Raw genomic sequence first — 72,089 nt, forward strand, 5'->3', positions numbered from 1 at the left:
AACTTTTCCTTGCAATGATGTGGTGTAGACCTGCATCAGGCTCAGAACCTTTCTCTAATAACTAAATATACTAGAATCATACAAATGAAATGGGCATGCATATTATTTCATTGGGAGCAATACTACTAAGAATTCATAAGTTTATTACATATAGACTCTCATTATGAATTGTTTTCAGAACACCATAAAAATTGGAACACGATACATTCAGAACTAAGATAAACTTAGTGAGATAACTCCCGATGTATAAGCCCTTATTCAAGACTCATTATCATCTCACCTTTTTAAACCTCATGGTTGAAATGTGCCTTTTTCGTAGGCCTATAGGGTGCGACCATACCAGCACTAATGCACCGGATCCCATCAGAACTCGCCAGCTAAGTGTGTTTGGACAAACATAATCCTAGGATGGGTAAAACTTAACACCCGTACAAAACCTACTTCTACCCACTACCATAACTCCGTCTCAGGAACGTTAGCAGAAACATCAAGAATAGTTCAGTAAAGTGCGAAATTTATATATGTGTATATAAATGGTAAGGATATAACTAGAGATAAACATCCCCACTCATGACATCGTTTCTCCCCAGGAAATAGGTTTATATCTTCACAAGAAGGTAACCATCCAACAAGCAAGGCAGCAATCCTACAGATAGACTCTGCTACTTTTCAAGCTGCGGTCACGGCAACCGTGACAGCCGTCATGACGCAACTCAATGCTAACAACGCCAACAGAGGTGAAGGCGGTTTTGGCAATTCTAACCGCAGTAACAATCAAGAACGCCAACGGGTGTTTGCCAACGAAGACGCCTCAGACCACAAACCCAAGAGCAAGAAACGAAAGTTTCAGGACAAAACGAAGTGCAATATATCTCAAAATCTCGCTAAAAGGAAACAATATGTGGCTGCCCCTGTAATTACGACAACAGTCACGACTCATGCCTCAACACTAGCCACAACGTCTGTCACTCAAGCACCGTTCAGACAATATATGGGAACACTCCCAAAGTGTAACATGTGTGGCTACCATCACAATGGGGTTTGTCGGGTGCCGCACTGTAAAAACTGCAACAAGAATGGACATACTGCCCGCTTCTGCATGACCCAGACCCAGCACCTCGCTTCAATCACCAATACCGGTGTAAGTCCAGTATGCCACTTATGCGGTGAAATGGGACACTTCAAGAGAGACTGTCCAACTGAGAGGAATGACGGGGGAGCAGGAGGAGCGTGAGAAACAAACCAGTAGGAGCATCAAGGAACCTTATTAGGACTTTTGTAATGTTTCCAACAACAAAATCGTTTAAGTACCATATGTTTGTAATGAATTTGGTATGTTTGCTAAAATTACCGTCTTTCAAAAAGTAGTTAAAATACACTCTCGTTCAATCAAATCAAAGACACTTATATATGATCTTAGGATCATTACCGGTGAGCTGTGATGACTTGGTGTATACCTCAGTGTTAATTATAATTAAAATACTACAGACTTAAAGTGAATAATTCATGTTCCATGTCTAGTAGTGGGGTTAGGGTAGAGCCACTCACTCGACGATTTCATCAATACCAAATTACATACGACTTGCATATACCGCTCGATCATAGAGTGACCTATCGGGGATCATGATATAAAGTATCATTACTAGCTATCAGAACACACTTACTACCAGTGCTAGCTGTTGTGGTATGAATCATTTGCAGTAACAATAACATCGATCAAAACGGAACACACTGAAAAGAAACACAGGATGCACTATCACTCTAACGAATATCTATTATGAATACAACTTTCCACATGTATCACCTCCCCGATTAAACGGCTACGAAAAGACCCTTCACATAACCCACTGAATATCGAAACCCTTGTCTCTCATAAACGCAAATCCAACACGGACCTCCGGGTCATCTCTCGCTGCGAAACCCCAAAACACTCACCAGAGGAGTATTATACCTTCCGAAACCTTTCCACAAGTATTTCCAAAAGACCCTTCGGGAATGCCACGCATGCAGCAGATAAGGTTTAAGCACAGAAGCTTGGGACGAATACGGTTAGTCTATCACTACTAAGTGTATACGTGAGGATAATATGTAATTAAGATTCTACGGACATTGGATGTGTGTTTCCGCCCTATTTCCTCTTCCTTGTCTGGTTGTGGACTTGGGGCAGAGTCACCCATCCAACTGTCTTACCAACCCTAATTACATACGACCTATATGCGCAAGTTAATGATAGATGGACCAGGTACGAGTCCTACCATGAACTTCTAGACAAGGCTAGCCAGGAGTGCGAGTGAACGTTCTACCATCCGAATAAGTCTAGTCCCGTAAACCTAACCCATATGCTCCCTACCGATCTAATCAAACGAGAAACACTAAAGCAGGCCCTATGCAGCGCTCCGAGGAGAATTTATTACTTATGACTTAGTACAAATTCGAGAAAGGCTGAAAGCATCTCGAAACCGACAAAAGAGCTACACAGATAAGCGACGCAAACCCTCGGAATTGCGGGTTGGTCACCGAGTTCTGCTAAAAGCCTCACCGTTGAAAAGAATGATATGTTTCGGTAAACATGGGAAACTAAATCCAAGGTACAGTGGGCCATTCGAAATCCTCGCTAGGATTGGCCCGGTAGCATACAAACTCTAACTGCCACAAGAACCTAATAATGTACATACAACCATCCACGCGTCAAATTTAAAGAAATGTATGTCTGACGAGACTCTTGTGATACCTCCCGACGAAATCAAAACGAACGAGAGTCTCCACTTCGTGGAAAAACCGATGGAAACCATGGATCGAAAGATCAAAAAAAAGAAATCAAAGTCGCATCCCCGTTGTAAAGGTCCGTTGGAACGTAAAACGAGGACCCAAGTTCACCTTGGAACGCGAAGACCAGATGAAACAAAAATACCCGCATCTTTCCCCAACTCTCGAAGTCCCGATAAAAGTGCTAATTTCGGGACGAAATTCCTTCTAACGGGGGGATGATGTGATAACCGTAAATTTCCGGTCAAGTCAAATTCAAATAAAGTCAACAAGTCAAACCGGTCAACTAAATTAACGTTTGTATATTAGGGTTTACATCGTGCTTACTATTGTACAACACACCATCGTAATGCAAGTATCACTTTAAGTCTTCCTATGTTCAGAAAATCTAAACCCTAATCAGTGTAACTAATGGAACAACTCAATAAACCATTAATAGATACCCTTCGGGGGCGTATAACACTCATAACAAGGCAAAACGAGGTTTACAAACCTTGCCTTTCGAAGCTAAAACACTCGCGAAGGTCGCAAACAAAGCCTCTCTCAATCTCTCTCACCCTATCCAAATCTCTCCAAGTATGTGAAATATCTCCAAGTATGTGAAATCTCTCCCAAATCTCTCCAAGTATGTGAAATCTCTCCCAAATCTCTCAAAGTATGTGAAATCTCTCCAAAATCTCTCCAAGTATGTGAAATCTCTCCCAAATCTCTCCAAGTATGTGAAATCTCTCCAAGTATGTGAAATATATCCCAAATCTCTTCAAGTATGTGAAATCTCTCCCAAATCTCTCCAAGTATGTGAAATCTCTCCAAGAATATGAAATCTCTCTCAACTTTTTATAATCACTCGGGGCATCCCGACCCTTAATTTAGTCAAAAACAACTCGAAACGGGAGATAAACGGAAAATCAGCCATATAGAACCGAAACCTCTTCGGAACCGAAACCTCTTAGGAACCGAAACCCTAAAAAGCCTCCTGGACCGAAACTAGCTTAAAGAACCAAACTCCCCTTATAAGACCGAACTCCTCTTATAGGACCGAAGTCACCTTCGGGTTCGGCTCCTTGTACCTTCGGTTCGGATTCCTGAAGCGCCTCTCGGTCCATTTCGCTTCCAAAGCCACCTTCGGTCCTACCCACGCAACCGAACCCTTCTCGGACCGAACCTACTTTCAGTTCTCAGCACCATGGACTGAACCCTCCTCTCGGTTCTAAGCACCCAAGGACCGAGCTTCGCCTACTGACCTCAGATTTTCGCAGATTCGCTCCTTTTTCCTGGTTTTCCACTACTTTCGCCTCTTAAGCCCGTTTTGGACGTTTTTGAAGGAGATTTTTCACCAAATTCATATTTTTATCATTTTAAACTCCCTAAACTCATATTTTATTTATTTCTCAAGGATTTGTTAATTGTAAATCATTATTTTACATTAAGAAGAATATTCTACACCACAAGTGGGTCAAGTGTGCCCACTTGTCTCCATGTGTCATCTTCTCATTAGTCCAACCCTATCCACATCACACAAACCAAGACAAACATCCTTTCAACTTTGCAAGTTGCTCCAGCAACATCTATATAAAGAAATCCCTGGAGGATTTCTTGGTTCACTTTGATCACTCTCAAACACTTATACACTTCTCAAACCATCAAGAGAGCCTCTTTTTCTCTCTACTTCCAGCCACTTTTTGGAAGTCTTCTTGAGCTATTACTTCACTTTTTGGTAAGTATTCCATCTAAACTCAAGTGTTATTCAATGTTTTCATAACACCCTTGAATCATATACACACATTTAACACCAAAAATCGTTCTTAGGATCATCCAACACTTCACGTGTTCATCAAGTGTTCTTGACTTGATACTCCTCGTCTTCGACCTTCCACTCTTCAAGAAATCACTCAAGGTGAGTTCATACCCCTACATTTTCCGGTTTTCTTTAGTTTTCAGGGGGGAATACATCTTAAAATACCAAAAACTTAACTAAACTCAAACATCAGCTTTCAACAGGAAATTTTAGTTCCATTCACGGACTGTTTTGACCATCTTAAACTTAATATCTTTCAAAAATATTTAATATGCAACTATTTCAGGTTCATACCTTCAAAATTACTACTTGCACATCTCCATACGATTTTTCTACAATTTATGGTGATTTTTACAAAACTGCCTATCATTACAGAAACGAATTCGGACCAGTCTGTGAATACGAACACTTTCACACAAGTTAGAGACTTATAAAAATCATAATAAAAATTATAAATAAACTAGACACATTTTATAAACTCTCAGAGTTTACGGATTTAGTTTTTGACTTCGTATGATTTTTCTATGATGTTTTCAAAACAGTGCAGAAAGGTTAAAAACTAGTTACATAGCTTACCATATTAACAACACTTTGTAGTATGTTGAGCAAAGTGCATAACACTAAGTTTCTAAATGTTGGATGCAGTCTTGTTAGTCTATCATCGTAAAAAGAAATTAGTCATTCATGATAAGGTTTTTCCATTCATTTCGAACATATATAATAAACTACAACAAAGTATAGTTTATGGATTTTTCGATAAAAGCATACTACATGAAAAAGGTTTTACTCTCAAAACAAATGGGCATTTCATATACTACATGATAAACCATAATAGTAATAGTTTATGGATTTCATATCACTAATTTATTTCGTAAAAGGTGGTTTCACTTCCACCACGGAAGAGGTTTTATGCTCAAACTATATGTAAACTAGTTAACGTAAGTTGTGAGACAATTCTTCCATCGTACTCTTAGAGTACGGGTTCAAATTCCTATAAGTTATAACCAGAGTCTCTTGTAGGGAGAGCGTGATAATTGTGTATAGATCTATATTGGGATTGACACCCCACACCTCGCTGCTAGCTACAGCGGGACCTGCAGGTCTACGGTTGACAAGAGTCATAGGATCTTGACGTCTGAAAATCGTTGCTACAGGTTAATTCTCGTTATAGTATGGTTATAACGACTCACATAGGGAGTTAACAATCTTTCAAGTTTATAGAGAAAATTCTACTTTGAAAAGGGGTTTTATCTATTTAAAACTACAAACACGTTATAAGTACAAAACACACACATATTCTCGGTCTTCGGTTTTAAGGCTACATAACTTTTTATAAGGAAAATATTGGATTTTCTTTGGAAACGCATTACTATTATAAACATTATAAGTTACAAAACACACACACATATTCTCGGTCTTGGGATTTAAGGCTACATAACTTTTTATAAGGAAAATAAGGGATTTTCTTGAAATATACATGACAAAGTACAAGGTTACACTAAATGGCTTTCATGATATTAAAACTACGTTTCATCTAGAATTGTTAGACTTCAGCTATAATTTGCTAAGTGTACATGTTAGAGTTACATAAGAATTTAGTCGCAATCGACTTAGAATTGGTGGGCCCGCCTTACTTCCTGTTCCTTGTTTGGTTGTGGACCTAGGGCAGACCCATTATATTCGACAGTTTATTTAACTTAAATTTTATATAACTTATTTACATTGGGTGATTATAGAGGGAATCTACAGGTCTTTCTAGGGTACATTATTGCATAACATAGGAATAAAGAAAATATTGAATTTTCTGGAATCATACTCTATCGCTTTTACAAGGAAAATGGCTTCTTTCTCAAATAAAGCTCTTATGAACTCACCAACTTAATTGTTGACACTCTTTCAAAACTACTTGTATTATCAGGAAATCAATGAAACAGGAAATCAACAACTTTTGAGGATGGGACGTTAAATCGTCAAACATTTCATTTTGTCATCATAGTGTAATTGATTTGAAACATGTAAACACATACTGTGGTGTAACTTTTTCAATTATATCTATGATGGTTGTATTTACTTTGAGCACTATTATAATCGTTGTTGTAATACTATACATGAAGTCCTCCACCCCCGCACATTTCCGCCATCCTTGGTTTGGGGGTGTGACACTAAATGATCACGTAAAGTCTTAGACTTTATCCACGTGCATGGCCATAGAAGCTTCAAAAGACCAAAATAAGCAAGGAAATTCAAAAATGGAGATCTAAATGACCACAAAGCAAGGTTTAAGCTTTCTACCAGCAAAATGTCATGGATGAAGCAAGGGTTCTAGATCTATAAACTCCTTCTTGTGTCCTCAAGCTTATCCTTTTTCCAATGGCTTCAAAACACACACTAAATCACTTGAAATAACTCACAAACACTCACAATAGCATTAGGGTTTCGAGATTTAGGGTTTATGACTTGGAGGCTGGAAATGAGGCCAACATGAAAGGTTTAAGCTGCTTAAATAGGGTGCAAACCCCGGAAATTAGGGTTTCATCCCTGATGGCCTACTCATCGAGTTCAGGCCTCCCAACTTGTCGAGTAGGTTACTTATATTACGCAGACCTTATGATCTCTACTCGACGAGTTTGGGGTTCCCAACTTGTCGAGTTGCTCTATAAAATGGAATAAATTATAAATTAATACATACCAGGAACCAGGCGTTACATTGATAAAGCAAGAATATTACCCTCAAGTCCTTAACCCATTAAGCACTCCATGCACCTAAGGCTATTTGTCTCCCCATGCTTGCACCTTACCTATTTCTTTTTAATAAACAATCAAAAGACCATAACTCTCTTAACTAAAAGAGTTTTGGTCATATATATATATATATATATATATATATATATATATATATATATATATATATATATATATATATATATATAATGGATTGCATATATTTTATAAAACCCAACTTTATAAAATATAAACTTTGTCTTTTGCTAAAAGACAAAAGGTTTCAATTAGTCCAAAAAGTTGTGCATGACTTATTAATTCATACCTTATAATATAATGTGTTTTTTGTATTGTAAAATAAATATTTTTATGAAATAAATATTTTCCCAATTTATGATATGCGTTGATGATATTTATTAAAATCAATTTCTAATAAATAATCAATTGTATCAGTTGTTGTTAGTGTGACCCTTTCTATCATATGTTATTTAGCAATATAATTTTAATATGATTATTGAGCATACTAGATCTTTCAATGTATCGATATGTTATGGTTTATTGGGTTGAGGTGGACCAAATGACACTAAAGGCCAAGATACCCAGGACAGTCTGGATAGACTGAAGGCCTACGAGGCGGTCTAGTTAGGACAGATAGGTTGAAGGCCCAGTGAGGCAGTCCAGTCATGCGGAAGGCTCTGTATGCATGTTGTTGTTTCTTATGTTTATGTTATGGTACTTTTGGGGAACTCACTAAGCGTTGGCTTATAGTTTTAATTTTTTTTTCAGGTACTTCAGTGGACCGTGGCAAGACGAAGGCATGACCGTACACATCCTTGGGTTTTATGTTGTTGGATTCTAGGAAACTCTGATTTTAAATAATATTTTTGGGAACAATGGTTTTGTAAACATTTAATGAGTAAAGGAGGGGGGGTGTTTTTGAAAAGTTTAAATTTGTTGTGATTTTTCGAATGTTACAAGTTTGTATCAGAGCCTTGGTTTGAGTGAATTAGAGGAACATTCATGTAAATCCATACTCAAACTAAGGAACTGCAAAGTTTTTAAAATGGTTTTCAAAATTATTTTCAAAAATGACCAAGGAAAGATATGATATGTACGATCAGCCGGAGCCAGAAAGTATACCCAAGTTACCACACTATTATTTGATATGATGTTTATGGTAGAATAACATGCTAGCAATATGTTATGGATCTTTAGGAATTTCATGATAGAATTGCCTAATGTATGATGCCTGATAGCCTAGGGTTATTTCTTGCATGAAATTGACATCATTACTGTAGTTGCTTAGTGTATGCATCACAATTATACATAACTAAGATTTTATAGCCTGATAATGTTTGGTTTGACCTTATTTCCTGTTCCATGTCTGGTTGTAGGCTTAGGGTAGAATCACATATTCGAATATCTGTAGGATCTAGTGTTATGTATGATTAACATACGCGAGTACTACAGGGTTGGTGGAAATTTCATGGGTGAGTATATATGTGAACAGCCAGTTACAGGAGATGTATAGCCACCCTTGATATGGTGAGGATAGGATCTATGTGTATCCTAGTTGTGTTATCTGTTGGGCAGTTGTGATAATCGTTGAGACAAATACGGGTATGTGTGGAAGGTAGTATGGGCTCGTACTACTGAAAGCACAGGACCCGTACGCATCTCAAGGAAGTCACAAACCCCGAGGATTTGTTTGTCAGGAATGGTTTTGATTATATGAATTGTAGAATTCTGATGTGCTCTGGTTTATTTTCAGTATGGTGCTCACATGGGGATCAAGTCTGGATCTGGAGCAAGCGACCATGATGGGTCGAGGATGACGGACAACCAGATTCAGGAGGTCATCGCCACTAAGGTGGCTACTGCGGTCCAACGATCTATACTAGAGATGTTTAGGTCTATTAGGACTGCCATGATCGAGCTGTTTGACGATTACTATGCTGCTCTCACTGAGGTTGCCACTACTCTGGGGATTGGTGGATGGAGAGCCTTCCAGTATCGGGACTTCGACAATACGAAGCCCCATGTGTTTGATGGGGTTCAGGATCCGATTGTGGCGATGAGATGGTTGTCTTAGGTGGAGGATTGTTTCTTGACATGCTCATGACCTACTGGCCAGAAGGTCAAGTGCTCCCTGAACCTTCTTCGGTCAGGCACAAAGGATTGGTGGACGTTGGTAACTGGCTCGTACACTTCTGAGCAGAGGGTCGTTGTGACCTGGGAGTAGTTCTCTGAGTTGTTTCGCTCATGGTATTCCCTATGGTGGAGAAGGAGAGACTCGCCCAGGAGTACCTAGATCTGAGGCTGTGGATTAAGACAGTTACGTAGATCACCAAGATGTTTACCGAGAGGGACCTTTTCTGTCCTGAGTTTGCTTCTTCTGAGCAAGCTCAGATAACCTAGTACTTGAGCATGCTCAAGACAGAAATCCGCTAGTTTGTGTCCACTCAATGGTATGGTTCACTTGCAAATCTTCCGGAGGCCGCAAGGAGGAGAGATATTGAGATGGAGCTCCAGTATATGGAGTTGAGGCAGGGCGCTGTCCAGTCACTGCCGGTAGCGAAGCGGTTTAGACCCACTGATTCGCGATATGGGAGCCAGAGGTGTTCCACTAGTGGAAAGTGTGGCAAGGTTCATGAGGGTGTTTGCCGATCATCTGCTGGATGCCACAAATTTGGCAAGGAGGGGTACTATGCGAGGGATTATTGCCAGCCGGCCCCTGTGCTGAGCACCAGGATTTTCTACCATTGTGATCAGGTTAGCCATGTGAAGGTCAAATTTCCGTTGCTCGTTGCCAAGCTGGCGCAGGCTCCAGCGCTGGCTACTCTAAGGATCACTAACGGGATCCAACGTACGGTGCAGTCCCCGAGGGCTAGAATTTGTGCTTTCCAGCTCACTGCCGAGGAGGCCAGGGTGGTGCCAGACATCATTACTGGTATGTTTCTATTTATATTATGTCGAGTTATTTTATGATATGCTTATGTTTATGATTTCGTTAGGTGCCTTCTTAGTGAGCTCCTTCTCTGTTGTTGTGCTTTTTGACTCGGGTGCGAGTCGATATTTTGTATCCCACATGTTCAGTAGGGGATTTGATATGCCTATTTGGGAGTTAGAGTGTCCGTTGCGGGTTTCTATTGCCAACGAGAATGGTGTTTCTACATCCAGGGTTTATCAGGGTTGTGTTTTGGAGATTTTTGGGGTACCTTATTGATTTGATCCCTATCCCTATGGGGGATGTGTGCATGATTGTAGGGATGGATTTGCTGAGCAGATTTGGTGCTATGATAGACTGTGAGGGTCAGCGAGTGGTAGTTCGAACCCTAAGTGGGGGAGAACTGGTCATCTACGGAGAGGGTATCAGGAGTGGGTCAACTTTTTGTTCTGCTGCCAGGGCTCGGCAGTATATTCAACATGGTTGTATGGGTTATCTTGCATATGTGATTGATACTCATGTTGGGAAGCAGACTTCAGTTTCAAATGTGTCGGTCGTTAGGGACTTTGCTGATGTGTTTCAGGAGGATTTACCCGGTGTGCCCCCTGAGAGGCAGGTTGAGTTCAGGATTGATTTAGTCCCAAGTGTGGGCCCAATTTCCAAGGCGCCGTACCATTTTCCACCACCTGAGATGCATGAGTTGTCATACCAGCTTTAGGAACTGTTGGACAAGCAGTTTTTCAGACCGAGTAGTTCGCCTTGGGGAGCATCGATTTTATTCGTCAGGAAGAAGGATGGTTCACACTGAATGTGAATTGATTACCCGGAGTTGAACAAGTTGACGGTGAAGAACCGTTGTCCCTTTCCACGGATTGATGACCTCTTCGATCAGTTGTAGGGTGTGTCTTGGTTCTCCAAGATCGACTTGAGGTCAGGGTATCCTCAGATGAGGTTCAGGGAAGAGGATGTGGAGTAGACCGCGTTCCGGACTCGTTATGGTCATTACGAGTTCGTGGTGATGCCATTTGGGCACACCAATGTGCCTGCAGATTTCATGGATTTGATGAATCGAGTATGCAGGCCGATGCTCGATCGATTAGCTATTATTTTTATTGATGATATCTTAGTGTATTCTAAGACCATAGAGCAGCATGAGGATCACCTTCGAGAGCAGCATGATGATATCTTAGTGTATTCTAAGACCAAGTTTTCGAAGTGTGAGTTTTAGTTACGAGGAGTCTAGTTCATGGGAAACCTCATTAACCAAAACAAGATTTTGATCGATACGGCAAAGATTGACGCGTGATGTAGTGGGAGGTTCTTATGCAGAGGGAGCGAGTGATTACATATGCTTCTCAAAAGCTAAAGACGCATGAGGCACGATATCCTACTCATGATGTGGAGTTGGGGGAAGTAGTGTTTGCTCTCAAGATTTGTCGGAAATATTTGTATGGGGTTCGATGTACTGTCTACAAGGATCACAAGAGTTTGTGATATATTATGGACCAGCCGAACCTGAACATGAGGCAGCACAGGTGTCTTGATGTGGTCAAGGATTATGACTACGAGATATGGTCGCGGATGCTTTGAGTCACAAATCGGTTGGTTCTTCGGTTGGGGGAATGTGTATGAGGATATCCATTGATTCTCCACTTTTGGATTTGATCAGAAGGGAACAGGCAGAAGGGGTCAAGAAGGGGAACTGGAAATAGGAGCGAATCAGGGGTGAGATCGATAGATTTTTCACCGATAGTAGGGGATTGTTGACCCGATGTGGTCGGGTTTGGATTCCGGTTTATGGCGGCGTCAGGAAGACAGTTTTATAAGAGGCACATAAGTCTTGTTTTTTGATACACCCGGGAGCTAACAATATGTACTGGGATTTAGGGGTAAGTTACTGGTGGTCATGTATGAAGAGGGAGATAGTTTGGTATGTTGAGAGGTGCTTGACCTGTAGGATGGTCATGTCGAGCACCAAAGGTCGCATGACAAGTGCAGCGTTTGGAAGTTCCCATGTGGAAGTGGGAATAGACCACTAAGGATCTTATCACCAAGCTACCGAGGACTGCCAAGGGTTTTGATGCTATCTGGTTCATCATGGATCGATTGACCAAGAGTGCCCACGTTTTGGCCATCCAGGAGGGCTCTTTGTCCGAGAAATTTGCCGATGTTTATGTTCATGATATTATTGCTCATCATGGGGCTCTAGTTTCCATTATATCAAATCGAGATGTTTGGTTCACTTCACATTTCTGGTAGAAGTTCCATAAGGAACTGGGTACGAGGCTACATTTCAGCACTGCTTATCATCCGCAGACTGAAGGCCAGAGTGAGTGGACCATCCAGACACTAGAGGATATGTTGCGGGCTTGTGTCATAGATTTTATGGAAGTTGGGATTCCTACCTACCTCTTGCAAAGCTTTCCTACAACAACAATTATCCCGCCAGCATTGGTGCACCGCCTTTCAAGCTTCTGTATAGTCGGAGATGTTGTACCCCAGTTTGTTGGGGGGGGGGGGGGCTTTGGTCACAGAGTCATGGGAAGGACTGAAGTAGTTCATCAGACCACAGATCTCATCTAGCAAACCAGACAGAGATTGCAAACGACTCAAAGTCGGCAGAAGATCTATGTCGACCGGCGTCGATCAGAGTTGGAGTTCCCGATCGGCGATATGATGCTACTGATGGTATCACCTTGGATGGGTGTGACACGCTTCAGGAAGAGGGGGAAATTGGGTCCCCGGTATATTGTACCTTTCCGTGTGATCGCCAGGGTAGGCAGGGCGGCCTACCGGTTGGATTTTTCGATTGAGCTCAGTCAAGTCCATAACACTTTCCATGTTTTGCAGTTGCGAAAGTGCGTGTTGGACGAAAAGGTAGTGGTCCCTTTGGATGATATTCAAGTCGATGAGCACCTGAATTATATTGAGAGGCCAGTATCGGAAGTGGAGAGAAAGATGAAGGTCCTACGCAACAAGGAGATACCTTTGGTAATGGTTCAATGGCAACATTGGAAAGGCTCCGAGTGGACCTGGGAACCGGAGACAGAGATGTAGGAGCATTATCCTAAGTTATTTGCAGCAACAGACTTCGAGGACGAAGTCTAGTTCAAGTGGGGGAGAATTGTAACATCTCGATGATGAGGTATTTCAATTTTTAACCCTATGTATGGAAAAATATTGCATTTTGGCGCTTATGCATGAGAAAGGTTGCAAAATGGCCCACAGTGGCATTTTCGTAATTTTGGGCCAAAGGTTAGTATGTTGGGTGTATGTTCTGTACGTTGGGTGTACATGTGTGGGGCTTGTATGTTGGGCGTACATTTCGTAAGCATGGCGTACGTGCGAGGGTTTCAAACCCTAAATTTTAGTTGGACCCTATTTAAGCATCTTTATGGTCTCCAACCTCATCTCTTATCAGCCTCCAACATCTTCATATGATTTTTGCAAACCCTAATCCACTTTTGAGAACTATTAAGCTTTGTGTATGTGTGTTTTTTTGTCACCTTGAAGGAGAGAGGAAGAAGAGAATATCATATTGAAGGAATATGACTCTTTGGATCCAACATCTCATCACCATTTGTCATCACTTTGAGGTAAAAAGCTTTAATCTTGATGAAGCTATGCATAGATCTAAGTTAGTCTTAAAGTTTGTGTCCTTTTGGTCCCATTAGTCAGGTATTTTGAATATGAGCTATTCTAATCCATTTAAGTTGTCGTTTCAGGCATTTCGAGGTGTTTAGAAGCATCAAAATTTGGTCTTGATCATTTCTTCCCTTCCATGCATGTGCTACAAGGACTTAATGGGATAAGTGGTTAAGGTTTTTGATATTAAGGACTTATTGGCCATGCAAGACCATAAAGTTCAAAACTTTATGGTCAAGAACGGTATTTGGGACTTGGGTCTGCATTTTGAATGTAAAAGGAACAGTATTAAGCACTTAATGGGTTAAGTTGAGGACCAACTACGTATGTTGGGCGTACCATTTAGTAAGTTGCGCGTATGCGGTCACACCCAAATCCTGGTTAACCATCGAGTACACCCTGCGTATAGAAGAGTACGCCCCACGTACAAGGCCTGAGTTGACTCGGCTGGGTTGACTCGACTGATTTCGTTGAATTTTTCCAAATTTGATAAAGGGTATTTTGGAAAATTGATATTAATTTAGATTAGGAAATGTTTTGATTATTAGGATTTGGATAGAGTTGGTTGTCGGAGCAGAGATTCATTCAGATTGTTTTCAGACTGATATGTGAGTTTTCCTCACTGTACTTATGGGTCGAAGGCACTAAGGCTGGCCCATTGGATTATATATCCTGATTTGTTGTATGCTGTTATGAGGAGTTATGTGGTACTGGTTATGTGATTAGACAGGTAGATCTAGAGGACTACCTGTGTTTGTTGTCATTGATTGATAATGTTATGTATCGATATGCTATGGTTTATTGGGTTGAGGTGGACCAGCTGATACTGAAGGCCAATATACCCAGGGCGGTCCGGATAGACCGATGGCCTGCAAGGCGGTCCAGTCAGGCCGAAGGCCCAGAGAGCGGTCCAGATAGGCTGAATTCATGGTGAGGCGGTCCACTCATGTTGAAGGCTCTGTATGCATGATGTTGTTTGTTATGTTTATGTGATGGTACTTTGGGGGAACTCAATAAGCGTTGGCTTACAATTTTAGTTTTGTTTCAGGTACTTGAAAGCATCGTGGAAAGGCAAAGGCATGACCATACACATCCTTACGTTTTATGTTCTTGGATTCTGGGAAACTCTGATTTTAAATAATATTTTTGGGAACAATGGTTTTGTAAAAATTTAATGAGTAAATGGGGTTTTTTTTTAATTTTAAATTTCTTGTGATTTTTTTAATGTTACACCTGGCCAAGGATCTTCGAATGGTGAACCACTCCTCCTACATCTTTTAAAATCTTTGGATGATGTAAATGTTGTTTTGGCCAAGGATCTTGATGGCGAACAACAACCTATTTACTATGTAAGTAATAGTATATTGGATCCTGAAACCATGTACTCTCTCCTTGAAAAACTAATACTTGAACTAGTTAAAACTTCTACCAAATTAAGATATTATCTTGAAACTCATGATATACATATCAAAACACACTATCTTATTAAAAATGTCATGAGAAAACTAGAAATGTCAGGAAGAATGACTAAGTGGTCAGTGAAGCTCATCACATATAAAATTAAATATGAGCCAAGATCCTCAATAAAGTCACAAGCATTACCATATTTTGTGGTTGATTTTAGTGATGATTTATAACCTGAGGTAGAGTTGGAAATCCAATGACTTCAAGAAGAAGAAATCATGGGGAGTTGATACTCTTTACATATGGATCATCCAACTTTAGTGGAGCAGGGCTTAGGATCATACTAAAATCGCCACAAGGGGACATCCTACCCCAGCCAATTAGTTATGAATTCAATACAACTAACAAGGAATGGTATAATCCCAAAAGAAGAAAAAAGAAATAAAGCATTCAAGATAAGGATCTCACGCTTTGTGATGATCTGACGTATGATATATATATATATATATATATATATATATATATATATATATATATATATATATATATATATATTAATTGCTCAAGTTTTAAATTTATAAAACTAAATTTATCGCAACCCGACTAACACACATACTTGGCAGTTGACCTAATCATGTAATAGTATAGCTGTGGTAAGAACAGATGTCGAACACAAGGGGAACGGTGGTGAATTAATTTGGAGTTTTTGATTATAGGTTACACAAAACACATAAGTAATAACAAGAGTTTTATTAAATATTTTAAATACCATCAAATATTGATAAACTGACTGGAAGACAAATTTTTTTAGGTACTTTGGTCTTGATAAATTACATATCAAATTAATGGCTAACTACTGATACAATGGATATTTATTCATTCTTCACTGATTCCTAATATGACTAGTGTCATGGTCACGACTACTAATCCTTTGATTTCAACACAACTATTAATTCATTGATCAGGTGAACAAACAATCATGCAAATCAGTATTTGGTTCGTAATGGTCATAGGAGTTAAATCATGCACAGAATGGTCATTCAACTCATGCACACACATTAAATTTCATTACTTTATTCCCTAACCCTAGGTTTTGGTCAAAACTCTAGTCATAATCACCAATGGTCACTGGACAACTATGATTCAAATTAACACAGCTAGATGGTCATCTAAACTCTATTAATTCAGCAATAAGAAACAAAACAACAATCTTTAACACATATGGATCTTTAATCAAACTTGGCAAAATAAATTAAATAAGAATAATCAATCCAAATAGCAATTAAACCATAAATTCAAAGATTCTTCAATCATAAACACAAATTAAATGGTTTTAACACCTAAATAAGAAAGTAAACACATAATGGTATCACAGTAGAATGCTAAACATGGTCATGATAACAAACCACATGATTACCGACATGAATCCGCTCTCCAATCCCTTAGATCTTCGCTCATGTCAGCTTAACGGCCTTCCGACCGCCTTTTAGACCCTCAAAACGGCAGAATATAGGTTACTTGTCGACTAAGGATCAATAGAATTCGAGTTCTTCCTTCTGGTTGGCCGAAAATCACTTTTTATAAGAGTTGGAACCGACTTACATACGTTGAGCGTAAGTCGGTGTACGCGGGGCGTTCTAAGGAATTCATCACGATCAGATTACGGAGCCCAAGCCCAGTTCGCTGGGCGTACCAACATCTACGTTGGGCGTAGTCCACAGCTCCGCATTACGCTGGGCGTAAACCCACTACATTGGGCGTAGTGGGCTTCGTTCAGCCACCTTTTCCTCTTTTTGCATTCTAAGCCAAATTTCCTCTCCATTTCTTTCTTTTCCGCTCTAGAAACAATATACCTATAAAATATAAATTTAAACATTATAAGTACCTTTTAGTTCTAAATAACAATAATTAGGGCTAAAATATTAAGATATGATATATATATATATATATATATATATATATATATATATATATATATATACACACAAATCAAAATACCCCACACATAGCCTTTGCTTGCCCCAAGAAAACTGACTTTTAATTTACCAATATCGCATAAAAGAATCCATTTTAAACCCAACCATTATCCCAAGACTGCAATTCATGTATTTGTGTCTATAATTCCTAAAAACTTACCATTCCTAAATACTTACAACCCTTATGAGCATTCACCCCTTAGTTTATACGACACTCATTTTTGCAACCCTCCGAATCCATCCTCAGAAATCTTTCTTAACCTCAAGGTATTTTTGGTTATGCTACCCAAGCATACATACTCTAGAAAAATTACAACTTTGATACCACAATGGAGCTATTGGAATTCTTCACTTCTTTGATATTTGCCTTTTGATTTCTTTGAATTCACCACCTTTTTGTTTGATTTCTGGTATCTTTAACTTTTTAAATTTCTTTAGAATTTTTGATCTTTTGATCTTCATGCTTTAATAGCTCCAAAATTCTTACACTTTTTGGTAATTTCTCTCTCTCTCTCTCTCTCTCTCTCTCTCTTTCTCTCTCTCTCTTTAAACATCTCACTTTTTTCTCTCTCTCAACTCCTACATGCTTAATCAATGGATTTAACTTCAACCTTTATTGGTTAGAGGTATTAGTCTAGATGCAATGACTACATAAGCTCTCCTTGATAGATTTCAAGTACATGCTGCAAAACATATTATGCCATATAAACTACCAGATTATCTTTCATATCTCATGGCTTTTCACTAAGAATGTGAAGCCACAAATACACTATAACATGTGTTGGCTCAGGTAAACATTTGGGTTCTCATCAGATCATCCCATACAATATTAGAAAAAAAAATTAATTGACTAGATTTTCCTACATTAAAATATTATTTTAAAGTTTTTAAAATTTTAAATTTTCTTGATCTAGCAATTTTTAATTTTCCAATCTAAATTCCTTTTTCGACCCCTACCCCACACTTATTTTATACAATGCCCTCATTGTATGCATAAAACTAATTAAGCACATAAACAGTATAAAAGGAGAAAAAGGAACAGACTCCCCTGGGAACAGCTCTTCCATGCCATATGAATCAATGTATAGTTAAAAACGCCACTCTTCTAAATAATAATCTCTCATGAAATCAACGTGCACCCCATACTTACTAAAAATTGTGGCTCTCGATTATAAACTTCAAACTCTCACACGACTTTTTCTCTCGTGATAAAACATCAGTCGGTCCTAGCGGATGAACTTACTGCAAGCTTTCTAAGGGCGAAAATTCGGAAAAGATCAAAAACAATCAAAAAGCATCAACATGGAAAACAAAATTACATAAACCAAAAACAAAACATCCTAATTTAAACACACCAAAATAAAAATAAAACTAAGACTAATACTAAGAAACAAAAAATAAAAATAAAAGAAAATAAAAATAAAAAGGATAACTCGGTCACTCATCATCCTCGTCGTCATGCTGGTGCGCCCCATATGTTCCTGCTCTATCACCCCTTTATCCATATGGTGGAGGAAAGGGAACTGGATGATGATACCCTTATGAAGCAAAGAATCCAGTCGATGCCCCCCTAATACCATTGCTACCTAGTCTCCACATCATCAAACTGGTCATCCATATGTAGAGACAGGATATACATACGATGAGATAAGTAACTAAGATCAATCTCCTACTGGGCTCCTCGTGGAGTAGGTCTACGCCTCCCTCATCTCTCAGGCTCTGGCTCAGGTACACCCTCCTCATCAGCCATGTCGTATGGTCGTATCTGTAATATACCATCCTCACCACGCTCCAGTACCCTCATCGACTCCAACAACTGTAAAATCATCAGTGTAACATCCGGATTCCCTGGTATCTTATTTTAATTATTTATCTTGAGTTTTATGGAGGGACTCGACGAGTAGACGCTCAGACTCGCCGAGTAGGATCGCGAGTTATTGTCTGGATTAATGACCGAACTCGACGAGTCGATGAGTGGACTCGGCGAGTCCGCGCTGTAAAGTGAAACCCTAAATCTCAGGGCCTGAGCCCTATTTAAAGGCCCTTATGGCCGTCATTTGCGGCCACTACTCCCCTGTGAAAACCCTAGAGAGCAAAGAGAGCTTAGAGAGCAAGTTGGAGGCTAATTCTTCATCCTTTGGTGTGATATTGCAAGAAGGAGTGGGAAAATCCAAGCTAGATCGATTGTGGAGCTTGGATCTGTGTTGTTCACACTGAGATTCATGTTTTGAGGTACAAGTTCCTTCCCATTTTGTGTATTTGATAGATTCCTTGAATCTAGGGTTTCCTTTGCACAATTTTGAGTTAGATTGTGAAGCATATGAGGTCCCTTTGGGTATAGATGATAGATCTGGACCTTGAGAGGTCCAAAAGGTCCCAGGCTTCTAGCTTTATGAGGTTTCATGTGAGCCTTGAGTGTAGAACCCCATTTTAAAGCTTATTTCTCCGTTTTTGCTCTTATAAGCATTGCATGAACGTAAAGTTTGAACCTTTACGTGACTTTCGAGTGTTAGAAGGTTAGATCTACTGGTTGGTGAAGCAGATCTGACCTCAAAAGATCGTTTGAGTGTTTTCATGGGAGGAACTCGCCGAGTCCATAAGGGACTCGACGAGTCGAGTCGGGTTGCCCTGCGATTCGCGACCTATGATAACCCGTTGAGTGTAGGGTTGACTCAGCGAGTCGTGTAAGGACCAGGGGCGAAGAGGACATGCATGGACTCGCCGAGTCACACGAGTGCACTCGACGAGTCTGGTTAAAGTTTGACCGTTGACTTTTGTTGACTTTTAGGGTTTGGTCAACAATCGGACTTGTGGACCATTTGAAGGGTAAAATGGTCTTTTAGCCTTCTTAGAGGACATGGAAGAGACTAGTCTATCCTGGAGAGCCATTATTGATTTGAGATAATTGTTTATGTGTTTAGGCGGAGGCTAGATCAGTGTATACGTGTGCGAGATTATCCGAGATAGCCGAGGTGAGTCTTCTCACTATATTGTACCTGGAGTGGTACCTATGTGTGACCGGAAGGTCTTGTATGCTATAAGATGTATGTGATATATGCTGTTATGTGATATGTATGTGTTATGTATGTTATGTATGATAAGGACCGGAAGGGCAAGATGACATGGACCGGAAGGTCAGGAGGTTACGGACCGGAAGGTCGATGCGGGTAGGACTGGAAGGTCTACCGGGATTCGGGACGGAAGTCTCCTGAGACACTTGGATCGGAAGATCCTACAGAGTTATGGCCTGGAAAGGCGTATGTGTTGTATGTGGTATATTGGGGAACTCACTAAGCATTTATGCTTACAGTTGTTGTGTTATGTGTTTCAGGTACTAGCGAGGATCGCGGGAAGGCGCCGGCATGATCCGTACACACTCATAGAGATTATGTTTTGAGATTATGGGATTTGTTGTTATGATGACATTGGATACAGGTTGTTTGATATTGTTTTTGATGATTGAAAATATGATTTAAAAATGAAAAATTGTTTTGAAATTTTACGTTGTTACAGTTGGTATTAGAGCCTTGGTTTGAGGGATTCGGGTGCAACTTCGGATGTATCTGAACTCAAACTGAGGATTTGAGAAAGTTTTTCATAAAATAAACAATTTTTGTAAGAGAGTAAAAGATTTTGAGAAAGGCAGAACGGAGCAGTGTGTACGATCAGCCAACGCCCGAACGGTGATTTCCCAAAATACCCTTACATTATGTGCTATGAGATATGTTATGATATGCCTGCTAGAGTAGGCTAGATATTCATATTAGGACTAGAGTGGCCTGATTTGTGATGCCTTATCCTAGGGAGATTTCTGCTGCTATGTGATGCTTGAGAGTGAGTAGGTAGCAGTGAGGAGCTTATGAGAGGTCTACCGAAGGGCAGCCTGTGCCAGCGAGATGTAGGGTGCTTGTGATCTGGGATCCAAGGAGGAGGACTTAGGGTGAATATTGATGCGGTGTGGATGGTAGTATAGGGCCCGTACTACTGAAGACACCGGAGGAGTGCGCACTCTAAGTAAGAATCCTTAGGGTACTAAGGAACAAGTAGGGTTGAGTTATCGAGTGCAGGTATGCTCGAGCGAGTCTCTGATATTATTATGTTGTATTTCAGAGACATCATGGTTGGGACACGCCACAGACCTGAGACGAGCGGCGTGAGTGACAAGGAGCTTCGTCAGATGATCCACGATGAGGTGGTATCGGCGATTCGAGCCAAGATTCCGGAGATGTTTGGGTCTATCAAGACCACATTGATTGAGACTTTTGATGAGCGGTACGCAGCAGTGACTGAGGCTGCGGATGCTGCAGCTACTGCAGCTGTGGCTGCTGTCAGGCCTCAGGGAGGTGACTCGTTATTGTTTCGGGAGTTCAGCAACATGAAGCCACCAGAGTTTGATGGGACGCAGGATCCGATTGCTGCGATGAGATAGATTTCTGATATCGAGGGATGCTTCTACACGTGTTCATGTCCGGAGCATCTGAGGGTACGGTTCGCGCTGAACCAGCTTCGCTTGGGAGCGAAGGACTGGTGGAAGTTCGTGACGGCGAGCTTCACTCTTGCAGAGATTTCAGAAGTGACCTGGGAGAGGTTCACCACCATGTTCAGAGACGAGTATGTTCCCCCGGTGGAGAGGGAACGGCTGGCTCAGGAGTTCTTGACCCTCAAGCAGAGTACTGATTCTGTTACTATGGTTACCAGGAAGTTTCATGAGAGGGCGATTGTAAAAACCGGTTCAATTCGGTCATAGTTCGACGATCAAACCCCCGTGGGCCGCGATGCAATAAAGACCAATGGCACGTAGATTGGGGTCTCTTAAGTATAGGTGTTTGTATTTTTAATTTAACCAGCCGAGGTTTAACAAACTAATAAATTTTACATGGTTAATATAATTAAGTTCAAATTTATATATATAAATATATAAATATATATATATATATATATAAATGTGTGTGTGTTAATTACCTTTGCAATTATCTAAATACATGTAGGATATGTAACGTGTATATATTCAAAATAAATATACACTTAAAATTTCGTGTTGTGTAAAAATCCTAAAAACCAAATACCTTATATACGTACATACACCAATACTTCCAATAATATATCAAATTCAAATAGAGGAATATACAAACACTAATAAGATGACAGCCAATGGACACTAATAAATTGACAGCCAATTGACACTGTAGGGGAATGGCTTTATTCCTTCCTTTTTTCTTCCTTGTTTCCTGCAATCTATTAGAGAATCCCAAACACCTTTACCTACATTGATTCCCATTAAAACAATCCATCCATTCTTCAATTATCAAATACACATAAACAGATTCAAAACAATCCTTCCATTCTTCAATTATCAAATACACATAAACAGAATCAAAACAATCCTTCCATTCTTCAATTTTCAAAATACACATAAACAGATTCAAAACAAACCTCCTCATCAGTTTCTATCATAAACAACCAAAAGGACAACCTGTATCCAAGCCAGAACACTCCAGTTCTTGATTCTCGAGTACAACTGCAAACCAGAAGAACAATAACCCGTTGGTATTTCTGTTCCTTTTCCTGTGGAAGAAGCACAATACCAAACACCCATCGAATTCTCGTTCTTTCCCTGTCAAATTATCAAAACCCAAACACCTATCGAAACCCTGTTGATCAAACTCCATACTTTGCCATAAAGATCACCAACTCAGACAAAGAAAAATTCGGACCATTCATCAGATTTGGAATCACAAATCAAAAGTCAAAATGTAAGTAACATGATCTTCAGTAAACCGAAACCCAAAGACGTACAGAATGAAGGATGAGATAAAGGATTCAGAGTCAATTGAAAGATTTGGAATAGCTATTACCTCAATCGATCTTGCCCCCTTCCGAGTCGTCGAACACCGCCGCAAAAACACTGCTGCTGTCACCACTCGATTCTAGCCGCCGGAAGACAGAATCCACCCCTTCGTGACTGCCCTCGAGAAACCCCACCGCTACCCTCGTGATTTACCGATCGTCGGGTCCGCCTTCAGCTTCTATCTCCGAGACGAAGCAAGCCCCGGTTCATCATCGAACTTCGCCAGAGCTGCTGCCTCGTTCCCCCGGGCTGTTGATACAGACGACGAAGGGGGAGTCTTCGCCAGGAAGTCGGAGTCGGGTGACGAGGTTGGCGAACCCGATGCGATCGGTGGCTCTCCTTGCGATGAAAAGCTTGAGTGCTTTCTCCAATTTTCAGGTTTTCTATCGTAGTTTGAAAAACCTGCTAAACCAATCTTCGAAGGACACCGGCAGGAGTTATCAGACCAAGCAAAAGTAGGCACAGAACCAACGCCTTCATCGTAAAATCAGGAACATACGTGGAGGAACGATCCCAGGATGATTCAGGTATCTCATAATCTTCTGGAAGGTCCAGATTTTGGAAAGCTGCTACACGTGATTGGACGTATTGGACCTTCTCCTGGACTCTCTACTTGCTCTAGGAGTTATCACTTTCCCCAATCAGCCGACGATTTGTCGATCCTTCCCCAATCAGCCGACGATGTGTTCGATCTTTCCCCAATCAGCCGACGATTTGTCGATCCTTCCCCAATCGACCGACGATTTTGCTCGATCCGTCCGATTCATCGGTGTTCGATTTCCCGTCGTCTTCCCCCCCGTTCATTGGTGTTCTTCGAGTCGGCTGTGAAGAGAACACGATTTCCCTTTCGATCTTATTACGCGATCAAACTGATTGGAACGGGTTTAAAAGACCCTAATATTCTAGATATCGGATCCGTAGTCGGGTAAAGGGTTACAACCCGAAAAGAAAACGGGTACCGGGTTTGACCCAGTCAACGGTCAAACGGAAATCCAACCCATTTTTTTTAAACTATCAAAACTTAACCCCTTGTTACAAATACTTTGCAAATTCAGTCCAAACCCCAAATCTTTGATTTCAATTGTCAATATTAACCCCTCCTTTGAAATTATGTTTACCCAATCAGTCCCACTTTTGGTTAAAATAATTTACAAACAATCCTTATACTGTAAACCGGTTACAAAACGGTCCTGGTAATACTTCAAGGTTCAAGAATTATGAATTTGCGGTTCACTCGGAATGTTTATTATTGTTTCTCAAAGGAATGCAAATACCGTACCAATGGAACTCACGCTTCAAGGGTGAGTTCATACCCCTACATTTTATATTTTTATTAAGTTTTAAGGGGGGGAATACAAGTTAAATCATCAATATCATAATTAAACGTTTTCAATAGATTACATCAGAAAAGTTGAACTTCAATCACGACCGGTTTTGGTAAACTTAAACATTTTAGTTTTCAAAACAACACAAGGTGCAAGTAGTTCAAGTTCTTGATTTTCAAATGGCTACTTGCACATCACCATACGAGTTTTCTATAATTTATACATAACTCAGTATTTGTATAAATATTGTTTTGTTTGGGCTACTTGTATTTGTAGTGCACTATTATTATTGTTTTGTTTACGCTACATGTATTTGTAGTGCATTGTCATTTTGTTTTGTTTACGCTACATGTATTTGTAGTGCATTATCATTTTTAGTCTAATCTCCATAACTATGCCCGTATTCTTGAGGTACGTTATGGACAATAATAGCGCTATTGGGTTTACCACCCCACCTTGGGACGCTAAGGTGATTGATCGCACGTGGTTGAGTGTGTATGATGATTAGATGCTCCATCCTATACATATACATATGTACATGTATAGGGTGAGGACTATTTGTTGTTGTTATCCTTTGTTAATCCACCTTCAATTTTATAAACCATTATCTCAAATACAATCGTTTGCCAATTTCAAAAGGAAACTAATACTAGGTTTGTAAGTGAAAAGCATTTAATAATACAAAACAAATACTTATGAACTCACCAACCATTGTGTTGACACTTTTTCAAACCACTTGTATTCTCAGGAAATCAATAAACAGGTAACCAAGTGTTGTTGAGAATGGCATGCTAAGACGTCAAACATTTCCTATCTTGTCCATGTATTGTAATTGATTTATAAACATGTAAATCATAATGATGTAACTTTTCAATTATATATATATATATATATATATATATATATGTTGGTTGTGTTTACTTGAATTACTATTGCAATTGTTATGATATTATACATGAAGTCCTCCACCCTCGGACGTTTCCGCCATCCTCGGTTTGGGGGTGTGACAGATTGGTATCAGAGCACAGTTTATAGTGAATTAAGTGTATCAAACCACATAAGATATACAAACTATAAACACAATTGGGACTACTAGTCTCTGATTTGTGCATTTTCCAAATAAATATACATTTAGAAAATAAATGTTTTTCTTAATTAAAGTATACCTACCAACATTCATACAAAGAACAGGGTCACAAGTACAAGTACAGAACAAAAATATTACGATTGTTGGACAGCACAGGTGGGCTTAGAGACATATAGTCAAGTTTGGGAAGATGTAGCCTGATCAACTACATTATCTGGGGTTTGACTAGCATGTGCCTAAGTACGTTTGTGAAGTTTCAACAAATCTAAAAACTTTATTTCCATAATCAATTTACAAATAACTCACAAGTCCATATGCGTGTTTCTCATAGTTGACTTGTTCCTTGTTTGGTTGTGGACTTAGGGTAGACTCATTAGGATCAACACTCTAATAAAATTTTAATTACACATAACTGGGGGCATGTCGAGTGAATCTTAGGAGTGGATCAGACATGGAACAAATCACAAGATTATAATCAAGTTATTCCTACTAAATTCATAAGTCTATTTATATAGACCTCTGGTTTAGATTCGTCAGAGTAGTCGTGTCGGCAATCTAGAATATAGCTAAATACATAATACAAACTATAATACCCAAATTATACAAACTTTTCTGCATTAAAAAAAATCAATAGACAAACACAATGAAACTAAAAAGGGTATCAATTTATCAAGAGAAAAACACATACAATGTAGATTAAAATCCACTAATTATAACAAAATGGATAAAAGAAAAGGTAAGGACTAAGGATTTTTCAGTCCTCTCTTCTTATAAATAGCTTTGAAGCAAGCTTGCCTAAGCTTCTTTGTTCTTTCTGTCAAATCCATACCTGGCAATTTCTCCATCATCTTCTTGTGCCCTGCTAACGTCTCTACCTCCTCCTTTAATCCCAACTCCTAGTTTTTTTTTTTAGGTAGATGCAATATATTTTTCGGGTGAGTTCATAAAATTTACAATGAGTTAAGTTTATGTAAATATAAATCAGAAATCGTAGTAAAACAATTGATTCGATGTGGCATATGCCTAAGGCCTATGTTTATGTTATAAAGAAACTAATAATTAAAATTTTAGAAAATACCAAAACTACTATGGTTACCAAGTGCATGCATACATGCATGAGTAATGTATAGAAGGTTATTAGAGTAGTTACCTTGGCATTTTGAATGAGGGATTCAAGGCTCTTAAGTTTCCTATGAGGCCATCTGTTTATGTTTAGCTCCCTGCATCTTTTCTTCAACAATGTTGCCCCTATCCCTAGTTCCTTTGCTGCCATGATTATCGGCATCTCAAAGTACTTCGCTGTCTCTTCAAACTCCAATGGTCTCAATCTATTTGCCACCTTCCGGCCACCGTGATCAGTGGTGGCAGCACTAGAACTACCAGTAGCATCACCACCGGGTTTATAGTCTTCCCTGAAACTAACCGATGGTAAATTACCATCCTCCCAACAATCCCATAAGCTTATGTCTTCAAGGGGATCCAAATCGTGAAACTCATTTCTAGAAATGATGTTTTGATCTTGGTTAAGTACTGTGGAAAAGTTCTGATCAAGCACTTCTGGCAATTTTTCTGACAACTCGTAATTATGATGGTCGAGCATGTCACCACTGTCAGAATAAAAAAAAAATAAAAAAAAATAAAAAAAAACAAACAAACAAACAAACAAACAAACAAAACTCAAGATAATCAAATCCAACCCGATGAAATACTCTTTTGATCACTACAAATCCAAACCATGTTTTGATCAATATAGACAAAATCATTTTCTGTGCGAAAGATAGGGTAATGAGTGACGTGTATATTTACCTGAAAAGATCTTGATGATCAAAGCACGGAAACCCATCGAGGTCATATATGGGGTTTTGATGATCTGCAGGTGGATCCATTTGTGAGGAAGAAATTAAAAGTTGCAGTAAGAATGTGAGGATTTATATAAGTGAAGTGGGAGAATTAATTAATAAGAAATAAAGATGAAGTAAATATAAATATTCGTTGAGCCGTAACTCTCTTCTTCCATTCACACACGTATCAGTATATATTGCTACAATCTTGACTTGGGTGCCGCAGGCATTTAATGCTTCACATGTCTACCCTGCAAATCCTTGACTTTTAAGCGACGTATCAGTTCCCATATACCTCAGAGTAAATTCTTTTCACTGCATACTACAAGTCTTCAATCATGTAAAAGAAAACATGACTTGTTGTAGCTAAACTACTTACGTTTGTTATAATTATTTGACTCGTATAAACTTGGTTGCTATAAGCTGCTTTGTATGTGTATGCTAGTGTAAATTCATGAGGTCTTATCACATTTAAGTCCCTAGAATCAGTTCACACTAATCATTAACTCATTTGAGTATATGGTCATCATGGATAACGCTAGCCAGAAGTAGACAACTCCTCACTTGCACGATTTGCTTGAGTGCATTTTACCTTTTTATACCCTATGTTTTTGATACATATAGTAGTCCCTAGGGCATAATTCGGTCATTAGGCTGGGGATATGAACTCATGAATGGGGACTTGGTACATCTACAAGTCTTACATCACGTTTTGTCAACAAATCGTGTATACTCAATTTAACAACAACTCTGGTATCTCATTCTAGCAACTAAAAGTGTATCTCCTTTTAGTAACAAATTTGTTATCCCGTTTTCGCAACAAGCTTTGATTACCCTGAGAATATGAAATTTGCATCTCATTTGGGGCAACATACTTCATCTCACATGATAACAACAAGTCATGGTAATAGAATAAACTTGACATCATTAGTAGTTACGTCTCATATAACCTCTTGTAAACATCATACTTTGACATTACTACCAATATTTATGTCAATTTCTTTTGTGTTTCAGAATTTTAAATTTATGTTTGAGTGAGAATTAGGTTTAGTGAGTTGCATATTCATTAAGGAAGACCTCAACCGTATAAGGACAAACTAGATTTATCATACCTATATAACATCTGGAAGAGAAACATGTTTTGTATTCAGTTCCCTTCTCGGTTATAATTCTAACAATGTCATACTTTAGCATTTTAAATGTACGAAGAAATGATTGAACCCTTAATTCCCATGTCAGCAAAGCAGAATAAATCAATCATTCTCGTCGCTATCAAACAACTTCATACCGCTAAATATGAAAACCTAACAATATTGTAAACCGTAAACAAGTCCATATATATTTTTCATCCATACCAAAACTTATCTTGTAGTCGATTATCCCTAATCAAAGCATCGTATGTTCCCCACGACGGTATACATCATTAACATCCTAAGTGGTTAAGACGGTTGATGATTAATATAGTTTGAAAATAATTAGCTAACCCAATGGGGCAAAGTTTCACAAAACTAGTCATGCCCGATAACCACTCCGGCACGCTCACATTTTTCTCTTAAGGTACTTCTTTCTTAAATTTCGGGACGAAATTCCCTTCAACAGGGGGATAATGTAAAAACCGGTTCAATTCGGTCATAGTTCGACGATCAAACCCCCGTGGGCCGCGATGCAATAAAGACCAATGGCACGTAGATTGGGGTCTCTTAAGTATAGGTGTTTGTATTTTTAATTTAACCAGCCGAGGTTTAACAAACTAATAAATTTTACATGGTTAATATAATTAAGTTCAAATTTATATATATAAATATATAAATATATATATAAATGTGTGTGTGTTAATTACCTTTGCAATTATCTAAATACATGTAGGATATGTAACGTGTATATATTCAAAATAAATATACACTTAAAATTTCGTGTTGTGTAAAAATCCTAAAAACCAAATACCTTATATACGTACATACACCAATACTTCCAATAATACATCAAATTCAAATAGAGGAATATACAAACACTAATAAGATGACAGCCAATGGACACTAATAAATTGACAGCCAATTGACACTGTAGGGGAATGGCTTTATTCCTTCCTTTTTTCTTCCTTGTTTCCTGCAATCTATTAGAGAATCCCAAACACCTTTACCTACATTGATTCCCATTAAAACAATCCATCCATTCTTCAATTATCAAATACACATAAACAGATTCAAAACAATCCTTCCATTCTTCAATTATCAAATACACATAAACAGAATCAAAACAATCCTTCCATTCTTCAATTTTCAAAATACACATAAACAGATTCAAAACAAACCTCCTCATCAGTTTCTATCATAAACAACCAAAAGGACAACCTGTATCCAAGCCAGAACACTCCAGTTCTTGATTCTCGAGTACAACTGCAAACCAGAAGAACAATAATCCGTTGGTATTTCTGTTCCTTTTCCTGTGGAAGAAGCACAATACCAAACACCCATCGAATTCTCGTTCTTTCCCTGTCAAATTATCAAAATCCAAACACCTATCGAAACCCTGTTGATCAAACTCCATACTTTGCCATAAAGATCACCAACTCAGACAAAGAAAAATTCGGACCATTCATCAGATTTGGAATCACAAATCAAAAGTCAAAATGTAAGTAACATGATCTTCAGTAAACCGAAACCCAAAGACGTACAGAATGAAGGATGAGATAAAGGATTCAGAGTCAATTGAAAGATTTGGAATAGCTATTACCTCAATCGATCTTGCCCCCTTCCGAGTCGTCGAACACCGCCGCAAAAACACTGCTGCTGTCACCACTCGATTCTAGCCGCCGGAAGACAGAATCCACCCCTTCGTGACTGCCCTCGAGAAACCCCACCGCTACCCTCGTGATTTACCGATCGTCGGGTCCGCCTTCAGCTTCTATCTCCGAGACGAAGCAAGCCCCGGTTCATCATCGAACTTCGCCAGAGCTGCTGCCTCGTTCCCCCGGGCTGTTGATACAGACGACGAAGGGGGAGTCTTCGCCAGGAAGTCGGAGTCGGTTGACGAGGTTGGCGAACCCGATGCGATCGGTGGCTCTCCTTGCGATGAAAAGCTTGAGTGCTTTCTCCAATTTTCAGGTTTTCTATCGTAGTTTGAAAAACCTGCTAAACCAATCTTCGAAGGACACCGGCAGGAGTTATCAAACCAAGCAAAAGTAGGCACAGAACCAACGCCTTCATCGTAAAATCAGGAACATACGTGGAGGAACGATCCCAGGATGATTCAGGTATCTCATAATCTTCTGGAAGGTCCAGATTTTGGAAAGCTGCTACACGTGATTGGACGTATTGGACCTTCTCCTGGACTCTCTACTTGCTCTAGGAGTTATCACTTTCCCCAATCAGCCGACGATTTGTCGATCCTTCCCCAATCAGCCGACGATGTGTTCGATCTTTCCCCAATCAGCCGACGATTTGTCGATCCTTCCCCAATCGACCGACGATTTTGCTCGATCCGTCTGATTCATCGGTGTTCGATTTCCCGTCGTCTTCCCCCCCGTTCATTGGTGTTCTTCGAGTCGGCTGTGAAGAGAACACGATTTCCCTTTCGATCTTATTACGCGATCAAACTGATTGGAACGGGTTTAAAAGACCCTAATATTCTAGATATCGGATCCGTAGTCGGGTAAAGGGTTACAACCCGAAAAGAAAACGGGTACCGGGTTTGACCCAGTCAACGGTCAAACGGAAATCCAACCCATTTTTTTTAAACTATCAAAACTTAACCCCTTGTTACAAATACTTTGCAAATTCAGTCCAAACCCCAAATCTTTGATTTCAATTGTCAATATTAACCCCTCCTTTGAAATTATGTTTACCCAATCAGTCCCACTTTTGGTTAAAATAATTTACAAACAATCCTTATACTGTAAACCGGTTACAAAACGATCCTGGTAATACTTCAAGGTTCAAGAATTATGAATTTGCGGTTCACTCGGAATGTTTATTATCGTTTCTCAAAGGAATGCAAATACCGTACCAATGGAACTCACGCTTCAAGGGTGAGTTCATACCCCTACATTTTATATTTTTATTAAGTTTTAAGGGGGGGAATACAAGTTAAATCATCAATATCATAATTAAACGTTTTCAATAGATTACATCAGAAAAGTTGAACTTCAATCACGACCGGTTTTGGTAAACTTAAACATTTTAGTTTTCAAAACAACACAAGGTGCAAGTAGTTCAAGTTCTTGATTTTCAAATGGCTACTTGCACATCACCATACGAGTTTTCTATAATTTATACATAACTCAGTATTTGTATAAATATTGTTTTGTTTGGGCTACTTGTATTTGTAGTGCACTATTATTATTGTTTTGTTTACGCTACATGTATTTGTAGTGCATTGTCATTTTGTTTTGTTTACACTACATGTATTTGTAGTGCATTATCATTTTTAGTCTAATCTCCATAACTATGCCCGTATTCTTGAGGTACGTTATGGACAATAATAGCGCTATTGGGTTTACCACCCCACCTTGGGACGCTAAGGTGATTGATCGCACGTGGTTGAGTGTGTATGATGATTAGATGCTCCATCCTATACATATACATATGTACATGTATAGGGTGAGGACTATTTGTTGTTGTTATCCTTTGTTAATCCACCTTCAATTTTATAAACCATTATCTCAAATACAATCGTTTGCCAATTTCAAAAGGAAACTAATACTAGGTTTGTAAGTGAAAAGCATTTAATAATACAAAACAAATACTTATGAACTCACCAACCATTGTGTTGACACTTTTTCAAACCACTTGTATTCTCAGGAAATCAATAAACAGGTAACCAAGTGTTGTTGAGAATGGCATGCTAAGACGTCAAACATTTCCTATCTTGTCCATGTATTGTAATTGATTTATAAACATGTAAATCATAATGATGTAACTTTTCAATTATATATATATATATATATATATATATATATATATATATATATATATATGTTGGTTGTGTTTACTTGAATTACTATTGCAATTGTTATGATATTATACATGAAGTCCTCCACCCTCGGACGTTTCCGCCATCCTCGGTTTGGGGGTGTGACAGCGATGTTCTGCCTTGAGCAGGTGTCTACTGAGCAGGCACGCATGACCCGGTACTTGGGCATTCTGAGGAGGGATATTCGGGAGTTCGTATCAAACTCGACTTACCGGACATTTGCCGAGCTCCAGGCAAATGCCCGGAAGAGGGAGATTGAGTTGGAGACTCAGGCCAGGGAGGAGGCCGAGTCTCGGGGGATGGATCGGCGGCCGGCACAGTCTCAGCCAGCAGCCAAGCGGGCAAAGCCCACCGATTCGAGATCTGGAGGCCAGAAGGGCCGCACTTGCGGAAAGTGCGGCAAGGGACATGAGGTGGTTTGTCGATCGGGTGCTTGCTACAAATGTGGCAAGGAGGGGCATATAGCCAAGGATTGCCCTAAGGGATTCATGGTTTGCTTTCATTGCAACCAGACGGGCCATCGGAAGGCCGAGTGTCCGCAGCTGCGGGGGACATCACAGGGAGCACAACAGGGATCTGCCCCTGCCGCCGTGCGAGCAACTGAGGTTCGGCCGGTGAAGGCCGAGGCACCGAAGGCTCACGGGAGAGCCTTCCAGTTGACAGCGGAGGAGGTCCGTGCAGCGCCCGATGTCGTGGATGGTATGTATTCTTTCATTTATTTATGTTGAGTTTGAGGTGTTGTGCTTATATTATGATATGCGTAGGTACTTATCTTGTGAATTATGTACCTACTTTGGTGTTATTTGACTCGGGTGCGAGTCGGTCATTTGTTTCCTTAGCGTTTAGTCAGCATATCAATATCCGACGAGAGACGCTGAGTCGACCTCTGCGAGTTTCTATAGCTGACGAGCGAGCGGTGTATGCTACGGATGTGATTCGAGGATGTGTACTCGAGATCTTCGGTGTGGAGTTCCCGATAGATCTGGTCCCGATTGCAATGGGGGACATGTGTGTCATAGTGGGCATGGATTGGTTGAGTCGATGTGGGGCTGTTATAAACTGCGAGCGTCAGTTGGTGACGATACGAGACCCTAGTGGGGGAGTACTTACGGTGTACGGCGAGGGTACCCGATATGGGTCAGCGTTTTGTTCGGCTGCCAGAGCGAGACAAAGTTTACAGCAGGGCTGCAGCGGGTTTGTAGCCTATGAGATGGACACACGAATGGCCGCTGGGAGGCCAAGTTCGATTGATGAGGTTCCGATAGTGCGCGAGTTCCCTGATGTTTTTCCCGATGAGCTACCGGGTGTGCCTCCCGAGAGGCAGGTAGAGTTCCGTATCGATTTGGTTCCGGGGGCAGCACCTATCGCCAAGGTGCCTTATCGCCTTGCGCAGCCAGAGATGCAGGATTTATCCTCGCAGCTTCAGGAGCTGTTGGGGAATGGGTTTATTAGACCGAGTAGTTCCCCTTGGGGAGCGCCGATCCTTTTTGTCAAGAAAAAGGATGGTTCACACCGGATGTGCATTGATTACCGGGAGTTGAACAAGTTGACGGTCAAGAACCGTTATCCTTTACCGAGGATCGATGACATGTTCGATCAGTTGCAGGGAGCGTCTTGGTTCTCCAAGATAGACTTGAGGTCGGGATATCATCAGATGAGAGTGTGGAATGAAGATATCCAGAAGACGGCGTTCAGAACTCGTTATGGGCATTACGAGTTCGTGGTGATGCCTTTTGGAATCACAAATGCACCGGCAGCGTTCATGAATCTCATGAACAGGGTGTACAGACCGATGTTGGATCGGTCGGTGATCGTTTCATTGATGATATTTTGGTGTATTCGAGATCTAGAGAGCATCACGAGGAGCATCTGAGAGAGATTCTTGGGGTATTGAGGTCGGAGAGGCTTTTCGCCAAATTCTCCAAGTGTGATTTTTGGTTACGAGAGGTCCAGTTTTTGGGGCACCTCGTTAACCAGAATGGGATATTGGTCGATCCGGCCAAGATTGAGGCAGTTATGAGATGGGAGGTGCCGAGATCACCCATCGAGATCAGGGGTTTTCTAGGATTGGCCGGCTATTATAGGAGATTTATCATGGATTTCTCCAAGATCGTCGTGCCTCTCACCAGGTTGACCTGGAAGGGTGTTGCTTTTTCGTGGCGTCCGGAGCAGTAGACCTCGTTTGAGACACTTCGCCAGAGATTATGCGAAGCCCCGGTGTTAGTCCTCCCAGAAGGGATGGAGGATTTTGTGGTGTATTATGACGCATCGATATCAGGGTTGGGTGCAGTACTTATGCAGAGGGGGCATGTGATAGCGTATGCATCGAGGCAGCTGAAGCCTCATGAGACGAGGTATCCCACCCACGATCAGGAGTTGGGGGCAGTGGTGTTCGCCCTCAAGATCTGGCGTCACTATTTGTATGGGGTTCGGTGTACCATATACACGGACCACAAGAGCTTGAAGTATTTGATGGATCAGCCCAATCTGAATATGCGCCAGAGGAGATGGTTGGACGTGGTAAAGGATTACGATTGTGAGATCCTATACCACCCGGGTAAAGCTAATGTTGTAGCTGATGCCCTGAGCCGTAGGGCGGAGAGTACCCCGATTCGAGACATTTGTATGCGGTTGACAGTGATGACTCCGGTGATGGACACCATTTGGGAGGCCCAGGCAGAGGACGTGAGACCGGAGAACCGTAAGAGAGAGCCGGTGATTGGGCAGGTACCTGAGTTCGTTACTGATAGCTGCGGGCTTATGACCTTTCAGGGTCGGATTTGGGTGTCGTATGCAGGCAGGGCGCGTACCACCTTGATGGAGGAGGCGCATAGATAGAGATTCTCGATCCATCCCGGGGCCACTAAGATGTATTTGGATCTGAAGAAAGATTATTGGTGGCCCTGTATGAAGAGGGATGTAGCATGGTTTGTTGAGAGGTGCTTGACCTGTCGCAGGGTTAAGGCCGAGCACCAGCGTCCGCATGGCAAGTTGCAGCCACTTGAGGTTCCCCAATGGAAGTGGGAACAGATTTCTATGGATTTCATCACCAAATTTCCGAGGACCGCAAGGGGTGTCGATGCAATTTGGGTGATCGTCGACCGGCTGATGAAGAGCGCGCATTTTCTTGCTATCAGTGAGAGCTCTTCTACTGAGAGGCTGTTAGAGTTGTATGTGAGGGAGGTGGTATCGCGGCATGGAGTGACGATCTCGATTGTGTCAGATCGGGATGTACGTTTCACTTCCAGGTTCTGGAAGAAGTTCCACGAGGAGTTGGGCACGAGGCTGCATTTCAGTATCGCTTACCACCCACAGACGGACGGACAGCGTGAGCGGACGATTCAGACGCTCGAGGACATGCTTCGGGGATGTGTGTTGGACTTTAGGGGGTGTTAGGACACGTATTTGTTGTTGGCTGAGTTTTCCTATAACAACAGTCACCATTCGAGCATTGGTATGCCTCCCTTCGAGTTGTTGTATGGGAGGAGGTGTCGGACTCCCATATGTTGGGGAGAGGTAGGGCAGCGAGTGATGGGCAGCACTGAGATAGTGCTTCAGACGATAGAGCAGATACAACAGGTCAGGCAGAGGTTGTTGACAACTCAGAGTCGCCAGAAGAGTTACGTGGATAGGCGACGATCCGAGCTCGAGTTTCAGGTCGGAGACTTCGTACTCCTGAAGGTGTCTCCTTGGAAAGGAGTGATTCGATTTAGGAAGAGGGGCAAACTGGGGCCCCAGTATATTGGGCCGTTCAGGGTGACCGCGAGGGTAGGCAGGGTAGCATACCGGTTGGAGCTACGTGCGGAGTTGAGTCAGATACATGATACCTTCCACGTGTCCCAGTTGAGAAAGTGTATAGCTGACGAGTCGGCGGTGGTACCATTGGAGGATATTCAAGTGGATGCGAGCCTGAATTATGTTGAGAGGCCAGTCGCGGTGGTGGATCAGAAGATCAAGGTTTTGAGAAACAAGGAAGTGCCGCTGGTTCTGGTTCAGTGGCAACATCGAAAAGGGTCCGAGCTGACTTGGGAGCCGGAGGCGGAGATGCGGAAGCTACACCTAGAGTTGTTTGTAGAATGAGACTTCGTGGGCGAAGTCTGATTCTAGTGGGGGAGAATTGTAACATCCGGATTCCCAGGTATCTTATTTTAATTATTTATCTTGAGTTTTATGGAGGGACTCGGCGAGTAGACGCTCAGACTCGCCGAGTAGGATCGCGAGTTCTTGTCTGGATTAATGATTGAACTCGACGAGTCGATGAGTGGACTCGGCGAGTCCGCGCTGTAAAGTGAAACCCTAAATCTCAGGGCCTGAGCCCTATTTAAAGGCCCTTATGGCCGTCATTTGCGGCCACTACTCCCCTGTGAAAACCCTAGAGAGCAAAGAGAGCTTAGAGAGCAATTTGGAGGCTAATTATTCATCCTTTGGTGTGATCTTGCAAGAAGGAGTGGGAAAATCCAAGCTAGATCGATTGTGGAGCTTGGATCTGTGTTGTTCACACTGAGATTCATGTTTTGAGGTACAAGTTCCTTCCCATTTCGTGTATTTGATAGATTCCTTGAATCTAGGGTTTCCTTTGCACAATTTGAGTTAGATTGTGAAGCATATGAGGTCCCTTATAGATCTGGACCTTGAGAGGTCCAAAAGGTCCTAGGCTTCTAGCTTTATGAGGTTTCATGTGAGCCTTGAGAGTAGAACCCCATTTTAAAGGTTATTTCTCCGTTTTTGGTCTTATAAGCATTGCATGAACGTAAATTTTGAACCTTTACGTGACTTTCGAGTGTTAGAAGGTTAGATCTACTGGTTGGTGAAGCAGATCTGACCTCAAAAGATCGTTTGAGTGTTTTCATGGAGGAACTCGCCGAGTCCATAAGGGACTCGACGAGTCGAGTCGGGTTGCCCCGCGATTCGCGACCTATGATAACCCGTTGAGTGTAGGGTTAACTCAGCGAATCGAGTAAGGACCAGGGGCGAAGAGGACATACATGGACTCGCCGAGTCACACGAGTGCACTCGACGAGTCTGGTCAAAGTTTGACCGTTGACTTTTGTTGACTTTTAGGGTTTGGTCAACAATCGGACTTGTGGACCATTTGAAGGGTAAAATGGTCTTTTAGCCTTCTTAGAGGACATGGAAGAGACTAGTCTATCCTGGAGAGCCGTTATTGATTTGAGATAATTGTTTATGTGTTTAGGCGGAGGCTAGATCAGTGTATACGTGTGCGAGATTATCCGAGATAGCCGAGGTGAGTCTTCTCACTATACTGTACCTAGAGTGGTACCTATGTGTGACCAGAAGGTCTTGCATGCTATGAGATGTATGTGATATATGTTGTTATGTGATATGTATGTGTTATGTATGTTATGTATGATAAGGACCGGAAGGGCAAGATGACATGGACCGGAAGGTCAGTAGGTTACGAACCGGAAGGTCGATGCGGGTAGGACCGGAAGGTCTACCGGGATTCGGGACGGAAGTCCCCTGAGACACTTGGATCGGAAGATCCTACAGAGTTATGGCCTGGAAAGGCGTATGTGTTGTATGTGGTATATTGGGGAACTCACTAAGCATTTATGCTTACAGTTGCTGTGTTATGTGTTTCAGGTACTAGCGAGGATCGCGGGAAGGCGCCGGCATGATTCGTACACACTCATAGAGATTATGTTTTGAGATTCTGGGAATTGTTGTTATGATGACATTAGATACAGTTTGTTTGATATTGTTTTTGATGATTGAAAATATGATTTAAAAATGAAAAATTGTTTTGAAAATTTACGTTGTTACAATCAGCCTCACGTCATAAAAACCATAGATCTCGTGATGTCTCACGTCAACAACTATTAAGATCTAGCTAAACATGTGATGAAGTGCCCACCACAAATTGGGATGTCCTCACGAAGCCCCCTGGCCCTCCTCCCCATGTAAGCAGCTAAAGCAATTGGGAGGTTCAAGTGCCTCCCTGGTGTAACAAGAGTCCACATGAAAAACAAATATGTAGAAGGCACTCTCTCACTATTCTTATGATGCGTGAGAGAAATTGAAATCAAGCAATGTAATAATCTGTAAGTGGTGGACCGAATCATCTTCCCTCTAGCAGTGGATGGTATGTACACTCCCCTAGTAATCTCAGCCCAAAATGTATTTTCATTATAGTCAACAGGCCGTCCCGTAACACAACCAACAAGAAATGTTGGAAAGTGGACACTCGTCTCATCCGCAGTATAAACTCCCACTCTATCGGCAAGCTCAATCGCACTACACTCCCTACTCACCCCACCAAGCCGAAAGGAAAAGGCGGTCCTGTCATCAGGGGTTTTCCTAGGATCATAGGAAACTGTAGAATAGAACTCCAGAAAAAATTCTCGATAAACAGGTTCCTGTATCCGGAAGAATCTCTCACAACTGCGACATAAAAACATCAAAACACCACTCGCGCCCAAGTGGGTGTAATGCAAAAAACTCCGGATAATTTCATCAAGTCCAGTTTGGGATGCCAATCCCCAGTCGAATAAAGGTGTGATGCCAATTTATTTGGTGAGCAGTATACTAAGCTTGTTCAAATATCTGCCTCGAGTTTCATCTTTCAAGCTTTGTGGGAATCGCAAAAATCGGTGATCGGTAATTTCCTCGGGTTGGTTTCTTCTTTGATTTCTTCTAGCCATAATTTGGTCAACAAGGTACGCGGGGCGTATAGCCTCATTACGCTAAGCGTACACGGTTTGCCACAAGTACGCGCTGCATATTCCACAGGTACGCTGGGCGTACTAGTTGTTCCGAGAAAGTTTTGCTCACACTCCTTTTCCTTGTACGCAAGGCGTACTGCTACTTACGCTGAGTGTAATTTAAATAGAACTTTTTTCTTTTTGCCAATTTTAATTTTCTTTTTCCATCTAATTCCATTAGGGACTTTTAAATAATTAAATTTTGCACAAAACAATAGCAACATCCTTCCGACAAGTGACACGGTATCATCGAAAATAAAAATAATAATATAACAAAAAACAAAAAAAAATAACGAATAATCAAATAAACAAAATTAATTGAAAACCGTTCCCCGACAATGGCTCCAAAAACTTGGTGTGTGATATATATATATATATATATATATATATATATATATATATATATATATATATATATATATATATACATACATATAAATTGCTCAAGTTTTAAATTTATAAAATTGCATTTATCGCAACCAGACTAACACACACACACTAGGCAGTGAACCTAATCGTGTACTGGTATAGTTTTGGTCAAAACTCTATCCATAATCACCAATGGTCACTGGACAACTATGATTCAAATTAACACAGCTAGATGGTCATCTAAACTCTATTAATTTAGCAATAGGAAACAAAACAACAATCTTAACACATATAGATCTTCAGTCAAACTTGACAAAATAAATTAAATAAGAATAATCAATCCAAATAGCAATTAAACCATAAATTCAAAGATTCTTCAATCATAAACACAAAGTTAAAGGTTTTAACACCTAAATCAGAAAGTAAACACATAATGGTATCACAGTGGAATGCTAAACATGGTCATGATAACAAACCACATGATTACTGACATGAATCCGCTCTCCAATCTCTTAGATCATCGCTCCTGTCAGTTAACGACCTTCCAACCGCCTTCTAGACCCTCAAAACGGTGGAATAGAGGTTACTTGTCGACTAAGGATCAATGTAATTCGAGTTATTCCTTCTGGTTGGCTAAAAATCACTTTTTATAATAGTTGGAACCGACTTACGTATGTTAGGCGTATGTCGGTGCACGTAGGGCGTTCTAAAGAAGTTATCGTGATCTGATTACGGAGCCAAGCCCAGTACACTAGGCGTACCAACATCTACGATGGGTGTAGTCCACAGCTCCGCATTACACTGGGTGTAAACCCACTACGCTAGGCGTAGTGGGCTTCCTTCAGCCACCTTTTCCTCTTTTTTCATTCTAAGCCCAATTTCCGCTCCATTTGTTTCTTTTCTGCTCTAGCAACAATATACCTGTAAAATAAAATTTTCAACATATAAGTACCTTTTAGTTCTAAATAACAATAATTAAGGCTATATATATATATATATATATATATATATATATATATATATATATATATATATATATATATATATATGATATAGATCCGGTAAGAAGAAAATTTTTGGTAGGAAGGTAAGAAGTTTTTTTTCTATATATTTTTTTGACGAACAAAATAAATGAATCACTAGATGATTCATTTGTAAGATGATTCACAAGAAAAAATTCCCAAAAAAACATATTTATGATTCATTTTGAAGTAAATTAAGAAAAAATTCACTTTTATGACAATTTTAGTGAATAACAACAAAATCATTGTATAAATGAATCATCGAGATGTTTTTTTAAGAATTTTTTTCTTGTGAATCATCGTACAAATGAATCATCTAATTATTCATTTAGTTTGTTCGCGAAAAAAATATGTAGAAAAAAAACTTCTTATCTTCCTACCAAAAATTTCCTTCTTATTTGATCTTGACTCTATATATATATATATATATATATATATATATATATATATATATATATATATATATATATATATATAAACATATCAAGATCCATGGAATTTTATACAAGAAATGCATAACAGATCTATATCTAAGATCAAGAAGCCATGAAAGTTCTAACAGATATACATGAAGGGAAATGTGGCAACCACACTGGGGTAAATTAGTGTGTTCTAAAATGTTAAGAATAGGATATTATTGGCCAACCATGAAGTGTTCTAAAGTGTTAAGAATAGGATACTAATGTGGAGGCGACAAGTGGCAATACGGAGATAAGGTTGGCCTTCATTGTAGCTGCTAGAGGTTATTCAAGGTTTTCAAGGTTTTCGGTAGCGAAGCTCATTTCAAAGTGTGCTAACAAAAAGATTAAGGAGGCTGGTGGTGCTGTTGTTCTTACTGCTTAGGTTTGTTTTTCTATTTTTGATGTCGATTATGATTATTAATCTTAGTTTTAGTAGCAAAGTAACTTTGAATTTGCTGGATTAGAACTTCTTCTTTTTAATCAAATTTGCGTTTTAAACTTCTTACAAATGTGTTCTATAATGTTTTGATCTCTGTGTTTTGAATGGTTTGAAATGCAATAATCAGGAATTGATAGCAACACTCAAAATCAATATTAATTTGTTCTTACAAAGTTAAATAAAACACAATATGAGTTTATCAGGGGTTACTTAAAGTAACGTTTGGTTAGTTTTTTGGTTTGTGTTCACCAAACCAGTCATCTTGATTTAATAAGGGATATGTTCTTCTTTTGATATCAATACATTTCATATATGTGTGTGTTTAAAAGTTTATGTTAATCATTACAACAGTATTCAACAATCCATCTCCAAATAATGGTTTATAATTTCTAATTTCTAATATGGGATAATTACATAATAACCACAATATTATGGCAAATATATGAAAAAGTTCACCGGCTTTTACACATTTACCTTATACCACTAATTTTGAGGATTTCTTTTATGCATTGTCGTGTAATTTCTTTGTTTTTGCTATGAATTTCTTTTAATTTTTTGTTAGATTTCATTTATAAATAAAACATTTTCTGCCATCATTTGTTACATATATTTTTGAACCTTTACTAATTGTATTCTTTTTGACTTCTAATTCCAATAATATATATATATATATATATATATATATATATATATATATATATATATAGTCAAAAAAATGTTATTATGATATTATTCCCTAATTCTAAATATCGGCAAACTCAACCAATTTTAAGAATGAAGGAAATTAACACCTTGCGCCACACTTCTCTTTCACATATTTGACTTTTTTTTTTACTTTACCTTTAAACATCTGATCCGAGTTGTAAACCGAGTTTTATTTTATTTAATTTTTTTATCCGGGGGTTGGAAGATTCAACTGCATTGTTTATTTCTACTTTCCTTTTGTTTTGCCTCCGTGAGTGAATCACGTAAATTTGATCTATATTAGTATCTAAGCTTTATATATAATTAAGAAAAAATGGAAGTGCATTTTATTTCTTTCGTTATATATCGGTTTGAGGTGCAATTATAATTTTTTCTATGTGAAACTTCATATCTATTTTTTTTTCAGGTTTCCAAATTCCAATATATGAAACTGGAGAGATCCACTTGTTGTTAGATCAGTGATGCTTAAGCTTTCTTTTCATAGGTTTTGAGTTTTTCTACTCTCAAATGTAAGGTATTCATTTTCAATGAAAAAGTATATGAATGTACCAAGTTCATAACTTCTTATGTGAAATTTTATGTTTTAATGATTGAAAATAATCTTTTGGTAGCATGAAATAGAAGAAATACTATATATGCTAATTTGATTTCGTTATTTCTCACTTTTCTTAACAGCGAAGGAAAGTATGGGCACACATGTGTTATCCCTCTTCAAAATGGTTCATCACTCGATGGTTTTGCTCAAGAGAGGTTATAAGTTACTCTTTTGTGAAACAGAATATGCTTTCCAAACAAAATAATTTGTCTCAGTTGCATAAATTGGTTAAAATATGATTTTTTTTTGGCATCAATAGGATGTTCTTTCTACATTTGTTGTAGATTACATTGTACTTTCATTTAAAACTACCCGGATATAAGATTGTGTTTTCATTGTTTTTGAAAATCTATTCAAATATAGCATTATACTTCTTTTACTCTCATGACTTATCATTGCATTTCTGCTCATCCGATTGTTGGCGATTTACACGTAATAGCAACGTACTTTACTGTGGATACCAATTCAAGCAACATACTTCATTTGTCTAAACACCTTCCGTCCCGTGCGTTGCACAGAAACCCCTCTAGTTGTATAGTAATTAAAGTATTTATCGTAAAGGTTGTCAAATTTATTGTATATAAGTATTTTTTTTATTGCTAACTTTTTTAATTTATTAATCTAAATATGGTATTCGATGTAAAAAAATCATCATTTTAATTATACAGCTTTTTGAATTACTAATCTAATATATTTGATTTATTAATTAAAAAAACTTCTTAATACAAAACTTAAATAAAAAATCCAACTAAACTTATGAAATGATAAAAATGATAATTTTAATAACTAATAAGATTTAATGCATTGTTAAATATGTACAACTTAATTTGAAATGCAAATTAATCAAAATAACGTTAATAGTTATAAATAACGTTATATTAAAAAAGTATAATACATTACAAAGAAAACATCATTTTTTATTTGAAATAATAATTATGATCAAAATTTAAAAAATGTCAAATAATTCTTTTTAAACTAACCATAAGGTTAGGTGTTATACATGTCGTATGTCGTATAATGTGTAGAATGCTAATGTAACATGTTAGGCACGTTAAGATCATAATGTTGTCTAGGGTGACTCAACTGATTAGAGGCCCTAATTGATATATAAAATGATCAACTAACTATAGTTTTAAAATAATTGTATTCTTTGATGTATGATTTAATTACATTAAGGGGTGTTTGGTATAACTTTTTAAACTAAAAATTCATTTTTAGAAAAGGACTTTTTGATTCATGTCTTTTTTCAAAAGATAGTTTTAAAATATGTTTACATAAATTTTTGAGGGGGCAAAAGAAAAAAATGCAAAAGTTGTTAAAAGTCACATATTCATGACTTCTTAATCTTCTCCTATTTCTTCTTCTCAAAAACTAATTTAAAAGATCTTTTGAAATTAACAAACTTTTTAAATTTTTGACTTGTTGAAAAAGTCAAAAGTCCTAAAAGTCATTTAAAAAGAAAAGCCAAACACCCTCTAAATTATAGGGCATTCTTTTTATTAAATTTTCTTGAATTTAAAATTTTTTAAAATTATATAATCGACTTTAACAAAATAGTATGTTAGTAATCTTTTTTTCAGTGATTTTTAGGATTCTAAAAACTAATAATTACTTTAATAACTAACATACAAATTAAATAAATGACACATAGTATAATTGTTATAATGTAGATATTTATACAATTAAATTAAACTAATTACATTATTTTTATTTGTATATCGTTTATCGTTATGTAGAGATTATATTTCATAACTTTAATAAGTATTTTTATAAATATAAATAACTCAAATAAAATATTATAACCAATAACAAATTTCATTTTAAAAAATTCAAGTGTTATTATTTACAAAAATAAATAAATAAATAAATTTAAGATGTAGTCACATTACAAAAAAAATGCCAATTAGTGACCAAAACAAAATGGTCACTAACAATAGAATAAATTGTCACTAAATGATTTAGTGACCAAAATTCCGGTCGTCACTTTTCGTCACTATAGGTCCGTCACAAAACCAATTTAGTGACCAAATATAAATATGGTCACTAAACAGTGACTAAAATATACTCGTCACTAAATCTGTGACCACCCACTTCGTCACTAAATGTTGTCACTAATCAACGAAAGTCGTCACTATTTTATCTACTTAGTGACCAATAAAAGTCGTCATTGTTTTATCCGATTAGTGACCACAGAAAGTGGTCACTGGTCTATCTAATTAGTGACTATAACAGGTCGTCACTGATTTATCATATTAGACACAAAAAGGGGGTCAATAATTAAGAAATTATTGAAATATCAAATGTCATTTTTAATATGAAATATAACAATATCCAATTAGACAAAAGAAAAATCAATCCTATAAATTTTTACAATACAACAACAATAACAAAATAAATCTTCACAATTATAATATGAAAATTAAATGTCATTTTTAAAAAACAAAATCCATATATTTTATCCAATATTTCAAAAAACAAACATATAAAGATCAATGTGGATTAAAAGTAAATTCAATTGCTTCCAAGGGTAAACTTGTGTTCAACCAACCACACACACAGAGGTGAAAGCTGGAAGCTGAAAGGGATGAGGTTCTTCTGTGAACGATGATTATCAAAAGGTAAAACATCTCTCTTTTTCTCCTCTCTCTGTTGCACACATTCTTCATCTAGTCATTATCACTACCAAAATAAAAATAAAAAATAAAATGAAATGTGTGTGTGTGTGTGTGTGTGAGGGTACCTTGATTAAAGCTTCTAGTAAGTTTTTGGCTTGATCAAGATTGCGTCTCACTTGATTGACAAATAAAATGTAAGATTAAGAAGTAGGATGAGAACATATATGGGTCAAAAAGCACCTGGCAATGCTTTTCAAATGATTGAACATTGTTTTCTCTTCTTTGCATCTGAAAATATATAAACATTTTTTAATACCTTAGGTTATGTAAAAATATGAAGAATTGACAGACTTATCCTTCTTGTATGAAGTCTGTGAGCTTTCTCCCTTGGTCTAAATATAAATTGTATGGGTTGGTGTCACTAACCGGAGGAGGTGGTTGTAATAACAACAAAAAGGAAAAAAAAAAAAAAAAAAATTTTACCATTCAGGGTCAAAATGGAATTTTTACCAATAAAAAAAAGTTACCAGAAATATCGAGGTAGGCCTCTGGCAAAATAGGAGGACCATTATCAATTGGTTTCCCAGAGCCATTAAATATCCATGGAAACAGGAGTTTTCAAAACCTGCACATCTCAGAATTACTTTATTAATAAAACAAAGACTATGTGCATTTTTTCATCAACAATTGATTTAATGTACCTCCCCAGTGAACTGAACAGTGGTGAACTTATTGTCAATTCCAGATGTTCCTTCAAAAACCTGCTCAAGATAACAATGAAATATGCATTAAGTGGGAATTTAACAAGAAAACAATAAAGTGTAAATGATGGGATGTCAAGTCAAACATACTATACCCTTGCTTATATATATAATAATGGACAAAATAATTTCCATATTGTAATGACAATTCTCCTCAAAGAGAAGACAGATTACCTGAACAACAGCCTTTTCTCCATCAACTTCCAAGACTTGACCACGTCTAGTTGATCCATCTCCTAAGCGGATATTCACAATTTCTTGATACTTTGGTCCCTGTAAATATAGAAACTGAAATGCAACTATCACTTAATCACATGGCTTACCCGTATAAACATTCTCATATTGGTGTAATAATCATAATTTCAACTGAAATTTTTATAATATAAAGAGAATAATAATGAGTATAAAAAAAAGAAACACAGAAACCAACATTCACTTTATCAAGGATGACCAGAGGTCCAGCAACTCGAGAGACAGTAGAAATTTGAGTATATTTTAGTTGAGACATCATCAAAGAAACACATGGCTTACCCGTATAAACATTCTCATATTGGTTTAATATCTATATTTTTTTAGAAACATTAGAAAGTTGAGACATCATCTAAGGCATATAATAATAATTGTACTTAAAGAAAAAGCCAGGTATGTTGCCATAATAATGCAAGCTTACCCATTCCAATCTCAAGTCTTGCCTCCTCCATGCCATTACTTTTTTGTGCAACTCCCATATTCAACTAAGAAACATAAAAACATGCAAAGAGATTACTTCAAAGAAAAAGTTTAAGATTGGGCACTTGACAAGGTTCAGTTAAAGATACTAGAGTACAACAACTATGCATAGATTTTGCGCCACACCATTTTTAGTCTAAAATACGGGTTTAACTTTTAACTGCCCGAGGAACATAAATTAAGCGATTTGCAGATTGACTGATCAATCAAAGAAACAAAAAGTGAAAACTGTTTCCAGAGAGAACAAGACCATGAGAGTGACTTTTATATATGATAATTCGATGATTTAGATTTACATCGACAGTTTGATCTAATTTTTGGAATACGACACTGAACACTGATTGATTGATCCGATCATAGAAAAATCAAGATTAAAACACGGAGACCTAAATTTTGATTATTCACAATCAATAAACGGAATTCAAATAATAAAATACATAAACCCACAGAGATCAAATTATTAGATGGATCTGGATGCCACTACGGATTGATAGAATGCAATATAACAATATTATGACGAGGAACAATAAAAAAGAAAATCGCAGCAGTAAGTTTACTTGTTGTTTCTTCGGTTCCAGCACAGAAGATATCTCTGTCTGCAAAATACCGATAACAAAAAAACATTTAAAAACTGAATTTCATTTGTGGAAAAGTCAAAAGAGTCAACGCCAGCCAACCTGTGTAGCCATATCACCAATAGCAAGACGAGAAAGTACAATCTTGGCACCAGTCTTCACACATTTATCCAACTTATCATAAATGATATTCCACTCTGCATCAACTATAGACTGATATTGCAATAGATCTGAAAGTCTGTTGATAAAAACAAAAAGAATGTCAAATGTTAAATCATAATCAAACTAAACAAATAAGATCATATCACTAATTAATCACCTCAAAATTTCCATAATCCGGAAGATAAATAACAAAAAATCACAAAAAAATTCCAACATTACTCAGAGGCACACAACAAATCGATCATAAAACCTCAAACTAAACAGCGGGAACAAACGCCACCACGACAGCCCTCAATCGGAAACGTACAATAAAGTTAAAGAAATCGACTCCTTTCATAAGTGATTACGTATTTCTATGTGTTTTCGATTGTGTGTTCATACGTGCTTATGTAAGTGTGTGATTGTGAAGAGGAATCAGAATGGAGTCGAGAACCGAAAAAGTAGGTAGAGGAGGATGTCGTCCCTAAGCAATCAACGAGGAAGAGGAGAAGAGAGATTGAGGAAAGGATAAAATTACCTTTCGACATTTAGTAATGATGAAAACAGAATCAAATGCGAGGAATTAAGCTCCAATTGAGGTTTTTCGAGCCCTAATCACACCTTAATCAAATTTTGGGGAAGTGATTACCTAATCGAAGCTTCAATTGGGAAAACTAGGGCTTCAAACTTTGGAGCACGGTAATGTAGTGAACGAAGGAGAAAGTGGTGATTCGATGCGGTAGCAGCGCCGACGGAAGACGGAAGGCGAGGTAACGATGGTGGCGGTGTTCGATGCAGATTGTGAATAGAGGAAAGCGAGGGGAGGTCTGCATAGCGTAAATACGTAATGGAGATGATAACCACATTTTGCTTTATTTTATTAGTATCTAACCCTCAACTTATCCTACTGAGTCACCCCTTCATCTTTTAAGCATTTCCACTAAGACCCTTACTAGGATTGTTATTACTCCAAACCCCTTTATACCAAATTACGAAATTACCCTAACATTATTTGGGTAAAAATCACTAAAAGGAAATTAACAGACATGTATGTAATAACACCATGCTATTTAACATTGTATATTTAATGTGAAATTACCACGATGCACTTCCATCGAATAAACCATCACCGTGGTCATTTACATAATATGAGTTTATAATTCTTATTTTGTTTTTAAATTTATAATAAAATTTGTTCGGTGATCATTATTATACGGTCCTAACCTTTTTGCAATTTTCAATTGTATATTCAATTACTGGTTACTATTTTTCAGCTCTTAAATATATAAATAGCTAGTGACCACTATGTTTGGTCACTAAGTTTTTAATCCAGTGACCGCTATTTTTGCTCACTGAGTTGCCAATTCAGTGACCACTATTTATGGTCACTAAGTCTCTAGTGCTACTATTTTTCATCATTAACCCTCCAATCCAGTGACCATTATTTTTCGTCACTAAGTCTCCAATATAGTGACCACTATTTTTGGTCACTAATACTTGCTATAACATAATTACTTAAACTTTATTCTACACTTTAGTGACGGGTGAGTGACGACCATCATGATAGTGGTCATTAAATTTGTAGTATTACCAAAAATTTAGTGACGACTAAATATATGGTGACTAAATGATGTTATTAGTGACCACATTTTAGGTCGTCACTAAAAACTGGTCACTAAAATAGACTTTTCTTGTAGTGTCATTAATAGATAAGTTGAAATGTTTGGGTTTTTCAGATTAATATGGTGCATGAATGAAAACTATCTTAGAACCATATTATTTGGATAACCTAAATGGATATAAATATAAATATAAATAAAAATAGTGATATAGATATAAAAAGATATAGACATAGATATAGTCAAGCTTGAGGGAGATCACGAGAAACAATTGAGAGAAGTACTTGAGTACCAAATATGTATGTCTTGAATACTAAAGTACATTGATAAAAGATATTGGCTCAGATTGTTTGATTATTCAAATGATAATTACTTAGAAATATATATAGAATACTTAAACCCTATTGGTTAAACCCTAAGGAGCTTGTGCCTAAACCCTAGTCACATGAACATGAACATCACATTATGACTTAAGGATTTGTACCAGGTGTTTTGGACTATTTTGAAGATTCTTTAGGATTTGTTTCCTGAATTTAGGGAGGAATTAGGTGTAAGATAAATTGCGTATATACTATGTGATTTCAAGGACAAACTCTTTGGCTTTATAATGATATAACCAAGAGTTGAGACGTGAAGCCACCGTAGGATGCATGTGAAAATTAGTTTGTGGTGTAGTGTTGGGTCTTTTGAAGACATGTAAATATGAGCATTTCGTTATCTAAGAAGTACACACCATTCACCATTCACGGGTGCTCGGCGTTGTAAGTAGGCAAGATTAAATATATAAAAGTAAAAGGTGTTTTTGGCTTATTGCCCTAATGTGACAATTGCTTCACTCATAAGAGAGGTTGGTACAATCAACGACCTATAAATATAGGGAAACCATGTACGAACAAAGAATGTTGATTCAAACCGTCAAGAGTATTATGTGAATTTAGAGAATCAAATAGTAATATTAAAATGAGCGATCGATTAGACTAACTATAAAGTATTTCTTGCGAATAAATTATCCACTTTTGTAGAAATATAGAGAATTAGACCCATATTTTATTTGACAACTTTTTTTTGTGGGAAACAAAGATTAGATAAAATACTTGTTCCTTGATATTATGATTTTGGGGGATGAAATCGTCCTAACGAGAGGTAATTCTAGTTGGTAGTTGTAATCCGATTTTCGGTACATTTGGCGGAACAAACTTAAAAGAAGCTTTTATATATATATATATATATATATATATATATATATATATATATATATATATATATAGAGAGAGATAGATTCAAATGTTTTTTACTATCTGTTGTGTGCTTGTAGGATTGATTCTGGACCAATCATTTTAGTTATTTTATAAAAGTAATTAATGCATATTAAATGCTGAAAGTTTAATTAATGCTTATTATATCTTTAACATTCAATAAGCATTAATTACTTTCGTAAAATAACTAAAATGATTGGTCCAGAATCAATTTTAAATGCACACAATAGATAGTTAGAACAAAATAACCTAACCCTCTATATATATATATATATATATATATATATATATATATATATATATATATATATATATATGGTGAGGTTCAATAGAGAACCATAATTAACCAATGAACCAATCTTTTTTTCAACTTTTAGAACTTATTTTTTATCAAAAAAAAACTAAAAATACAGGAATTCATAACTTTTTATCATTTTTCCAATGATATCAAATTCGATAAAATAAAATTTATTTTTTTTTCGTCAAATTCACAATGTGAATCTAAATTCACACGGTGAATCCAAAAAATATATTTAACATTCACAATGTTAAGTTATGAATTTAGATATTTTTAGTTTTTTTTTCGATAAAGAATAAGTTCTAGAACTTAAAAAAAAAAAGATTTGTTTCCTTGGAGAACCAATAATTATGGTTGTCTATTGAACTTTTCTATATATATATATATATATATATATATATATATATATATATATATAATCAGAAGTGAACGTTATATGTTTTGAACTAACTAGGTACTAGATGGGAAAAAAAACTTGATTAAAGCTTACATATAATTAAACGTGTTGATCTCATTAATTAAATTGCTAGCATAATAAGTTATTTGGACTCTTTTTCTATTAGGCCTTATGTTTAGCCCGTTAACTAGGTTAACCCTAGATAACTTTCTTATTTATAGTCTTATTTGTCTTTCTTTGTATTACACATTAGGTTACAACCCGTGGAAACCACGGGTAAAAAATTTAAAAACAAATTTATATTATTAATAAGAGTTAAGTTTGTAATTAAAAATATATATATCAAATAAAACTTTATATTTTAATATATACGATTAAGAAATACATATAATTTAACATTGATAATTAATGTAGAAATATATTACTTATAAAATCATTTGAATAATAATAATAATAATAATAATAATCCCAGCAGAAGGATTTTTTTTTAATCACCCTCTCGAATCTTCACCCCCTTCTTTTAATCCTCTCCTTGCCAACATAAGCAACTGCACCTCCATCACATGTACGCAATTTATATTGGCGAGGGCATTTTCGTCATTTGAACATACTTATAACATGAAAAAGAAAAGTACAATGCCTTAATTGGTAATTTTTTCGAATTTTATTACATATATATATTGGTAATAAAACTCTTTAAATATATATTTGTTTTTTTTCTCTTACACCATCAATAGACACACATATCCCATGGAACTACATGATACGAAACACATATATTTGTTTTTTAATAAACATATGTTTTAAAGCAATAACCATAATGGATTCGCGAGGAGTAAGGTATGATATGTGAATTTGACAGTGGAATAATATTAAAATGAAAAGTTAAGAAGACTACAAAATCAATTATTCATTGAAAATATCGTTTTTCATGGGGACTTCACCACTTGGATCTGTATTGTTATAGAAAGGTAGTGATCTGGTGACCACAAGACGTTCCAATGTTACATATGTGATGTCAATAGCACCACATCTTAGGAAAAATTAACCAATGTTTTTGGTTCTATTTAAAATGTCCATTGTCTGTATAATTGTTAAAGGGGTAAACTGGTTTCTCCCATGCTCCTTTATTATAAAAAATGCAATGTTAATTAAAATCCAAGTCATTAAAGAAGGTGATGTGTGTGTAAATAAGCAGTTAAATTGTCTGTCTAATTGTTAAATGGAAAGTATTACCTCAACAATTTCAATTGCATTCCTATTTCCTGTTATCATGTGTGTATTGTCCCAATTACACCAAAAATTCACAAACCTTTATAGGATTATTTATGTTTTTTTTTTCTCTGTACATGTTAGGAATTTCATTTTATTACAAATAATAGCATCTCACTTTCTTATTGGTCTGTTGCATCTGTACAACACCACCCTACTTCATTTTTTCCATATATGCTTCTGTTGCATTTTTTAATGTATGAGTGGATCGGGTCAATTACTATCATGTTGGATAAAGATAGTAGAGTATATGGGTTTAATTATTATTTTCAATCATTGAATTATTTGCTTATCATGATCTTCTCATGGATTGGTGCAATCAAATTATAAAAGGGTATTTCGGTCCTTTTATGGGTTTTGATGTATTAACGATTTGGTGTAACAAAAATATACTCCTTTTTATTTCAATTTTAATATATATTCCAAGTTAGTGTGGATTAGTTTGTTTCTGGTGACATGCAGGGGAGAAAAGGAATCGGTTTGTTGTTTTGAAGTTTTTGTGTTATAATATGGAAAAAAAGGCAATATGGTTATTTTGAATAATATCAAACCTGACATGTTCAGGTAGGGACGGTGAAAAGAAATTGATCCCATGTATTAAATATATGTGCAGTAAAATAGAAAAAGGTATTTCGGTTGATGTATCATTATAAGTATTGTATTACGTTAATAATTGGTCGGTGTTCAAAATTTTATACTTACACAATGAATTATTAGCTTCAATTACATATGATTTTTTTTGTAATCGGGGTTCAATTATATACTTACACAATAAAGTTGTTACTTATAAGTATTGTATTACTTTAATAATTGGTTGGTGTTCAAATTTTTATATTAATTTTTTTTAACAAACCCGTGTAATACACGGGTCTTACACGTAGTATTGGTAATAAAACTCTTTAAATATATATTTGTTTGTTTCTCTTACACCATCAATAGACACACATATCCCATGGAACTACATGATACGACACAAGGTTTATAAAGTTATATTCTATAAGGTTGGTGAGGGCATTTTCGTCCTTTCCACATACCATTTTTTTGTACTGTACTGTTTAAAAACTTTTTTGTTTCCTTCTGTTATTGCATATGTATATTGGCGAGAGCATTTTCGTCCTTTAAACATACTTATAACATGAAAAAGAAAAGTACACTGCCTTAATATGTATTTTTTTTCGAATTTTATTGCACATATATATTGGCGAGGGCATTTTCGTCCTTTGAACATACTTATAACATGAAAAATAGAAGCAATGACCGATCAACCACCGTAAACATTTACAGACAGAACAATCATAGGTTAAACAACATAAATAGCAGCAGTAACATGCGAGAACATTGGGAAGGGACAACAATTATTGTTTTAATTGTATTCATTCCAGTCAAAGTTCAATACGCTAACTCAAATTCGTCATGTTCTGTCCATGAGTGGGAAACAGGGACTTACATAATACAATTTAGTTGGAGAAAACAAATACATATACACATTGAGAAGCAGAAACTTACGAAAAGGATTGAACTCTGTGATTGAATATCCGAAAACTGAATTGTCGATGATGCAAAACCTTGGAAACACGATGCTGTAAAGGAACGTTGATATCATATATTTCAAGTATATATTGAGCAGATTATGATAAAATCGACATAATAATTGACATAATAATTTCAATTAAATGTAATCGATTGATTGATATCATACCCTATATAAGAAATCGGATTCCATAATAACATTCTATTAATCGGGTATGTGCAGAATTTAAGTTAATGACTATAGCTGTTATCACCAATAAAAATGGAAACAAAATTGAAACAAAACAGGGCGTTATATGGATTTGATATCGAATTGTATTCGATGTGAAACCAAGTAGGGGTATAATGGGTATTTAACTTTTGCAGAATTCTGATGTTTTGAAGGGACACGTGGACATATGGTTTTGTTTATTAGATAGGGAGATTTTTCCATCTACAATGTAACCCTAGGTGTTTTCCATCAACAATGTAACTCTATCCGTTTTCTCTCTATATTATTATTAGTTCCCTTTATATTGTTATTAGTTCACATGGTATCGGAGTCGTGTATGTTTTTCTGATTTGTGTTTGTATTTCTTTTGGTTTGATTTGTTCGAATTTGTCGCTTTAAGAGTATAGTTTTTGTTAGTTTGTCACTTTCTATTTGATTTGTTTGTTTTTCGTCGATTTCACGCCGCGATATGTCGTATCGCACCACGAAAATACCTTTTGATCGATATTTTCGATGCGAAATTTGTGAATCTTGCTGCGATCTTGGGTACGATTTTCTAATCCGTTTCTGTATTTCATTTTGTTTTATTTGATTGATTTTGTCATTTTTTTAGGGTTTCGATTATTGTTGGTATTCGTATTTCGCGTCGTGTTTTTGGTGTTAACATAATAAGTTATTTGGGCTCTTTTTGTATTAGGCCTTATGTTTAGCTCATTAGTTAGGTTAACCATAGATAACTTTGCTATTTATAGTCTTATTTGTCTTTCTTTGTATTTAAGAGTTTATCTACAATGTAACTCTAGCCGTTTTCCATCAACAATGTAATCTTAGTTGTTTTCTCTCTATATTATTATTAGTTCTCTTTATATTGATATTAATTCACATAAACAACCCAACCTCTTGGTTTTGAGCTATGTAATACGAAATATGAAGCAAGCAACTCATGTACTATGTAGTACTAACCTCACAAAAAGCATCATTAATACAAGAGATAGAGACAAGAAAATAAGACAAATGTATAAATTATAATTCAAACATGGTAGGCCTACTATATGAATATAACACTAAGGACAAGGAGCTTAGATAAATATGACACAAGAGAAAAGCACCAAGATGATACAAACAAAGTAGGCCGGCTATAAAAATATAAAAGGAGTTGGGCACTACAAACTTGAGGTTCAAGAACTTACCTATAAAAACAACGGTAGACAGTAATGTGTACAGATAAAAAAAAAAATAGAGATGAGAAAGCCACGTGCAATACTTGTACCTTATCCAGCACAAGGTCATGTAATCCCCATGATGGAGCTTATGCAACGATTAGTAAAATATGGTGTCAAAGTTACATTTGTTAACACGAATTTCACTCACAAATTGGTTACAGATGCGTTCTCTGAAGATGAGAAGTTGAATGATTTAGCAAGTCTTGTGTCACTACCAGATGGATTGGAAACAGGAGAGGATAGAAACGATTTTGGTAAGCTACCAGATGCAATCTTTAGAGTCATGCCTGAAAAGCTTGAAGAGATGATCAAAGAACTTAATGAAAAAAGAGATGATTTTGAGAAAGTTACATGTATTGTTGCTGATATTTGTATGGGTTGGGTGTTTGAAGTCGGTGAGAAGATGAAAATAAGAAAAGCAGCCTTCTGGCCTGCAGCAGCTATAACCTTGGCCTCACTATTTTGCATCCCTAAGTTGCTTGAAGATGGAATCATAGATAACAAGGGTTAGCTTCATTTAGCCTAATATGTTTCCATATAGATACATAACACTAAATACTTTTTATGCTTAAAAGCCATGATATATATTATATGTATACATAAATTCAAGAAATGATATGAAGTAAAATTTCAATTGCAGGGACTCCCTTGAAGAAGAAAATGGTTCAACTATCACCAACCATGCCTGGTATAAGCTCTTTAGAGTTTACATGGCTGGGAATTGGCGACTTAAAGACACAAGAAACACTTTTTAATTTGATGGTAAAAGCCAGTGAGTTTGTGACACTGGCAGACTTCACAATTTGCAATTCAACTTATGAATTGGAGAAAGGAACATTTACTTCATATCCTGAGATATTGCCAGTAGGTCCACTACTGGCAAGCAATAGAGTGGCCAATCAGATTGGCCACTTTTGGAAAGAGGACTCAACGTGCCTGGCATGGCTTGACCAACAGCCAGCACGTTCAGTCATCTATGTTGCATTTGGAAGCTTCACACTTTTTGACCTTACCCAATTTGATGAGCTGGCACATGGACTGGAAATGACGAATATGCCTTTCCTGTGGGTTGTGCGGTCTGACATGGTTAAAGATATGAAAAATGACGGATACAATGATAGAATAAAGAGTCGTGGGAGAATAGTGGGGTGGGCCCCACAGCAGAAGGTTTTGAATCATCCTTCTGTTGGTTGCTTTGTGAGCCATTGTGGTTGGAACTCTGTGTTGGAAGGTGTTAGTAGTGGTTTACCATTTATGTGTTGGCCTTACTTTTCTGATCAGTTTGCGAATCGGATGTACATTTCTGATGTTTGGAAGACTGGATTGGTGTTTGATAAAGATAAAAGTGGTATTGTTTCAAGAGAAGAAATCAAGAATAAGATCGAGCAGCTACTAGGAAATGATGAATTCAAGGTTAGGGCGATTGATCTTAAAGAAAAGGTTGCAGTTGCTGTAAGCAAAGGTGGCCACTCTGATAAGAACTTCGGCAACTTCATTGACTGGATACAGGAAAAAGATACTTAGTCTGTGGGAAGTTTAGAGAATTAATGGTCATTTTACATGGGTTTAGTGCCACTTAGAAATATATATAGTTATTTATAGTAAAGGGTTTTGGAGTAGTAAAGGTTGTTGTATCTTTGTTCTCTATTATGGCTTGTATATGTATGAGTCTTTAACCTCGCTATGAACATACAAGAAATCCTTCCAGAATTCTGGCATCTATCTCATGGACTAAAAGTGTTATGAAATAGTAAAACGGGGAGAAAAAATGAAAAAAAAAACTATTTCTTTTTGGACATTATCCAAATTAGCACAAGGACCAAAAGTTAAATTTACTCAAATTTCTACATTAGTTTCGATGCTTCCAAAGAAATTGTATATCATAGTGGTCATTGTAGTTTTTGTCAGCTTGAATGCTCGCACAAAGATAAAGACAAGGAGAAGGATCCAAAGAAATGGGCAACAAAAAGTAGTAACTCAAGCTTACAGGCCTTGCATTAGCTACAAACTAGATTAATTTATAGAACTTAACAAATGATAATAGCACACAGAAGCCCATAAGCACCAAGAGAAGATACGCCTACATATTATATGATTGTGTATAGAAGTGAGAAGCGAACACTTCCAAAATTCCTTTTCAAATTTGTTCCTAAAAATAAGGTTGCTTCAAATTGACTTGTAAAAAGGGGTTCTAGCCCCACTTTATCCATACACGTGTATGGAGTTGTAATTACATAAAGGGTTCTTTAGTTTTATATCATTACCATTCTTAATTATATATTTTTCTTTTATATTTTCTATTTCTATTTTCTACCTTCATCAATTTTATATATAATATTTTTTATTATAAATATGTTATTGAATTTTATAACGTAGACCTTAATAATTTTTATCACTTAAAAATTTTCTTGCAACTCCAGTTAATACCAATATTAAACATTATTAAAATTATATATATTAAAATATTATATGGATATTATTAGAAGTAGACATAAAATAAATAAATGTACAAATTTTATATAAGAATTGTCCAACCAATAATAATGTCTATAAAACAATTTCAAAAGGATTGAAGAATCCAAAAAATATCATTGTACATCTCATACTCTATTGTGAATGAAATGTCATGTGAATTCTTTATAATCAAATACATTTCACTTTTTTATCCTATAAATTTCGGTTACCGAATTAAGTTTTTCTCATCAATCCTTCATATTCTTCTCTCCTCGTGTTTACATCCTTGGTTTTTATACTTCTTTCATCTTTGTATTATTAGTTTTTGTTTTCTATCTCAAACATAAGAATGTATTTATTTCTATATAAATCGCATATATAAATGATGTCAACATTAAATTTAAAATATTAATTTGTGTCATTTGTCCTATGATTTGCATGATTTGCAGTTAAATTCTCTTATATTTTTTGTTATGGCGCTAAACTGCCCCTTTATGATCAAGCAACTTTGTCTGCATCATACATTCTTCTTAGGCACAAAATACAATATGAACAATTTAAAGATTTGATTTATACACATGTTGGAGTTGAAAAATCTGCCTATAATTGAATTTGTCACTATGTTACCAATATTGTAGGAGATCAAATATGGCACCCTCTTAAATGATTCATCCTTAGACATGATGTATTATTTAGTTGAGAATGATGAAAATTATTGTGGCGAAATTTGTGTCGACGTAAAACAAATAATACCACCAACAAACACTGGTTACGTAGATCTCTTCCGTAATTTTGAAGTACCATTTCCTTTACCTAATGATGATATATGTAAGACAAATAGTGACTTTGGATTTGATGAGCCCAAAACAGAATGTAGTAGTATGTCAATAAGCAATATTGGGGACAATTTTAATGATACAAGTGACACTCCAGTTGTGAACTTTATGAATGATGTTGGAAATATAGGGGATTGTAACATTCCAATGATGAGGTACTTCTAAATTTGACCTTATATTTTAATAATACTGCATCGTGACCCCCCCCCCCCCCCCGAAGTTGAAAAGATTTCAAGATTGGCCCATAGTGGCATTGTAGTAATTTTGGGCAGGAGGTTTGTACGTTGGGTGTACAATGTGTACGTTGAGCATTGTACACCCAACGTACTAGGACAAACCCTAGTATGCTGGGCATACATCTCGTATGCAGGGCGTATGCGCAGGATGTCCAAACCCTAATTTTTAGGGTTTTTGCCACATATAAACACCATTATAACTTTATGCTTCATATCCTCAGTAGCCCCCTTCTGTGAAAAACATCTTCAAGAAACCCTAAGTGAGAAAAGTCCATTTTAAGCCCATAAGAGTGTTTTGGAGGTATGTTGGAAGAAGGTGGTGAGAAGAACTTGGAGCTTGGAAGCATTTTGGATCTGAGATTCCCTTCTTGTTTGCAACCTCCAAAAGGTATAAAGCTTGTAACTTTATCAATCCATCTTGTAGATCTAGACATTTCATTCCATTAAGTTACTTTTTGTCCCAAAATGGTAATTCTTAAGCATGACATGTTCTTGACCTAATAAGTCATCCTTTCAGACCTTAGGGAGGGTCTTGAGTCATAAAAATATGGTTTTGATGGTTAGTGTTGCTCCATGCATTCTTTAGAGGGTCTTAATGCATTAAGATGTTGTACTTTGGGATATTGACCACTTAATGGACATGCAAAGTCATAAAGTTGGAAGCTTTATGACTCTTGACGATAATTTAGCCTTGGATCTGAAAGTTAGACGTAAGAGCTTAAGACATTAAGCTCTTAATGAAGTTTTGAGAAGTCTGGGCGTACGCCCTGCATAACCTGGAGTACGCAGCGCGTACGCGGTCAACCCTCTCGTCTGCGGTCAAGATTTGAGTACGCCCCGTGTACGCGTTCTATGTCGACTCGGATGAGTTGACTCGGCTGGGTTGACTTAGTTGACTTGTTAGTTCTGACCATGGATAATTTTGGAAATTGTGATTATTTTATTAATGAGAAATGTTTGGATATTTAGGACTTAGGTGGAGCTGGTATTCGGGATCAGAATATTGATCAGTTTTCGTCAAGCTATGAGGTGAGTCTTCCTCACTGTACGTATGGGTCGAAGTCACCAAGGCCAACCAATTGGATTGGATATCCTGTTATATGATAGTATGCAATAGATCTGTTTGATCGGTATCCTAGTATATAGGATATTAACATTCGGTAGTGATCTGTATATCTACGTACCTGTTTTTTGTTGACTGGTTATATGTTTATATGTTATGTATATGTCGACATGTTATGGCTGGTTGGGTTGAGGTGGTCCTACTTTGTGTTGAAGTTCAAGATACTCGGGGTGGTCTGGATAAATTGTAGGCCTTGCGAGACGGCTCAGTCAGGCCGAAGGCCCGACGAGCGGTCTGGATAGGCTATTGGCCCTACAAGGCGGTCTAGTCATGTCGAAGGCTCGAGAGCGGTCCATATAGGCTGTAGGCCCTACGAGGCGGTCCAGTTAGGCTGAAGGCTCAGTTATGCATGTTGTTTGTTGTTATGTTCATGTGGTGGTACTTTAGGGGAAACTCACTAAGCTTTGGCTTATGGATTTTAGTTTATTGTTTCAGGTACTTCTGATGATGGCAGGAATGTGAAGGCGTGACCGTACACATCCTCTGTTTATGGCTTTATGATTTTGGGATACTCTGATATGGATAAAAAAATTTGAAACAATGATTTGTAAACATTTTATGATTATGGGTTGTTTTTAAAAGTTTAAATTTGTTGTGACTTCTGAGTTATTACAGGGATGATGACATAGAAGACTTAGAGGACAACATTCATATAGGTCCCTAGTACGGTATACCATACATTCGGGTACAATGTACCTGATTTCAAATTCAAAATCGGATTCAATATAAATATTTGATTTGTATTCAATATCAATGCATATTACCAACAAGTCAACAGAATGCAGAATTGCAGAAAAACTGATAAAACTTTTTTTAAGGTCTGCATATGTGGTATAGTTTATATTAAATATGGACTATGGGATGAAATTTGAAAGTGGTCTCTGATAAAAGAACTTACATGTATATTTATAAAAATAATCGCATCAAGATATGGACATTTACACCATGAAGGTATAAAATATGCACATAATGACCAAGAGCCATCAACAACATATTGTAAACAATTAACAAAATGCAAAATTGCAAATTACCAAAAACAACATGATTCATTAAATTTAAACACTTAACAACAAACGTTACATGCTAGACATCAAAAGACAAAAACATTGAACTCAAAAATAGACACAAATCACTCAATTACAAACAAATAAACAGGAACATTTGGTCCCTAACAATTCAATACCAGTTGTTGTTGGATTAATGTCTAAGTCCATAACTATAATTGGTAAGACTTGACCCGACCCGGCATGGTCCATTTGGGTTGCATGGCATCATGCATTTGGATAGACTATAATGAGAGAAATAACACTTAAGGTTGGTTAATATATTATAAGTTCTAATATATTAATAAGGTTATTTAATTAGTATTGATCAAGAATTAATTTGGAATTAATTAAGTGATCAAAAGGAGACTAATTAAATATATGGGTTGATTGTGTAAATCATTCATTCTTATATATGTGGGCTTGTGATCCAAGATTCCTTATGTTGGACTAAGTCCATGGGGTGACCCATGGATACTCCATGGAGGTTAAAATCCATGGAGCATAAGGAATGGGTAAAGTTATGAGTTACATGGTGTAACCCTAATAGCCACCATATAAAAGAATCCCATGGCTCAAGAAATCGTGCACTAATGTGTGAGTGTGAGGGCTAGACGATTTCAAGGAGTGTTCAAGTTTCTCTCAAGTTATTCCAAGTGTATTTGGTGTTGTGTGAACCATTTGAGGTGTCACACTTGGGGCACTAGGCACTCAAGCTTTATGAAGACATTCTACATCAAAGAGGTATGTATTCTATCTTGTTATATTTATTATTTTGTATGCTAGATTAGGATAATACCTTGGATGTTCATAATTGTATGTATAATAGAGAAAACATAGATCCAAGGTATTTAGGGTTGCATGTACACTTAGGAGTGTTAGAATGCTCATAACCCAACAGTGGTATCAGAGCCTAGGCTTGTTTTCTTGTTATACTTGCAAAAGTAGCTGAAAAATCGAGTTGGATGCATATATTCGATTGTTTTGGCTGGAATTGGACTAGGAACATTACCCTAAGATGTTTTTGGACTTATAAACTTGTTTTTGATGTGGTAATGTTCATGCTAATCCAATTTCTAAGATAATTGTCATAATTTCAAGATTTGTATTAGGTTGTATGTTATTGCTAATTTCTTGAAGATTGATGATTTGAATTATCTTGTTCTTATGAGGTTCTTAGATTAATAGAAAAGTTGTGTGAAATAGTTGTTTTCAATCCATTTTAATCTAAGAGTTGATTCCAAAGTGTGTTTTTGTAACTTGTCCTCAAGTTATATGAAAAGTCACATTTAAGAATCATAAAACTCATAAAAGTTGGCAAAGGTTACAAAATGAAGAGTCTAGTTCTAATTAAATGGTTTTATGACTCCATAACTTGTCCTCAAGTTATGGAGGTTCAAGAGTCTCTTCATTAAATTAAAAAAAAAGTGTAACCTTAATTAGTTTCATAAGTTACAATAAAAAAAAGTTATTTTTTTTATTAATTAGTTTAAAATCTTCCATAACTTGTCCTCAAGTTATGGAACTTGAAGAGTTTTTTTTTTTTTAATTAAAACTACTTTAAACTCATAAGTTATGGAATTAATTAGTTTTGAATAGTTTCAAAACTTGCCCTCAAGTTTTGGAATTTGAAAAGTTTTCACTTATGAATACTTTAATTCCAAGTTAGCCCTTAGAATTTTAAAAGTTAAAATTCAACCCTTATACTTTATAATATTATAAGTTAATAATATTTATATATATGTATAAGAGTAAAGTCAGTCTTACCGTTAGTAGGCCTCATTCACGAAGCCGGTCTATAAGGGGGGTATAAGGTTACTGCCTATAAAATGGCAGTTTAATGGGTGTCCACTCTCACCCACCGCTTCCTTGACTGGTGGAGGGTCGTTAGCCGAACGGGTAGGACAAGGACTATAATTCTCCTTTCATTAAAAGTATTAATGATAAATACTAAGTAACTAAACTCTTATTAATACCCAATCTTAGTTACTTAGGAAAATGTGAATTTGGTGCTATCCCATTAAATTACACTTTGCACTTTGCTTAAGTCGTTAGTGGAGCGTGTGTGGTTAACCGGCACACTAACCTGGACTTAACAAGGTAGGCAAAGGGTAACTTAATATTTATCATAGTATCGGTGGAGCGTGTGTGGTTAACCGGCACACTGATTAAGGGGTAAATATTAAGGGTACCAAGTATATTTGCATGGTTATTCACACCTTGTTTTGTGATCCTTGGCATCCCAGTCACAAAACCTGAAGGGCACACTCGAGATTGAAACATGCCTTTGAACAGTTCAATGAATCTCAAAGATCTAGGACTTTCAAATCCAATTAAAACCTAATAAATTATTTCGTTTTTCATGGTGGAAATTGGTGAATCGTCATTCACCTACCTTCAAATATTTTATAGCTTGGATTTACGGCATCCCTCTTCTAAGTTATAAAATAGTTTGTTGGGTCCTAGCCTTAATATTTCATATTGGGTGTCATATTAAGGACTTTAAATCAACTATCTTGAATATCTCCCAAAAAGATGTCTGGTCTAGACATTTATGATCTTCCCAAATCTCTTGAAACAAGCTTTCCTAAATGAAGATGATGTCCCATGGATATCATACTTCTTTCACCTCCTCCAATTATTCTCCCTAACCCACAAGTTCCTAAAAAGTTTAAGGTCACTCAAGCCCTATTGGCAAGGCAAGGTCTAGGTGTGATCACATCTTGGAGATGTAGTCACATATTGACAAGCCGGGAGAGTTGGGTGTCAAAGTCTTGAGAAAGTTGGTGGCTCAACTACTTTCTAAGTCACATAGTGAGTTCTTTTGGGAATCCTATGAAACAGACTAAGACAAGACCCTTAATGATCTTATCTATTTGCTAAGATCAACTTCCTAAAACGCTATGGACATTGACAATGATGACATTGGATATCCAGTAAAGCTCTCTCTTCCCAATGGAAAGGGATCGGCTATAGTCAACTCGGTTGACCCAATGGTAAAGAGAGAGGCGAAGTCTGAGATAGTCCCATTATCAAGGGTCCATAGGTAACTATTGCCAAAGGAAGGGGCATTGGTTACGAAGCTGCCAAATTTACCTAAGGATGGTAAAGTCAATAAGTTTGGCTCTACTTCAGGTAAAGTCCAGTGTCTAACTCTATTAAGTACATGTTGCTTCTGATCGCGAAGATGGATTTCAATCGCATGGTTCGGTGATCAGAATTTTGGGCTATTACTTAAGAGTTATAATATTTATATTGCTTAGGAATAGATAACAACAAGGTTTTCATATGGATTGTAAGGATAAGTTTTTCCGCAAAGTTTTAAAATAAAAGAAAAAGGTTTTGATTTTATTTATTTTAAGTATCCTTACAATGGCATTTGTGAAAAGTTGTTGCTTATAAGATTCCATTGATAGCAATATTGGAAAAATGGATTTGATTCTTTCGGTTGTGGTAGTGTCTAATATTACCAAATAAGGAAAGATTCTCATCACCCAAGGTTCAATTGGACCGAAACTTGGAATCATGCAAGTTGTATAGTATGATGAATGAGAACTTTCAGCTTGGAAAATTAAGACTAATTCCTTATGTGAATAAGGAAAGGACTAAGGGACCGAGTACACATTCTTGTGCACTGGTCAAGTCCACCACAAAAGATCAAGAAGACTATTCGTCATGATTTACTTAAGTTCAGTAAATATGGTTATACTTATAAGTTTAAGTATAAGTCTGTAGCATTGGAGAAGTTTCAATGTGAGACAGAACGAATAAGAAGAATCAAAGTATGGCAGAAAGATAAAAGTTTCTCAAATCTGAAAAGATGGGAGAGTACTTTAGTATCATGTTTATGATCATCTTAATGATTAAGATACCATATCATAATTGGTCCTCTAAAGTCATCTTAGTGCATTCTTATGACTAAGAAGAGGAGTCATGAATTGTTGAAATGGTTAAATCAAAAAGATGAGTCATACTTCGTTCCAAAACAATTCTTAGAGTCATACTCCAAGATTGTAACTTGAGTGACATATCTTAAAGAGGGTTTGTTAACACTAGTCAAATGTAAGAGTAAAAGGTTATCTACTCTTGTACATTTGAAATTGGTAAGTTGTGATGTTTTGGATAAAACAGAGACCAACTTAGGCCAATTGTGTAAAGTCTTAGTCTTGATAAAGAATCCGCACTATCTCTTGAATATTTGACCAAGGGAGTCTTATATGTCAAGAGGACAGTGGGAGTCTTAAAGCTCTTGAAAGTTTCAAGACTTAATCAAGAATAAAACCTAAAGTCCTTCACTAGCACACGACTTGAGGTTTATAACCTATCGTGTTGACATATTCTGTGCCCATTCCAGTTAAAGTTGGCTTTGCATAGGAGTTCTGAAAGTTCTCAATTGGTTGCATAACAACTTGGAAGCAATGGCAGGCCCTGTACTGCCAAATGGCAAGAATTTAAGATTGCACAAGTTTAATCAATATGAGTTTGGATTTGTCATTATCCTTGTCTTGTGACTATGGTTTTGACGATTCACATGGATAAGAACACATACACCATAAAATCTAAGGGTCATAAGGTTTCTCTCCGATTCATGAAAATGATGGTGAGGAAACACTTCCACCAAGTAGATTTGAAGCAGATGGCAAAAGGTCTAAACAATTGAGACTATGATTACGGCATCCCTTTTCATAGTTCTGAAATTGTTTAGACACACATGCATGCTATCTAAGGAAAGGTGTATGATTTTGATAAAGTTTTATCAAAGCATCTCGTATCAGAAATCTAAACTTTGGTAAGAAAGTCAATAAAGTATTGATTTCTAGAAGTCCAGTTGATTTCTGAGTACATGTCAAAGCTAGTGGGAGCATAAGTGTTATGCTAATAATCATCATGTTAGTGGGAGCATGATAATTATTGTGAGTGTTGCAAGTTAGCAATGTTAATTATAGAAAACAAAAGTTTCAATTCGTGAGGCTGCATGAATTGAAAAAGTTGTTTTGCTATAATTAAGGGAGAGGATATACTTCATTTCAGTTCTAAAGGCTTAGATTGAGACCTTAATCATCTTTAGTCAAGAATATATATATGAATTTCATGTTGGATTGGTTCAACTTAAGGAAATTCTATATATTGCGTTCTCAAAATTCGATTATGATTACGACATCCCTCTTCATAGTCAAATTTTGAAAACATGGCAAATAAAAATATTGTAGCAAAAGACTGGTCTAGAATCATGTCTTTATGTGAGACATCATGAATCGTGTACCATTTGCTTTGGGTACAGGATCGATTGCATGTGCTATAATATTTGTCATTTCTAAATTTTTCCAAATGCCCAAAGGCATTAAGAAGGGAAAAGGTCTAGAATTGAATATGACTAAAATGATTAAGCAATTGTCGAGGACAATCTGAGGTTTACCAAAGATTGGTTGCTCAGGGACAGTTGGAAGTATAGTGCTAATTTTGGAAGGACCATATTGACATATTCTGAAAAGAGGCATCTCTTATTCAGAAGTGATAGTCAAAATGAGAATATGGAGTTGTCTCCACAGGTGGAAGTTATCTATGTAAGATTAGAAAACTTAATGCAAGAAGCATGTCCAAAGCAATGTACTTTGAATATGAGACTTAGTTTCCATGGAGTTGATCTCCATTGGAATACCTTATAATGACTGTTGACAAGTCTTTGTGACTTTGTACATATTCATTATAGGAGGTTCAGTGCATATAAGTTTAAAATCTAAACAGATTTCGATAAATGATAGGAATTTGAAATTCTCACATTTTTCGATAAGGATTTGGGAGTGTGAAATTAGAATCATTGAAATCATGTTCAATTGGTTTATTTCACAAAGTAAGGATCATAGACAAACATAGAGTGCATACTTGGTGTATGGTAAAGCTATTGTTTAAGAAAACATAGTGTACATGCTTGGAGCATGGGACAACTAGTGTTTTTAATTCAAGTATAAAGTTGATAAAACCGAAACAATGAATAATGAGTAATCAGTATGGTGATAAATAAAAGTGTTTATTTATATTCATAGGGTTTGATACCATATTTGATTCATTTATTCTTGTGTTTCACTTTGCATGTTTTGACTTCCAGAATAACTAAGTCGCTCTTCCTGGATGATTAAGTTATTCAAACCATCCACAGTCGGTCATATGTTGGAAGTAGATATGAATCAAGACTGTCATGGGTTGGTTTGTAGAGGTCCAAGTTGGTGGACAAAGTGGTGCTACAACACTCATGAGTGCTCATAAGTTCTGAGTATTGGATTCAACCCATGCTCATTTGAATCACTTCATGGATTTTATCACGAGTGATCATGAGACGATAATATCTTATATTCTTAAAACTTAGATATATGAGTTGTTACTATGAGTTGGTTATACATTGATTGCACGAAAACGCATTGGTAACTCGATGTTATAAAACGTGCCTTTGTGTATGATTCAACAAGTAGTAGAACAAGCCATATGAGTCGAAGTTTATCCATTCCTTTTACCTTCGGGATAAAAGCGATATCTGTGGGCCCCTCGATGATTTAAAGATGATACATGTGAGTGCTTGGCCAAGCCAGGACTGATTTGATTTGTTCAATCAGTCAGTCATCGTGAATCGGAAATCGGGAAACAACAAATGGACAGAGAGAATGATTGATAATCCATGTCTCAGTCCATATGATATCTAGAATGGAGGAATATATGATCCCTTATCTAATGGACAAGTCATTGACAAAGGTCAGAGTTCATCGACAAGGTCAGAGTTCGACAGAAGCTTTTGAGAGCTACGATTGCTGATCGGTTCCTGAAGTCATACGCAATAATAGTTTTAGACTTATCCAAGTGGGAGACTGTTGGATTAATGTCTAAGTCCATAACTATAATTGGTAAGACTTGACCCGACCCGGCATGGTCCATTTGGGTTGCATGGCATCATGCATTTGGATAGACTATAATGAGAGAAATAACACTTAAGGTTGGTTAATATATTATAAGTTCTAATATATTAATAAGGTTATTTAATTAGTATTGATCAAGAATTAATTTGGAATTAATTAAGTGATCAAAAGGAGACTAATTAAATATATGGGTTGATTGTGTAAATCATTCATTCTTATATATGTGGGCTTGTGATCCAAGATTCCTTATGTTGGACTAAGTCCATGGGGTGACCCATGGATACTCCATGGAGGTTAAACTCCATGGAGCATAAGGAATGGGTAAAGTTATGAGTTACATGGTGTAACCCTAATAGCCACCATATAAAAGAATCCCATGGCTCAAGAAATCGTGCACTAATGTGTGACGGCCCAGTCAGGCCGAAGGCCCGACGAGCGGTCTGGATAGGCTATTGGCCCTACAAGGCGGTCTAGTCATGTCGAAGGCTCGAGAGCGGTCCATATAGGCTGTAGGCCCTACGAGGCGGTCCAGTTAGGCTGAAGGCTCAGTTATGCATGTTGTTTGTTGTTATGTTCATGTGGTGGTACTTTAGGGGAAACTCACTAAGCTTTGGCTTATGGATTTTAGTTTATTGTTTCAGGTACTTCTGATGATGGCAGGAATGTGAAGGCGTGACCGTACACATCCTCTGTTTATGGCTTTATGATTTTGGGATACTCTGATATGGATAAAAAAATTTGAAACAATGATTTGTAAACATTTTATGATTATGGGTTGTTTTTAAAATTTTAAATTTGTTGTGACTTCTGAGTTATTACAGGGATGATGACATAGAAGACTTAGAGGACAACATTTATATAGGTCCCTAGTACGGTATACCATACATTCGGGTACAATGTACCTGATTTCAAATTCAAAATCGGATTCAATATAAATATTTGATTTGTATTCAATATCAATGCATATTACCAACAAGTCAACAGAATGCAGAATTGCAGAAAAACTGATAAATTTTTTTTTAAGGTCTGCATATGTGGTATAGTTTATATTAAGTATGGACTATGGGATGAAATTTGAAAGTGGTCTCTGATAAAAGAACTTACATGTATATTTATAAAAATAATCGCATCAAGATATGGACATTTACACCATGAAGGTATAAAATATGCACATAATGACCAAGAGCCATCAACAACATATTGTAAACAATTAACAAAATGCAAAATTGCAAATTACCAAAAACAACATGATTCATTAAATTTAAACACTTAACAACAAACGTTACATGCTAGACATCAAAAGACAAAAACATTTAACTTAAAAATAGACACAAATCACTCAATTACAAACAAATAAACAGGAACATTTGGTCCCTAACAATTCAATACCAGTTGTTGTTGGATTAATGTCTAAGTCCATAACTATAATTGGTAAGACTTGACCCGACCCGGCATGGTCCATTTGGGTTGCATGGCATCATGCATTTGGATAGACTATAATGAGAGAAATAACACTTAAGGTTGGTTAATATATTATAAGTTCTAATATATTAATAAGGTTATTTAATTAGTATTGATCAAGAATTAATTTGGAATTAATTAAGTGATCAAAAGGAGACTAATTAAATATATGGGTTGATTGTGTAAATCATTCATTCTTATATATGTGGGCTTGTGATCCAAGATTCCTTATGTTGGACTAAGTCCATGGGGTGACCCATGGATACTCCATGGAGGTTAAAATCCATGGAGCATAAGGAATGGGTAAAGTTATGAGTTACATGGTGTAACCCTAATAGCCACCATATAAAAGAATCGCATGGCTCAAGAAATCGTGCACTAATGTGTGAGTGTGAGGGCTAGACGATTTCAAGGAGTGTTCAAGTTTCTCTCAAGTTATTCCAAGTGTATTTGGTGTTGTGTGAACCATTTGATGTGTCACACTTGGGGCAATAGGCACTCAAGCTTTATGAAGACATTCTACATCAAAGAGGTATGTATTCTATCTTGTTATATTTATTATTTTGTATGCTAGATTAGGATAATACCTTGGATGTTCATAATTGTATGTATAATAGAGAAAACATAGATCCAAGGTATTTAGGGTTGCATGTACACTTAGGAGTGTTAGAATGCTCATAACCCAACAGTTGTCTTTTTCCTTGACAATTCTACAAATTTTCTTCATCTAAATTCTCTCAAACCATGTCTTCTAATCGTGAAATTGAGCCTTCAATGTAATTTGTAACACTCCAAATCAGGTATGACCTTGTAGCCCTTGCAATATTTCAAATATAACATAAGAAGCCCTTAAGTACGTTGGGCGTACTTATGATTACGCTTAGCGTACTTGGCAAGGAGGATCGCGGAGGGGCAGCACGTACGATGGACGTACCAGGAGTACGCTGGACGTACGTTCCGGATGTCCAAACCCTAATTTCCGGATTTGAGACCTATATAAACACCCTTAACTCATTTAAGCCTCACCCTAATCAGCATCTTTCACCTTCAAACGTCTCTGAAAACCCTAATACCATTTGTGAGTGCCTTTTGAGCTTTAAGAGTGCATATGTGGTCCTTATAGTGTTCATTCAAGAAGGAGAAGTTGTCAAGGAAGCTTGGAGTGTCATTTGGCTTCAAGAATCTGCATATAGTCGACCTTGAGGAGCTTCTGGAGGTATAAAGCTTAGACCTTTCCATCTTAATCACTAGATCTAGCTAGGGTTTTCTAGTTTTGTCCCTTTTGTTGATTTTGGATCTAGCTAGTTGTCCTTTGGTCCGTCTATTCCATAAAAATGAAGTCTTGGTGGGTGTTTTTACCTCATGCATGGGTTAAGAACCTTAAAAAGGTCTTAATGGGGGTGTTGGGAACATATGAGACATGGAAAGGCATAAAGTTGCCAACTTTATGCCCTAGGTCGTCGTAATAAGCTTAGATCTGACCTTTGGACGTGAGGGAATCGAGTATTAAGAACTTAATGGAAAAGTGCTTAATCTGTTAGTACGCTAGGCGTAACCTAGTGTATGCAGCGCGTAAGTCCTAGAGACCCAGTACGCTGCGCGTACCAGGGTGGTACGTTAAGCATACGCACCACAAATAGGCTTGGATCTGTTTTGGGCCTTTGAACTGTTGGACCTCAATTGGTCATTGGGCTAGGTTGTATTTGGGGGATGAGGGGCCAGTTTATCTGCTTTAGGCCATGGATGTGATGATTGGGCCTTCTTGGGCCACGAGGCCCATTAATGGTTTTTAGACATGGACTTTGGGCCCATTATTAAGGGAAGAATATTTGGGCCTTTGTAGAAGGACTTGGAGTTTGGGTTTCCCTTTGATTATGTGAGACCCTAACATTGGTTAATATTATTATTCAGCACGGTAGGTTACAGACAGTTAGGAGGGCAGTTTTGGATTCTTTGGACAGAGGTGAGTCTCCTCACCATACCAATGCGTCTAAGGCACCAAGGCCGACCCATTTTATGATATGTGGTACACTAGCTGTAATAGAGATATGTGGTATGATAGTTAACTTTATGTTGAGTTGTATGTTAGTGATTTTGTGATATTTGCATGAAAGACCATGGGGGGAGCCTATGACACTTGGATGTAAGACTATGTGGGGGAGCCCATGTCTGTCCGGCAGGGAAAAACCATGGGGGAGACCATGACACTTACGTGTAAGACCATGTGGGGGAGCCCATGGCATCCTTATGCAGAGATACACGGTAGAGATAGCTTATGGCTAACATGATATGTTATATAGTAGAGATAGATTTATAGCTAATATGATATGTGTTATGTGGCTTGTGTGTGGGGTATGCTCTGGGGAACTCACTAAGCATTAGCTTACAGTTTGTGGATTTGTTTCAGGTACATCTCAGCCCCAAGGGCAAGGGCAAGGCTTGATGGCGCGGCATGCACTCTCTCACCGATGTTTTATGGGACACTCTAATGTTTTTAAATAAATTTGTAATGAATGTGGATTTGAAAACAACTGTTCTGGATTTAATGGTTATTGGAAATGCGTTTGATTATTTAAAAATGAAAATTTTCTTTTGAAAATTTGGGTCGTTACAAGTTGGTATCAGAGCCTTGGTTTGAGTGATTCGGGCACGCTCTCGGGTGTGTCAGGACTCAAACTAAGGAAATGGTAAAATTGTTTTAAAAAATACACAAAAAGCTTTTGAAAGTAAGGAAAGGGTGAGAGTGCGACGCACGTGATCAG

General features: G+C 37.2%; 2 protein-coding genes across 2 annotated transcripts; one reads left to right on the forward strand and one right to left on the reverse strand.

Moving 5' to 3' along the window:
- Positions 1 to 45,026: 45,026 nt before the first annotated feature.
- LOC145106946 (uncharacterized) lies at positions 45,027 to 48,602 on the reverse strand. The gene is made up of 9 exons (XM_079043859.1): positions 48,588 to 48,602; positions 48,113 to 48,333; positions 47,425 to 47,560; positions 47,305 to 47,343; positions 46,689 to 46,752; positions 46,193 to 46,291; positions 45,959 to 46,018; positions 45,383 to 45,882; positions 45,027 to 45,288 (listed from the first exon to the last, which is right to left on the reverse strand). Exons 1-6 carry the CDS (start codon positions 48,600 to 48,602, stop codon positions 46,239 to 46,241), a joined length of 528 nt encoding a protein of 175 aa, XP_078899985.1. The 3' UTR covers positions 45,027 to 45,288; positions 45,383 to 45,882; positions 45,959 to 46,018; positions 46,193 to 46,238.
- Positions 48,603 to 55,225: 6,623 nt separating this feature from the next.
- On the forward strand, positions 55,226 to 56,979 carry LOC145109302 (UDP-glycosyltransferase 83A1-like). Its single transcript, XM_079046446.1, has 2 exons — positions 55,226 to 55,775; positions 55,910 to 56,979. The coding sequence occupies exons 1-2, from the start codon at positions 55,289 to 55,291 to the stop codon at positions 56,791 to 56,793; spliced, it is 1,371 nt and encodes a 456-aa protein (XP_078902572.1). The 5' UTR covers positions 55,226 to 55,288; the 3' UTR covers positions 56,794 to 56,979.
- Positions 56,980 to 72,089: the final 15,110 nt, after the last annotated feature.

Source organism: Lactuca virosa, chromosome 4 (genome assembly GCF_052849685.1).
Source record: "Lactuca virosa cultivar CGN04683 chromosome 4, Lactuca_virosa_CGN04683_v6, whole genome shotgun sequence".
In the NCBI taxonomy this organism is placed as follows: domain Eukaryota; kingdom Viridiplantae; phylum Streptophyta; class Magnoliopsida; order Asterales; family Asteraceae; genus Lactuca; species Lactuca virosa.

Bases quoted from the DNA above. Each gene is read 5' to 3' on its own strand.
- LOC145106946 (XM_079043859.1), bottom strand. The intron at 47,344-47,424 runs GTTGGCTGGCGT...GGTATTTTGCAG, and splicing joins TTGGTGATATGGCTACACAG to ACAGAGATATCTTCTGTGCT. The intron at 46,753-47,304 runs GTAAACTTACTG...TATGTTTCTTAG, and splicing joins TGGAACCGAAGAAACAACAA to TTGAATATGGGAGTTGCACA.
- LOC145109302 (XM_079046446.1), top strand. From the start codon at position 55,289: ATGAGAAAGCCACGTGCAATACTTGTACCTTATCCAGCACAAGGTCAT. The intron at 55,776-55,909 runs GTTAGCTTCATT...TTTCAATTGCAG, and splicing joins TGGAATCATAGATAACAAGG to GGACTCCCTTGAAGAAGAAA.